A 71,525-nucleotide genomic window follows, 5' to 3' on the forward strand; every position below is an offset into this window, starting at 1 on the left:
GCCTTCTCCTCACAATTTCTAGATCAAATATGAAACCGTTTGAGCCCACCCGTTGAAATCGTGATCAGCACAAACCGAACCCGAACAACTTAGAACTACTAGTTGGACGATGACGGTTCTAGTTATGTGTTGTTTTTAACCCGATGAAACCAACTTCCCTCACACGAGTATGATCGAAACCGATCAGTGGACAACCCTAGTTGGTTTAACTATGTGGCTGTCTTTGGAGGCCATTTGGTTTGTTTTTTTAGGGAAAACTATAATTCTGATTAGTATTAGTATTATAATTAAATTAGAGTGAATGATCTTTCATAAAGGCAGCGGTTGATATTTAAGGAACCGCTACCAATGCTGCACAAATGACTCTATTGAACGTCAAACGTAGCAGTTGTAACCGCTGCCTTTTGATAGAAATAGTAGCGGTTGTAACCGCTGTCTTTGTTTAAATATTTAACAACAAAGGCAGCGGTTCCAAACCGCTGCGTTAATTTTTTTTTCTAAATGAACTGTATGCTTTTAGCATATTTTTGGTAGGGAACAACAAAATCTGAATTACTTGCTCTGTATTATAGCAAATTCAAACATATTACAGACTCATTGCTAAAGCGACATAGTAATCATGACTCATGAGTTAGCAGCCAAAGAGGGAAGAAGTTATATCAACACAAAATTAAAACTTTTGGCAAAAGATTTTTTATTTATGAGAAAACCAATCAGAGGAAGAATCATATTTAGTTTATTTTTTAAAGGCTCTAAGTAGAAGGAACCCATTTCCCACCACCACTTATCAGGAATCAGAAAAGGAGAAAATTGGTTGAATAAATAGGTTATGAACTTATGGTTATGGCCACGGCTAGTAAGTAAGCTGTAAAGATATTTTTATCTTAATTTCTAGGAAGGATAGGGCCATTCTGTCCAAATCAAAGTGTTCCCTATTTGTTACCATTCACAACATTGGAGTTTCACAAGTTCATTCTTATCAATTGTCATACACATAGTGCTATTACACACACACACTAACCTTGCATCATGCCAGAGCGTGCACAAAATTAATTGAAATAATAAAAAAAGTAAGAAACTAGTGTTTTATTTTACTTACATTGAGACAACTGACAACAAAATAAAAAATAATTACAGCATGAACTCCATACATCTTGCAAAGCAAGAATACGTGATCAGTTAGTATTAGTACCTTGGACTGTAGAAAACATGGAACATGCTTCTGGTGGATATAACATTTGCCACAACAGATAGGATATGGGGATAACTGTTCTGATTACCAACAGTTGATTCAGGAAGACCATTTCTAGGCCCAACAGATCTTCTGATTCCCAATCTCAGTTCTCCATTTTCGCCCCTACAAATTAAAGACAGGAAATAAGCATTGAGAGTTTGAAAGGTATAAGAATGATAGATGATAGTCTTCTCTTTCTTAGAGATTGTGTAGTTGGAATTTCAAGTTTGATTAATCAATGGACATTCAAAGATTATTGTTTCTCCTTTTTAGCGATTTCAAAGTTTGCAAGACATATATTCATGATTTTCATGTACAGGAAGCCATGGGTTTTGAGGTATGTTTTGTGTGTAGATATTTTCTTTTTCCTGGCTCTGTTTCACAGTTTGGTACTTAATGCTCACCAAGACAATTAGCTATTGAATATTAATAATACACCAAAAATTATTACTTTTTGGATAAAAAGACAAAATTAATAACATCTACTTTTGTTCGCCAATGGATGATTACTTTCTACTGGGACCTGATGCCTATTAAAATGTCCCAGTTCATCACACACATGCAACATGACTTTATCAGCTATAATGTTAAAAATATAGTTGAAGTGGTAAAGGCTGACATAGCTGAGGGGATAAAGATTCAATGGTCAGAAGAAAAAACAAATTTGCCACAGGAGTACCTAAGAATTTCTCCATGCACAAACTCACACTCACACATATAGATAGATACATACCTTAGAAAAGACACTGCATCACCAGAAACAAGATTATTTTGGCTTACAAAAATACTCCAGCCAGTAGTGAGTAGATGCCACCTTGGTTAACCTGACAAATCACCAGATTGATTATTTGTGCTAATTAGTCAACATATGAAGCTACACCTTGTATAGTTGTTAACTTTCCCTTAATCACATTACCTCTATAAATATGACAAAATTTCCACTCCACACCATGCAGGTCTTTCGCAACAAGCTCTTGAGAGGGTCTCTGCTGCTTATAATCCTGTAAATTTCAGGGAAACTACACAATCAAACTTTAGAATTGATATGTGCTTATTTGGAAATATTTCTACAGTTGGTTCTTAAGCCCGAATAAATTCTGGATCGAAGTTTTCATGAGTAGCTTCTGGATTTCAGAATTGATTGTGAGAGAAAAAAATTAATACAAACATGCTATATGTTCAGAAAGACCAGTGAAAGATGTCACACCAAAGGAGGAAGACAGTCCTCAGCAGCTCTACGAGGAACAGAAAATCCCCTGTGAGTGATGGTATCAGAGGCAGTAAGTGTTTTGCAGAACATGTGAGAAGTTGATTTTGAAGGCGACTCTTCTCATATGCGCCCAATTCCTCAAGCTCATTGCCCTCAAAATCCTTCCCTACAGACTGAAAACAAAGTCTATTCAGAGTTGCTTCATGGGATGTTTCAAAGAAACAATTGGTGCATTAAATTTAACATTTTAAAGGAAAAATGAACTTCCATTGCTGTCATTTCATCCATTTAGTCCTATTAGAGGAATTATCAATTAGCACATTGTATAACAAAATAACAGATACAGGGCATACATGAATATAAGTATTTTCTTCTTGGAAAGGCGCTTACAGTTTCTGCATAATGTGAACCTATGACAAAATATCACTATCATTATATAATCCTAAAAGAGCTCGTGCATTTTTTCATTAAATAGACAATTTGCATCTAATATCAGAACCGATCCCATCCACCCATTACAAAATCCATGAAAACCATTTGGAGAAGTCTAGATTCATACTAATAATCTATTTTCTTTCAGTAACGGGAAGATAAACACCTACGGCTGCCAAGCAGACATTGTCCGCACACTAGTATCATTATATCATACTAGTGTTTTATTAGTTTTTTTTTTTGGAAACAAAAGCTTAATTGCATAAGACATGAGCTGAAAAGCTCAAGAGCAGTACGGGCAAAGCCAAGGGGGACCAACACAAAGTGAAGACCGCCAAGGCCAGAGAAGAAAAGGAACAAAACAGAAAGATAAAGAAACATAGTGCACAAAACAGAAAATAGAAACAAGGAAAAAACACAAGCAAATCAATAACGTGTAGAGGCAGTGACACAGCAAGGAAAATGCAGGGTCGCAGAAACAAGGCAGCCAAGATAAGCAACCGGCAATCTCAGCAACTGCAGGCCATCTAAGAGGTGAGAATAGCCGAACAAAACACAATGCAGAGGAGCACTAAAATTGGCTGGGGTAACAACATCAAAGACAGAGAGAACCAACCTCAACACAAAATAGCTCCAGTTAATACGAGCCACACTCCTTTTTGTGGTATAGTGATAGACCCCACTGGTTGACAAGGGTAAGTAAGTAAAAGTGGTAAGAAAGAATGCAACCAAGAGGAAACAACTCAGCACATTCCTTTCTAGTAGTTTCCAGCAGCCAGAGAAGAAGCAGTAGAAGAAGAACAAGAGCATAACCAGTAACAATGGAGTGGAAGACGAAGAAGCAACCTCAACCTCGGTTGCAGCGCTTGAACGCCAAGAGGAACATCGATTACGAGCCCCCAACCCCAACCCCTCCTTCTTCAACTTCTTCCTCTCCTCCCTTCCACTCCCTCCTCGACCCAACCAACCTCCGTGTCATGGGCATCGACAGCGAATTTGACCGCATCTTTCACCGCTGATTGGGAAGGTCGAAAGTGTCGCTCTGCTGATTCCAATCCCAATCGCAATGTTCCTGTTACAATTCTTCCAGTTTCGCCTAAATTGGAAACCCCTGACCTAAAAAATGGGAATTTTGGAGATGGGGTTTGGGGAATCAAGGGTTTTATGCCTTACAACTGCTATTGGTGCTGGTGTTGTTCGTTCTCCGTCTTCTTCTGGTGAGCATGATGGCAGAGGAGTTGTGGGTCGGCTCAGAAATGGGGAAAGGAGACAGTTAGGGCGCGAGATGGCAAAAGGATCGATGCAATGACGGCACAGCAAGGTGTGGAGTAGGGCGGGAAGAATCTATGCGTGCACGATCTAATAGTGGAGAAAGTGAGAAACCCAGCTTTTTTTAATTTTTAATTTTAAAATGCTAAAGTAGCAAACTCTAAGGTAGCAGTTCTTTTTTACCCGGTGCCAAAGCCCTCCTTCCCTGTTTTGTTATTTAGCCCACTACCAATGCTTGCTTAAAGGTTGCAGTTGTTTTTTTAACCACTACCTTAGCCCCTTCACACCAATTTTCAAAAAAAAAAAGGTGAAAAGGTAGTGGTTCTTTTAAAACTGCTACTTTTGAACCGCTACTTAATCCTTTTTGTGGTATAGTGTAACTCAATTATAGAGCGAGATCAAGAACGTAGAATAAAAGATGTAAGACAAGGAAACTTATTTAATTTAATTATACGGATTGCTTAGCCATGATTTCCATAATAAATAAATTAAATTCACAAACATGAGAACTCCATGAACAAATACCAAAAGCTATAAGAAAGGGTTTTAATTTGCGCATTGCTTTCTCAAGGAATTGTAATAGTAATCTTTCCCATTCAACCACCTTACTTATTCCCAAACAGATTATCTTTATCTTTATGCACGATTGATGGCCCACAATCATCATATTCTGCCTTTGTAATCCACATCTGCACTCAAAATAACAGTTTTTTGTTTTATTAGCTATCACAAAAATAAATATAACGCAGAATGAAGTGAAGAAGAATGAAGGAACAAAGCAAACCTGTTGGCAGGAGGAGAGTGACGCCAATACAGAACCACCAATCCAGACCATGTATATCCTCTCAGGTGGTGCTATCACTTTGATCTTCATGCCCCTAGGGGCTAATGCAGAAATTTCTTTGGTCAATCTATCAGCAATTCCTGGGAACAAGGTTGATCCTCCTGATAGGACAATATTGCCATATAGATGTTTCCTAACCTCTTCATCATCACATTTCCTTATGGATTCATTTATCATTTCATGAATTCCAGTTTTTGCCAAAGGGTCACGCCTTATCATGGATGGTTGGAATAGGACTTCCGGACATCTGAAACGCTCGCTGCCAACGGTGATGATTTCCTGCCCATCAGGCAACTCGTAGTGCTTCTCCACAGAAGAAGGATTGTTCTTAGCTTTCTCCATTTCTTGCTCATAGTCAAGCGCAACGTAAGCCAGCTTTTCTTTCATCTCCCTTACAATTTCACGGTCAGCAGCTGAGGAGGTTAAATTATCATACCCTCGCTCTGTCAAAGCCTCCTTCAAGAAATCCGTGAGGTCACCACCCGCCACGTCGCCACGATGGATGGCTTCTTTGAAGACATAATTCTCGTAGATAGGGACAGCGCAGGTGACACCGTGACCCGAGTCCAACACAATTCCTACAAAGAGATGAAAGATAGAGCTTAATTTCTATTTCACAAGTCTTTTACAAATTAATTCTAACATATAAAGAACATATTATAAATAACATGTACTAAACGTTAGTCCTAAACATATGGTTTCATATTTTAACACGGTCCACTGTAGAATTGCTCGAAAACTAAAACAAGCCTAGAATTCAATGAAATCATGCACAATCAAAACATTTTTCTCTTAAACTCAAACATGGATACAAGCTTTCGAGATGCTCAAAAGGATATATGTTGCCATTCGTCAAATATCAATCTAAAAGCTAGCACCCATCCCAGGTAATTAATGTTACTTTTGCAAAGATAAATAAATCAAACCTAAGTTAACAATTCAAGAGTTGATTACCAGTCACACGACCACTTGCAAGTAGTGCAAGATAAGCTCCAATTGATACACACAAAGCTGGGGTATTAAAAGTTTCAAACATGACTTGGGCCATTTTCTCACGATTAGCCTTGGGTTTAAGAGGAGCATCACTTAGTAGAACTGGATGCTCTTCTGGGGCAACATGAAGCTCCTCATACAAGGTATGATGCAAAACCCTTTCCATGGCATCCCAATCGGTTACGATTCCCTTTTCCATGGGATACTTGATGTTCAGAGTTCCACACCTAGACTGTGCCTCATCACCGACATAATAATCTTTGTTGCCTTGGCCATGCATCACGCCACTGCGACGAGCGCCCAGAATGCTAGGAAACACAGCACGTGGAGCATCGTCTCCGGCAAATGCAGCCTGAAAAAAATACATGTATTACCAATCTCATGTATATTCATGGAAAATCTATGTCTTGTTGCATAGTATTCACCATGCAAGGTAAGAATGTTACACTTACAGGCACACTTACTAAAAGCTAGCATTTGTTGTTGAGAAACAAAAAGGTATTTTTTTTATAGGCCGAAAATTGCATTAAAAGGGAGTAGAAGGGATACTCCAACCCTTAATACAAATACAAGAAAACAGGGAAAGAAAAACAAACCACAAAAAAAAGATATACAACAAGTACCAGAGTAAGAAAGAACACACTAAACCCACTGTAAAAGCCTTTCACCTATTGAAAAAACCACCCCTCAAAGTTGGTAAATCTTGCACAAGTAAATGAATTCCACTTGCAATCCGTACTAAAATCGTGATATCATCACTCGTGCACCTCAAAACAAAAGTCCACCCTCATAAACACACACGGCATTTGAGCAGAAAGATACCAAACCAGAAGCACGGCCCCGAGAAAAAACCAAAAAGGTAAATAGTTTAAGATTTTAATGGGAGTGCACTGTGTAAACCATCCTTACACTGTCAACCAATCATGGCAAATAGGATATGATTAGTTGACGGTGTAAAAATGGTTTACACCTTCAGAGTGTCCGTGCATCCCCATTAAACTCATAGTTTAAAACAAAAGACTACAAACAAAAACAAAAACAAAATCCTTTAGGTACCCTAATATTCCGTGATCCAATGTCCAAAACAAGAGGTTGAATAGCCTCGCCGTCTAACATCCTGTTCTATATGAAAAATGAGAGCACTGATCGATTTTCAGTTAAAAAGGGAGAAGTGAACATAAAACAGAGTTCAAATTTGATCCCTGTGTATAATAGCCTATTTGCTTATTGGAAATTAATAGCCATAATAGTCATATCAACTCAATTGATTCTAATATCACCCAGCACAATCAACAGCCCATATTAAGCAATAATCTGATTGAAATGGCAATCCTATATATAAATAGTTTTAATTCCATATTTCCTATATTAAGTCGAATTTTTGGTTAGAAGAGGAAAGGTTATTAAGTCGAATTTAATTGCGTATTTATATCATTTGACCAGTTTTATAATTTGAAAAATCATAATTAAATAGCATATAATAATTTGAAAATTCATAATTAAATAGCAAATATACACTTCTATATAAATGTGAAATTAATTAACACTTAATATATATTGATTGCCAATTTGCCATTAACTCACCATTTGTAATGGTTTCGTCTTAGAAATGAAAACTGTTCCAAAAAAATTAGAGATGAAAAGCTACAGGACTTTAGCAGCACTAATTAAAAAATGAATCTGGTGAAAATTACCTTGGAATACTTGTATACCTTTTTTTTTTTCTCCAATTACAATATACCACCTAGGGTAGTGGTAGACCGTAGACGTCCTTAGATAAAGTCCACGTTTATTGCAAGGATAGTCTTTAGGCCATAAACTCGTAAAAAAATTAGATAAAAAATGTATTTTGAAAAGTATCACTGATAGAATTATTTAAATAATAATAAAATCAAATAAAAATATAAAAACACATGTTTTGAAATTTTTATTTGAAAAAATCTCAAAAAAAAAATGTAGTAATTGATAGAAAATTATTTTAATGATAAAAAGTATCTCATTATATGTGATATTAAGGGAACAAATTGGCGTATTTTCAAACACTACCAGAAATTCGTTGATTAGAGTGGGCCAAAAGCAAACGCTAAATCTGGTGTTTTCCTTATATATGTGTTCGGATCCACTTCATGCGTTTTGACAAAATGATGCCTCTCATGTTCTTAAACAGGGAAAAAAAGAGTGTATGACTCCATAAATAGAAATCAGAACATAATTGGCAACAAACAAGTCTCATTGTTGTTTGTTGCCAATTATGTTGAGTTCAAAAAAAAAAAAAGTCCCATTGTTCCTGGTATGATTTCAGCATGAAAGAGACAGCTATAAGAAAACAGTAATATGCCATCTAATCGCTTCTCCTTTCTATTTCTCGTGTAGCTGAAATAGCTATCCACAGTTTAAGGAAATGCAGGTGTTTTAAAACAAAAGACAACATATAATATGATTGGTAAAGGTGGTAGATAATCTAAGGATGTTCATTGGTTTGTTTAGGTTGATTTTCAAACTATCCACCAACCAAACTATGAAACTAATGTACTCAGTTGAGCTAATGAATAACAGAACTAAGCCATTCATAACATGAAACTGAAGCACAAGTTTTCTAGAACTCATATAATAGCATGTTCTCAAGATATTCATACAAGCTTATTCATGTAAAGATGTTTCAGGCGGCCTCATCTTTCCCAAACTATCAATTCAGACATAAAGAGATTGAAATTTAATTTCACGGCAAAGTACAAGATTGAAAGAGAATGCCATTACTATTTCCACTGCGTAGCACGCTAGCAGAAAATAACAAAGTAGGATCATAGGATAACCATCAAGATCACCAAGCAGTGCATTCAAGATAACATGTTATAAGAATCACTAGGATTTTTTCTTAAAAAACAAATCAGCATTAATGTCATACCAGTTTTTTTTCGCCACTGCACACCAATCACAGTCCATAGGAAACTCCATAAGCCACTTGAAACGTATCAATGGAAAGAGATATCTGCATTGGAGCTTAAGTGAATCATCCTACATTTCAATTGGCTAAAAGTTAAGAATATGGCAAACTGGCAAACGGATGCGTTCAAAGGTAAAAAATAATTGGATGGTAAAGCTTATGAGTTAGGACTTAGGACATCACTAACAGTGATCAGTGTACAATAAAAGTAGGATAAACAGAGGAATTTTCTTATACCCTTAATTGAATTACAACTTCAGTGGATGAAAAAGCAGTGTACAATAATTTTCAGTGATAAGTGTAAAATAATTTTACTGTCCCTGCCTACTTTTTTCTGTTGATAATTTGTTGAGTTATGAAAAAGCACCTCAATAAATCCTCTTCCATTTGTCACAGTTCCTTGGAGTATTGATCCATTGACTCATGAGCATCTTCATATACCAGATATTAGTTCCCTTCTAAAGCACACATTAACCTGAACACATGTGAAAGGGTCATGTAACACACTGGCACAACAAAAGTACATACATATAGCTAAAAAAATCAAAAAACTTGAATCAAAGTCACATTTCTAAGAACAGATGAGAGAAATTTCTCAACCTTCACAGTTCTTCACCCTGAAGAATCAGCCTCTGTAATCAATCATGATAGTCTCTATATTTTCTGGTGACCCACGGTGGCTTCCGTCACCGGAGGTACCAAACAACCATAAGACCCAAACCCCCAACTCAGCACAACCATCTCACACAGAACCATCAACCCAGCCACCACATCACCTGAAAATTGCGGCCACCGTCGTGGCTTCACCTTGAAACCCCCTGCTACCTTCCCCGGCCAAAATCGCAGTAACCACCGTGCCTTTCAATCCCTCCGTGTCATTCCCCTCGTTCTCGTTCTCTCCCTCTCGCGATTTCTCACCACTACGAGAATTTAATGCTGTGTTTGTTTTGAAAAGAAAATGAGAGGATAGAAAAGAGGAAGGAAAGAAGAAAAAAAAGAGAGGAAGGCTAGATAATTTTTTATGTTGTTTGGTACGAGAGAATGTAAAAGAAAAAGTAAGCGCGAAAAAAGATGTATATTTGTGGGTTGTCTAAATGACTCATGTGAGTTACTAACTCTCAACTCAATAGATTAATATGATTTTTTTAAATAAGTCAATAAATAAAATATAAACTATAACTCACTTATCTTCAATATGATTGAATGATGAGTGCAATTTATCTTCCAATGTACCAAAAAAAAATTAAGATATAAAATAAGGGTATTTTGGACACATCACTTAAAACACTCACTCTCTCATGTCTTTTGTCCAAAGTATGAGTGGTTATATTCTTGTTACATCGGAAAGATAAATTGCACACGTCAGGAATCGATCATTGGACCTCCCCTACCCAACTCATATGTCTCTCAGCTCCTACCACTAGAGCTATCCTACGGTTATTTTCTATGTGGGTTCTACTAATTCTTTTCCTTCATTTCAGTTGTTTCAATCAAACCATAAGGAGGAAAAGTTATTAAAATTGGATTAGGATCCCCTCATATGTCATCATGTGGAGCTATTGTGTTTATCTATCTCTTCGTATGTATTAAATATGTGATTTTTTTTGAACATTTATCAAGAGACCAAGACACAATGTTCCACTTGACATTGTCATGTCACATGAGATGACCCACATCCATTGAAACTTGTGTTTTCCTTTTACCTTCACTTTGTCTGTCTTATTTCTCTCATTCCAAAGAGGTCATAGAGCATATACGTTGAACATTTTTCAGTTTAGCGTCACTAAAATCATGGCCGACGTTAGTTAACGTTTAGGAAACTGACACTACCATCATGGTTGATGCTAATAGTTGATGAGCCGAGCTGATATTAATACTTAGTGGACTAAATTTAGATTTTAACTCTTTGAAACACAATGCAAGAACCCATGCCTTCCAATTGGGTTTGAAGTTGGCATTCTTCTTCTCCTAAACTTGAAGAAAGACAATGATATGATTCACCTTGTCCTTGGAAATAGAGAGATCCTCAACCAAAAGGTCCTTTCGCTTCTTTAGTTTGGTAACTTCCTGAGCCAATGAACCATTTTCTTTTTCTAGCTGAGGGAGGGAAGGAGTTCGAGATCGGAGGACTTCGACTTCCCGAGTGAGCTTCTGGTTTTCATCCTCCAAATGGTTCAGTCGGAGGTTCGGCTCTTTAGCCCGCTCAAAAAGTTGACGCTCGAAGGCTAGGAAGAACTCATTCTTGAAGAGGTATGGAAAATCCTTAAAGAATAAAGATCCTTGGATTATGGAATCCACGACAACAAAGGGTCCAGAACCCACATGAGTCTTAAGTTGTGGGTTGCAGAAGATCAAGCTCTCCATGACATTCAGGTGGGAGACGTTTTGATGGAGCCAAGAGTTCTACTTCTCTATCACCCTTGGGGTGATTTTATCCATCTTGCAAGCGAGCTTGGAAGGGATGGAAGAAGAGTCCAAACTTCTCTTTGAGCCAGCTAATGCAGAAGAAGAGGTTAACAACTCAACCCCAATGACGAAGAGCTCGACAAGGCCGGTTTGTTTTTCAACGACTTTGTCCTTAAGAGGAGCGGTCCTTGGAGGATTGGTTAAAACTGTGGGTGAATTGGCTTCGCCCTCATCTTGATGGTCATCCTTGTTTCCTCCCAAGGTTTGGGGAGGGTTAGAGTTATCCCTGTCACCTTCTCCAACTTGGGGGAAGAGCCAGCATTGACATTAGAATTAGTGGCGACATAGTTACCTTTCTCAACCCGTATGGCAGCATCATGATTTCCTCCTCTGCTTCCTATCAATACATTGGGAGTAGAGGTGAAATCGTTCCCTTTTTCGTCGTCTGAAAGGACTATGTTTTTGGCTAGTTCATTGGTAGACTTTAGGAGACCGAAGAACTTCACACCATTACCCATAATGTCAAGTTCACGAGGAATCTAGAAGATAATGGGTAAAAGGGGTTGAAATGTTCTATCATGCGAGACCTAGAAATACGAAGAAGAGACGTTTGGGGTAAAGGCGCAATATATTGACCCCGTTGTTTGAAAATTCTTTACTATAAACAACGACGTTTTGCCAAAAAAAATACACCAGTTGGGAAAGAAGGTGATGCTTCAATTCTATGTCCATTTCTTGATCGATACTTTTTATCACTCGGTCAACCAAGAAGTTGAACGACCTTTTACACGAACAAAAGCAGTATTGGCTGCACCTTGAGCATTTAATAGGAAATGCCCAAAAAAGAGACCTCGGGCATCCCATAAGGATCTTAGCAAAGGTCAAAAGTTTGACATGTCGACAACGACCCGCCAAGCTAGGAGGCTCTTGTTATGGTCAGCTCTAACAAGTAACAACCATACGACCTGTCGACAATGCAACTGACTCGCTTGGTTATGCTGTTAAGCATACACCATGCAGTAAGCCAAAATGACACGGTCCAAGAATAGACCACCCTTGCATGACTGGTAAAGTGTTTGATCGTCCTGGCAAAGGGCCGAGACAAACACTTAAGTACAACAACATTAAAGCAAACAATGCGCTCGGAAGCTCCACTTAAAGAACTTCTCACTTACTTGCAGACACACGAAACATACACATTAGACCTATCAATACAATTTCTACTGTTCACTTACGTAACATGCTATTCATTCTTAGCATTTTTTGAGTTCTTATTATACTCATGGATTCTCTATTTTCTCTCTTACTAACTTAGCGTCAGAGTGTCTTTTACAAGTACCCCCTCTTTTTGAAGCAAGCGCCACCACCATCTCAGGTCAAGCCACGACTGAGCTCCGTAATCAAGCACGACAAGTGTAGCAATCCGAATTCGGGGGATAACAACTGAAAACGAAACAAAGCCTCTAAATTCTTACGAACAACAGTGAACAAGACTAACACTTTGAGCAGTTTTTTTTTTTAAATTTAACCAGCAACTCCAACTTTTGCAATTATTTGGTTCTAGGGAAGTTGTGATCTTAAAAGTCTTCAAAGAAGCTTACATTGTGGCTTCAACCACACCAAGATGAGTCAAGCCACCAACACTAAAACCATGGCAAATAGGGCGCTTTCAAAATAAAACTTTAACCAACAACCATAGAAAACAGAGGGGAAGAGGAGGATGATGGTGACAGTGGAGGAGTTGGCCGCGTCGGAGGTGACAACAATGGGTGCGGCGGTAGACCAACGTTGTATGGAAAGCAACCAAGGATGAAGGCAGTGGCAATAGGGCGGAGCATAGACACACAAAAGGGTGAAAAAACTAAACTAAAAAATAAAAAATCCACTTATTAGGTTTTTTTGAGAGACAAATGTTAGTTGTTAGTAATGTTAGTAAATTAGTCATCCGTTCGAACCCTGAACCTTTCACCCTTATATCCCTAGCTCTTACCACTTGAGTTATCATTCGAGATAACAAATTCACCTATTATGGAGAGAAACTTAATGAAGAGTATGATACCCCGCTCCTCTTATACATAATAGTTCATGAATAATAGCGATGGGCCACACAGTCACACACTCTCTTGAAGCCAACCTTTTAATAGCCTAACGGGACACCCTGAAAATGATTGATTCCATTGTTTGTTCCTTCACGAATATAATTGGCTCACAAAACGTTCCAAAAGTGGAGCACTATTCTATTGCTCAAGATTCATGAGTTGTCCCATTCCCAAGCATGAAAAAATTGGTAAATATATACTGCAGGAAAAATAATATCTTAATTTTGCAGAAAAAAGATACTTTAATGAGAGTAACGTGGCATATCTTGAATGAATGATAGTGCTGCTGCCCCTAAGTCCTAAATCACCTTAGACCAAAATATATAAATCAATAAGAGAAGGTCGTACAACAAGGTAAGCAATCGAAATGTGCATATTAGTTAATTAATTAAATAATTTATCACAGATGATTTTCATTTAGCTATTGTGTTCTTTTAATTATATATTTCAGGAGAAAAGAACATTATCTTCTCTCAAATAATTCAGGGTGCATAATGAAAGTCAAACAATTAAGAGGAAGTAGATGATATTGTAACGTGTAACTAGCAAGTGCTCTTTCAAAATAAATAATAATAATGGGTTTTGCTAACTATCTTTAAACGTAGTCAGTTGTGGACTAGTTTTTATTTTGTTTTATTAATAATTTTTAAGTATTTAAATATTTTTCATGCGATATAAAATTATATTCTGAAATTTTTTAATAGAATTTAATAATAGCGCACCGAAAGAGCAAAAAAAATTTACAAAAACATTTAATTTTTGCTACATCATAAACAATTTTAAATTAAAAAAATAAGCATGTTAGTGTTACAATTGAATGTATATTACAATATGGGTGGACATAAATTTTTTTAATACTATACCTTTTATTTATAATAGGATAATATTTTTATTAAACATACTATTTAATAAATATTGTAACTATGACCCTGTTAAGTGCATACAACATAAGCGCTTATTCATAGATATTTTTAAATATTTATTGAAATAAATTGAAAATAAGTATAAACTCTTTTTCATAAGCTATCATGAGTACTTGAGTAGCTTATGAAAATAAGTTCAAAACAACTTATGGTAGGTCATAATCAATTTGAATAAGCTCTCACAAACACTTCACAAGCGCTTATACTATCAGATAAGCTCAAATAAGCTCTTCCAAAGGGGCATTGCACCTTTTTATAAGTACTATTTTTTCAATTTTTAACTTTTCTCTTGTATAAAATTAAAAAAGTGCTAGTAACACTCTTTGAAACTCTCATTCTTACAATCATTTTGATTGGTTAAAACTCATTTAGGATCCATTATATCATATGGGTCTCACTTACAATTTCTGTAAGAATTCTAAATAGAGGACGTTACTAATATTTTCCATGAAATTATTTCTATAAGAAAAATTATTAGTAGACATTCTCATAATACAAATATCTAAGACATCTAGAGTGAGAAAGAAATAAAAGAACAAAGAAGTAATGAGTGTGATGTGATGAAAAGAAATAAACAGAGATAAAAATGAAGTATCTATTGTGTGTCAATAATTATTTGTATTTCTAACTATCATTTGTTGTTGGAAAATGATTATTTCACGTGAATCCACCTTCACCTACGCCTAATAGAGATAGAAAGGAAAAAAAAAAGATATAATAGGTGATGCTATAGAATAAAATGAAAGGGGATAGAAAGAAAAAATAAATGAAAATGAAATGAAAGAAAATAAAGTGTAAATATATTCTTGTTAGTCTTTCTATAATTTTCTACTTATTTTTTCTTAATTTCAAGGACTAGTAATAATATTTGTCAAATGCTATAGGAAATGGTTGTCCCTTTCTCTCTCCTGACCGCCCCTGCCCAATTGCCTCCTTTCACATTTGAAGCCTGCCCCGCCGGCCCGGTTTGAAAAACTTTCTCTTTCACATGCAATCTTCCACTTCCTCTCTCATCTCCCTACATCCCCTATGGACTGAATTTCAGAACTTCTGTTGGCTTTAGTCATCTACCTTTGTACTTGTACTTGTGTTGATCCTTTTGTTATCATTTAATACTATGGCCTTGTTTATTAATTTCCATTCATTATGATGATGATGATGATGATGATGGTGTTTATGAGTTTCAAACTCAAAGTCTTCAGTTATTGGAATTAAGGTTTTGGAGTAGCAGTTTTTTTTTCTTTTCTCCCTCTGAAGTTTGAAACTTGTTGGGACTTTTTGAACATGGAAATTTCTTGGTAAGAATTTGAGGAAGATGGTGTTTAGGAATAATGCAATTCAAGCAGGGAGTTTGGATGTGGGAAAGTCAAAGGGAAGAATGAAGAATGATGATGCTGAGGAGGAGATTGAATGTTGTGTTCAATTTAGTTTCATTAGAAGTTGCATACCTTCAAGATCAAAGGTTAATAGCTCCATAGGTAGCACCAGTACTCACTATGGTAATTTTCTTTCCTCATATGCCTCACTTCTTTGGTTTCTGGAAATATTTTCTATTTGTAATTAGTGTTAGGTGGAATTTTTTTTGATCTTTGATCTTTGGTTCTATCCATCCCTTTTCATCTTTGAGCTTCTAATTGTAGTTTTAAGAAACCATAAGAATTATGAGTTAATTATAATGATATAAACTTTTATTGTGTGTTCTTTGACTCCTAGAGGAATTTGGAGGTCTTATAACCTAATCTTTTTGTAATCAATTTAGTTTCAAAGCAATAATCGATTGTGCATTACCACAGAAGAGCTGCATAATCTTTTTGTAAGTAGTAGCAGTAGCACTATCTCCTTTTGATCTTAATTATTTACCCAAAAGGCAGAGAAAGGCTTCTCTATCTGTCATGAAACTTCGTAGCAACTTGGGGTTCTTAAGTGGTAATGGTAGGCTAGGGTTCAGTAAAGCTCTTACATAACATATTCAATTCCTAAAGCCAAAAAAAATTGTTGATTCATCCTAGTAAGGAAGAACATCTTATGGTTCAAAACTTAGGATTTGACAATCAGTGTTCATCGTTGAATGATATAAAAATTTTAACCTTTTTTTCCTTGAGTTGTCATGAATAAATTCTTTATGCTATGTGAGTCCTATCACCATTTTATCTCCATTGTACTTCATTATGCAACGCCGCCTATGTTGTGTCATAGCCGGTCCTAAGCCCGGGTAAAGGAGGAAGGTTGTGTTAAGACTGCGGCAGCCAACGTAAAACTGACTGTATCTTTAATATGGATCAAGTGATCCATATAGCCGAACTCACTTAGTAGGACAAGGCTTTTGTTGTTATTGTTGTTGTTGTTGCTGTGCTTCACTATGCCTAGTTATTGTGAAATGTTGCTGATCCCGTAATAAAGTTGCAAAAAGTGTAGCTTGTAAGGATTATGTAATAATGGTTTTTTTAATTCTTATGTCCTGAAATTTGTTGATAATACCAAAAATTGATTATTGAATTTAAGTATGATTTTCTTTTTAATTAGTGGATAAGAAACCTGCAGCTGAGGAAAACAAAAAGGAAACAAGTGCTCCTCCAGGGTCCTCTACAACAAGTAATGCAGAAAGTATCCCTTCTACCCCAAAATTCAGCGAGGAGTTGAAGGTTTCGTCTCATTTGAGAAAATTCAAATTCAATGAGCTTAAGGTGGCAACTAGGAATTTCAGACCAGAGAGTCTTCTTGGTGAGGGAGGTTTTGGTTGTGTCTTCAAGGGTTGGATTGAGGAGAACGGAACTGCACCTGTGAAACCAGGTACTGGGCTAACTGTTGCGGTCAAGACCCTCAACCATGATGGACTTCAGGGTCACAAAGAGTGGCTTGTATGAACCTCATATATCCTTCTCAATTTTTGTTCTTCTATGAATGTTTCTTCTTCAATTCCTCTTTGGTAATGTTCTTGATTTCTTTATTTTGAACCCTTTCCCAGGCCGAGTTAAACATTCTTGGTGACCTTGTTCATCCGAATCTGGTTAAATTGATTGGTTTCTGTATTGAAGATGACCAAAGATTATTGGTTTACGAGTTTATGCCCCGTGGAAGTTTGGAGAACCACCTCTTCAGAAGTACAGTACAAACCTTTTTTTATTTTTGTTTCATGCCTTTGCTACTGCTTGTTTAGTTCTGGAGTCCATTGTCACAGCAACAAATTTGGATGTTCTTAACACACATTAAATAAAAGATTTATCACACCAGAGATGTAGTTTTGTTGAAAATGATCTTGATTATTACTGAAGCTACCACTTTTTTCAGTATAAACATTGATGTCACATTCCCTGTTCAATGATTCATAACTAGTTGTACTTGTATAGTCTTGTGTTTCTAGTTGATTCACAGGTTTTCACACTTAGAAAAAAACAAACCAGAACAAAATGATTATCTTCCTATATTGCATTGTTCTTTCTGCTTTGCACTATGCTCTTAGAAATTTCAATGCATAAGTGAGCTAATTTTTTTCTGGTAACAACCATGAACTGTGCAGAAGGGTCCTTGCCTCTTCCTTGGCTTATCAGAATGAAAATTGCACTTGGTGCGGCCAGAGGTCTTTATTTTCTCCATGAAGAAGCTCAGAGGCCTATAATCTATCGCGATTTCAAGACATCTAATATTCTGTTAGATGCGGTATGTGAGCTTCTGGTCAAAAAGTTCTTAAATTATTTTCTATGCTTCCCCCAACTTTAAAACACAAAGGGAAAATTGTTTTTAGGAATACAATGCAAAGCTCTCTGATTTTGGACTCGCCAAAGATGGTCCTGAAGGGGAAAAGACTCACATATCAACACGAGTTATGGGAACATATGGTTATGCAGCTCCTGAGTATGTGATGACTGGTGAGTTTCCTTTTTTTGTTGATTTGTATTTCATAAAATTTAGACTTCACCGCGTGATTCGGACTCTAGATTGCAAATGGTATCTGGGATTGCTTATAAATCTGGAAGCTTACCAAAAAAAAACATTTAACTGGAAACTTTTGTCGCATTAATATAATTTTCAAGCTAAATTCCTGTTAGTTACAAGTTTTTTGGTCTGTTGAGCCTTTTTCCCCTGTACAAACTTGAGTTTTTGTTTGCATTTAAAGTGTTGACATAATAAATGCTAAATGTTTGCATAGATTGTTATGATTTCATACCCAAGTCTCCATATTCGAGCATAAGCCACAAAAAATCTTCTTTGTAATGCATTGACACTTAGGTATGAAATCATTCATGTGCCTTCATCCTACACTTCAAACTTTTAAGATAGTTAGTTCATGGTATTTAATCAGAGCCTCTATAACTATGTGGTTTAGAGTTCTATTGTTGGGGGGCCTTTATTCTTCAAAAGAGAAGTTAATTTTGAACACTAGGTAGGTGGACTTTTGTCATAGAATTTAGGCTAGGCCTAACTCAGCCACAGGTTAGCTCGTAAGGTGAAGACTATCAACACCTTTATAAAGACTATTTTATTCATATCTGTAATCAATTTAGCATCTTAACACACCTCCCATGCTGAAGATTGGACATCTGAAGCATAGAGTTTGTGAATTGATGGCTGCAGTGAAGGCAGCCTAGGGTGGCCGCAATGAAGGCGGAAATTTGCTGGGTGGCTAAAATCAAGGAAGCTATGGGTTTCGCAATGAAGTGGATCAGGCTTGTTAATAGCGGCGCAATAGCGCTATAGCGTAGTGCCCTGGGGGTTCACCGCTACTCCACTATTCACCGCTATTTGCACTATTTTCCGCTATAGCGCTCGAAATTGCGTTTTTTGGGCTTGCCGCTACGCTACGCTATCCGCCATTAACAACCCTGAAGTGGATATGCTTTCATACTAGTTTAGACCTCGGGCCTAGGCCTTTCTCTACTCCTTAGACATTCACAGCATTTATAAGAACTATTTTTCCTATATTCTTGTCAATTTAGATTTTTAACACTTCTGATTGTCAATGCTTTAAATCCAAAGGACTCTTGTGTGAGGGGTAGTATTAGAGATAAAACCATTCACACATGCCATCAGCTAACAACTTAGACTTTTAGGATAATTTTTTTAGTGAGTTAAGACACTGCATTGAAAAGTTGGATACACATCAACTACATTAAATCATCAAGTACCAAAACCAAATGAAGGTTTCATCCTTAAAAGCAGGGTAAGAGGGCCTTCATTACTGAATAATAATATTATTTTTCTTCTTTATCTATTATAAATGTCCCTTTAAAATGTATGATTTTTATCTTCAAATCAAGAAGGTGTCATGGTGAAATAAAATTTGAGAAACTGTTGTCAGGTTTTTTCATAATCAATTGATGTCCCTTTTGCATAGTTGCACACTTGCAGTTTTAATTTTGACCTGAACTGTCAATTCTGATCAGGACATTTGACTACAAAAAGTGATGTATATAGTTTTGGAGTAGTGCTACTTGAAATGCTCACTGGCCGGCGATCTATCGATAAGAATAGACCAAACGGCGAGCACAATCTCGTGGAGTGGGCAAGACCTGTACTTGGAGACCGGAGAACCTTCTTCCAGATAATTGATCCTCGCCTCGAAGGTCACTTCTCAGTGAAAGGGGCGCAGAAAGCTGGCCATCTAGCGGCTCAATGTCTCAGCCGTGATCCAAAATCGAGACCTAAGATGAGTGAAGTTGTGCAAGCTCTAAAGCCATTGCAAAACCTCAAGGACATGGCTATCTCATCTTCTCAGTTCCAATTTGTGCGAGTAGATCGAACCACGTCCTTGCCAAGGTCTAAAAATGGCATGCAAACACAGTTAACATCTTTATCAAGGAAGGGTCAACCTGTGAGGATCTTGTCGAGTCCAAACCGTCCACACGGTTCTCCATTTCATCATTTTAGCAAGTCACCAAAGCCTAATGGGTAAGAATAAAGGTGCGCCCTTCAATTTGTTTCCTTATTCATTCAGTTCCCTCAACTTTGGCCATCAGCTGATCAGGTGAACGAAACTGTTGTGTTTTTGAGAGTTGCTCTCTCTAAAACTTGAGGAATCATCCCGGTTTTCTGTTATTTTATTCTCTCAAATAAGATTGAGGGAACCATGACACAGTTTACTACCAAGTTGACAGAAGGTGAAGATCAAACATCATGTACAGCTTTCACTTGGGGAATTTGTTATTGTGAAGTTGTTATACTTTTTCCACCTTTCCATAGGTTTCCTTCCATTTAGAATGTATTTTTTGTAAAGAAAAGTGGCGGTGTTAACGCATGTTATCCATAGACATTTGCACACCCCTTGATCAATATACTTTCCAGTAAGTGCTTATTAATGTAATTAAATGATATACTTGGAATTCAATGCTTGACTTAAAAGTTCTGGATTTCAATCCTAGACACCACATGGGCGTAGACACCCAGATCGCGAAAGAAAGAACAGTGAGTAATGAATCTGATATATGACGTGATGTGATAAAAAATTAGAGATAAAAGGAGAAATAAAGTGTCATTACTGTTTAGTGTCTATGTATCATAACTGCTTTGTGTGGGGCTATTTTTTGACTTTTGGTGTTTTCACTCCTCATGTTGAACTCAAACAAAGACACTATTATAGTTTGTTCCTGATTGTAGGTAAGTACTTATTCATAAACTAATATGAACCACCTATGAAAATTAATTCAAATCAGCTTATAAAAATGTCACAAGTTTATCCAAACACTTACATAGCTGCTTATGCACTTAGTGCCAACTTCAAATAGGTTGGCATCATGCCACCAAAAAACAAAAAGATTGACACGGCGCCTTCTATGTAGTTTTTATCTTCAAGGAATTAAATATTCTTTTGGGGCGTGTTTAGTGCTAGAGTACCAGATACATTTCTTGCAACGTGCTTGTTTCAGGGTTGGTGAAATTATTGATGGGAAAGTGAATTAATGTTTGGTATGAATTTTTAATAAATATTTCTGATGAGCATTATTGATTGGTATATTACTAACGGAATTTGCAATTTTTATATTCCATCCTTACATGACTTCACATGAATAAGAAACAATTGTTATTCCTTCTACAGAAGCTACACACTTTTATAAAGGCTACAACTTCAAATCTCAGTTTCATAGTAGCATTCAAGACATCTAATTCATTGACCAATAAAAAGACATCTAATTCAACCTAGGCAACAAATATTAAACCATATTTTTCAAACTTGAAGACCCTTGTAGTTTTCTTTTACGTAATAATGCGTCTTCTATATTTTACGACACGCCTTTAAATTCCAATATAAGGATAGTTAATATAAGGAAAGCTGAATAATCATTTCATATATTCTGAAAGAAATTTGAACAAAATTGGAAGGCTTGCATGACTATGGTTTCCTCAAAATATGATTTTGATTCATTCACACATCATTCTCTTCTATTGTATTATCACCCATTTTATCTTTCTATCTCTCACCTTTTTTTCTTATCACATCACTCATCATATATCTCATTTGTCTCACATTTAAGGGTGTGAGTGTACTTGCAATGTCAACCAGATTTTTTCCTTCAAAATATGCTAAGAAAGAAGTCATAAAAAAACATCATTAAAACATAAGATACCAAACAACCCTTGAACAAAGGATGTATTGATTCAAATAATATGCCGTGAAAGAAAACAAAGACCCTAATTAAGTGATGACCCTGCTTGGCAGAACACATAAGCTAAAAAGCTTCCCAATTAAACCCATGTTAAACATGTATGTCTTCAAAAGTCAAAACTCGAGGATTTAGTGGCTTAAGCTGTATACAAAATGATAAGCAACAAAAGTTACTTTCAAGTGGATTTAGTTGATTAAGGGGTATACAAATTAATGGTACCGAATCAAGTAACATTACATCACTTGCATGTTTTGATCAACCTTTTCCCTCAAAATTAATTCAGATATTCAGAAGCTAGTAACAAAATCTTCTCATAAGTTAATTCTGACTTTAGGATTAATTATAGAAAGTTTCCAAACATGCACCAAAGTACATGGGAAGGGATGCTTATAAAAAAAAACATGGGAACGGGATTCGTTGCACAAGATTTGATAAAAATGAACATACAAAACAAACATAAAGCCAATATCAACAAAGTTATCGAAGATGCAAATAGATAGGGCAGTAGGCCCACATCCTAGTGTAAAAAGAGGTCCAGAAGACGATACAGACCACGTTTTGATCGTTAACAAAAAAAAACCAAGTTTTGATGCAGAGGACTAGAGGAGTATGGAAAGTTTGTACTATGAGGATTAAGAATCCAGGGATAGTTAGCGATAAAAATCTGAAACAAAAATTATATCATTTATAGCTTCACACCACAAACTGGCCACTACAACAAAGATAAAGATTACTCTAATACCCTAATATTTAACGGCCACTGCTTCCAAGTCCTGAAGTGCAATGGGATGTATGTAGATTGGACTCCTAAAGAGTCACTTTGAAGAGTAAAGCAGATCATTGCACCCGTTGATTGAGAAAATAATGATTGAGATTTAACTATCATCATAGCTATACATGAGCAAATATATGATTACAATCTCAACTGTTTAATTCTCAAGTAACAGTTATAATAGCTTATTTTACCCTCTAAGTAACTCCCTTACTTTAGAGAAGCCAAATCAAATATAAGGGTATATCAAAAGCCATCATATCAGAAGAAACCATGCAAAGGAATATTGCAAAAAATAACCATCAAATCAGAAGGCATAAAATCCGCATGTCAAAACCTCAAAAAAGGTACCAGCCCTCAGCTCAATGAAAGAGGCTTGCTGAACTTGTGGGCATTTAGAAGTAACATTTGGGTACTTATTATGGCTACAAAGTTGAATCGCTCAACCAAGAAAACACCATGAACACTTCTTAGCCAAGAAGAGAACCAACTTGAAGAAAATAATAGTCTGACAAACTATGCTTCCTAAAAGCCTAACCCAATGTCTTGCCAAGGATCAAAATTATCAGGGTTTGAGAGCCAAAGCCAATCCAACCTTAGCACTCTTTTCAATGGCCTTGGTGTCTACCTCCCCAGAGATGGTAAAGAATGACTTAGGGCGCCACTCGTGCTGGATGAGAGCACTTGCCTTGCCGAAGTTGTTGACACGAGCTTTCAATGTGGTCAATGGGTCCAATGCATGCTGGGTGCCAAGGGTGAGGGTGTTCTCATTAGTTGAGAACCTGTGGGTCACCTCAGCCCCAACAGCAGTGTTGGTCAAGGGGCTAACAACATGGTAATATGAAGCATTCAGCGCATCACCTTTGTCATTCCTGCACACAAGAACTCAACCACATCACAAAACATATAAAACTCGTACTAGCAAATAACAATCAGTACATGCATAAACCTCAAGGGATAGCAATGGAATAATATGAAAAAGGAAAAAATAGCAAAAACAATAGAAGAAAAACACTTGCACCTTGAACCATAAAAAGCACACATTACTTTTCTAGATTTGCAAGCAAAACAAGCTCAATATTCATCATTCATTTTAAACAGACTAACTTAGAAAATCCATAGCTCCCCACATGTAATGGCTAATATTCATGTTGTAGAGAAGTAAACGCAGATTTAACTAGAAATACGCCCAGATGAACAATTACTCACAGAGTCAATGCTGCAATCAAGTCATCTTTGGTGAAGCTGAGTCCAGCATTAGATTTTGTTAATTCCCCAATCTTGGTATCAAAAGTGAGATCAGCACCAAGAGCAAGAACGTTAGTTCCTATAACCCCAGAGAAGTTAACAATTGGGTTTGCTGTCAGCCCAATGCTGCTGCTTATACCAGCATAGTCATGCAAGTATTGAAGCTCCACCTGTTCCACAAAACAGGTAACACAAATTACTGCCATGAAGGACTAAGATGCAATATCTTCAGTCTCAACGTTTTAGACAATTTTAACTAGGTGGCCTTCTCAAAGACCTTATATACCAACTGCATTTTCTTTAGATTTTGAAAGCTTGTCATGTGAAATGATTGAGTATCTTACCTTTCCAGACCTTTGATCAGGAACTTTGAAGCTAAAAATAGCCTTCAGACCAGGAGCAGGGTCATTGACAGCGATAGTTGTGAAGAGCTGAATTGCACAAGCATTAATCAACTTTAGTGAAACCATCATAGGAAATAGGAATATAAAAGTCATAAACAGGACAGAGAAAGTTAAGATAAAATCAAATTGAACATTAACTAGCATTAACTGCGACAAGTATAAGATTTTGGTTTACATTTCCCAATGATATTGTGCTGGGGTGGTTTTAAATGTATAGAAAAACTGATTAAGATGCAAGACATGAACATATCAAATTCCTCAACTATCAACAAACACATTCAACTCTCTATTGCTTATGTATGATATGTATAAGCATGGGTGTATAGGATATATTTAAGTAAATCCAGAATGCCAATAGTCAATAAGCACACATGCACCAGACCATGGTAGTCCCTTACCCACCTATGCTCACAGAATCTATAATGAACATACAAACAAGCTCCTATATACCAAATGAATAAAGGTTGTTTGCATACAGAAAGAAAGACATAATAAAAGATGAAGCATGTAGAAACACCCTTCAACCTCAACATACATGTAACCATAAGACACCTCATACTCAATCTTAGCCAGACAACTAAGAAATCATTAATCATAGTTATAAACAATTTACCCTTCATTAATTTATCAATTTGCTTTGAGATTTTTTACCTAAAATAATTAGGGTGGACAATCTGTAACTTGATGTTTGAAAATTTTGATAGTACATTTATTCAACCTGGTGTACAGGTAGGATGACATTTTGCCTTAAATAAATACATAAATGCACATAAATTAATGTGGACATCTTGGCTATGCTAGACTTGAAAACTGAGAGTGTAAACAGTTGGACACTGAAAGGGATTTCTCTAAAAATCCACTCATTGTTGGAGAGAACAATTTCATATGCCATCTATAAAATATGATTAACCAACAAATTGAATCTTTTGGAAACACATCATCCAAGGGTAGTAAAACAAAACTCAATAACAAAAATTGGTTTAATATTTCTTCACAGTGGACATAAAACAGAAACAAGTAGTATAAATCAAAGTGAAGCTAAGATCAGAGAATAACAAATTTCCAAACAAGATGTTACTTACATTGGAATCTGTATCAACTTTGATATCAGTTGTGATGTTTTTGTTCTTCAACTGGGTGTTAACATCAGCCACAAACAGTTCACCTTTCTTGGTTCCTGATGAAGTTATAGCCTGCAGCAGAAGACACAAACATAAGAGTATAATACATTAATAGCGTAAAAGAAGTTAAAATGGTACTTGAACCATGGATGTCAATTTTATCATAGGGATCCTACATGATTAGGTTAAATGCATTTGCAACTGATGCTGTAATTTGCATCAACCTCCATCCACTTGAACTAGGCTTCCATTAGCATAGCATACAATGAAGGTTGGTTACATGTTAAAATCCATTTTACTATGCATTTGCTACAATGTTCTAAGTTCAGACTGAATGTTAACACTTAATACAATAAATAGCATCCAAAGTAGCTTGCGCCAAGACACGGGGCCTAAGATCACACATAAAAATGCTATGGCGATGACATAGCGGATCCCAAGTATCCAAGAGAACAATGATAGCGACAACAATGGAAAAACTATAAACATTTGATAAATACACACACTTTATAATACTGATAGTTTAAAAACTTTATACCATCACAATAAAGGATTTTAAACTCAATTAAAGAAGCCTTTATCAGTTAAATGTGTCGAAGTGTCACATAAAAGTTACATTACAAATTTACAATAATAGATGACTATCAAGCATAAAGAAACAAAAAAAATATGTAATAGAAAAGCCAGTGATTTGAAGAGATGAACAATAACATTAATTACAATAAACAAACACACAGGCAGGAAAATACCAAAGAGAAAAGGGAATGGTGATGTTTTTTTTCCTTTTGCAAAGCTGTCAATGGAAACTTGGATGGACAACAAGACAACAGCAATAAAATAGAATAATAGATGCTTGGTGAAGCTATAGAGGCTGTCACAAAAATAACTGCTGGCAAAGCAGATGGAAGCCACAGTACAAGTGTAGAACAGAGATGCATAGTGTAAAAAAGATAGATGAGTCATGGGGAAGGATAGTTGGGTGCAAGACGGAGGGGTCAAGCAGATGAAATCAAAACCCTTAGAAGAAAGCTGGTTGGCTGCACTACATTGAAAACTTCATAAAAATAATAAACAAGACCTATAAGACCTAATTTTATGCTGCAAAGAGGAATTTAATTGGGTTAAATTTACAAATTCCACCCCTATATAGCATAGGGGTAATAAATAGGCTATAACAGCCATTTGGAGAATCGGAGCACCCCAGCACCAAGAGCGCCTGAGAGCAATTAAGCTCTTCTCTACTTTGATGCAATGTGGGTGCTCTATCGAGCATTGACAAGAATACACAACAGCAAGTATATACAAGCGGTTTCCAAATCTAAGGAAAAAAGGTTAAATTAAAGTACATTAGGATAACTGAATTAAAAAATGGCGAAAATATAAATCAAAATTTAATAGTATCTTGTATACATATAAAAATTCAATTGCCGCATAATGGTAATTCTCATCATGCAGCTTAAAGAGGGACACTGAATCCAAACCGTAAATGACAAGATTGAAGACAGACAGAAAATAAAGGCAGCAGTAAAACATAAACCCACAATAAAACAATAAGCGAAGAAGCATCGGAAACAACATAAGCCACGTTTTCAATTTAAAATTCAGGATATACTTATATGGATGATCATTAAAAGACGCATCTAATCAAAATACCACTGTAAAAGCTTCGAGCTAAAAGCCGGTGTCTCATAAACAAGCAAATGCAACATTTTGCAGTTGAATGGAGAAGACCCATAAGGCCAAAACATAGTTTGTTGTCATAATACGCACCCACAAAATCAGACAGATACATATGGAGAGCACAGAAACCTTCCAGCATTATGATCCACACAAAAAAACACAGAGCATCGAACAACAAAACACAACGGTAAAACAAATACCCATTTCATGCATTGTGCTGCAAAATTTCAAACAAAAAATAACTCACAACTCCAGTGGGTGAGAAGGTGGTGATGGTGAACTTCTGGTCACTGTGGTAATCCTTGAACAGCAGATCTACAACAAACAAAGCAAAACCCGATTACAAATTTCATCAGAATCAATTGAACACAGAGAATAACGAATCAACAAAGAAATGAAAATTGAATCCAAAATTCGAAAACAAGAAAAGCATAGAGAGAGAGAGAGAGGGTACCCCTGGCTTTCTTGCCGATGTCAGTGTAGAGACCAGGACCCTTAGCCATGGCGGTGAAGGAGAGGAAATGGGAATCGAGAGAGTGAGAAGAGAGAAGAGGGTGAAGAAGCTCGCTGTGTGATGTGAAATGAAATCTCAGAGACTCGTCTTTCACCAATTTAAACAAATTCTGAGAACCCTAAATTTAGTTTTCTTCTGCAAAAATGATTTTTTATTATTTTTTATTATTATTACCTATACTTGTTTCCCACGAAATTTGAAAAAAAAAATAAAAAAAATATTTCCACCGTTTTGATCTTTTGATAATGCTAGAATTTTCTTTTGGATTTTTTTTACTACCCAACAAATTTTCATATTGTATAAATATAATAATAATAGTAATAATAATAATATAACTATAGTTTTTTATAGGTAAATGTTAATTATTAGTAATGTTAGTAAATTAGTCTTCCTTAAGGTTCGAAATATAAACGCTTCACTCTTCAATCTTCATCCCACCCAACCCTTAGTATTATAAAGAACTAGTTTTTAACCCGTGCCTTGCACGGGAAATTTAATTTTAGGTTTATTTTTTTTATTTTTGTTAATCAATTAATATCTTTTTTATTTATTCTATATAGGTATTTAGTTTATTTTTCGTTTTTTGCACATTTGTGATGTAGGTTTTTTTTTTTGCAAAGTAATGTGTTTAAGGGTCGAAAGCACATTTAAATTGACGTATGCACGAAGATTTGCAAACATAAAACGATTTATTGAATATTTTAGTAACATAGTCAATATACGAAAAACAAATGTTAAAATGTTTGAAAGTTACCACCGAGGTCAATTTACCAAAAAAAACACATTGTCAACGTGGGTAAAGACATAAAAGTGAAAGTTTAGCACATAGGCTCTTTATTTGTAAACAATCTTGAGGAAATGCTACTAATTCTTTGAAAACTTTATCTTTTTGAACATTTCTGCATCGTTACTTCCAACAACTTCTGTTATGGATCCTTCGTCTGAACGACGTTTAATAGGTGTGTTGGAGTCTTCAAGTATAGGTGGAGGTGTGTTTCGTTTAACACTTTTAGTGATTGTCTGCAAAATAAACATATTTAAAATAGTGATGACCAATGTCTAAAACAAACCTATTTGACAATAATGATGACCAATACCTCAATCAGAGATTTTACATTTGAACCGGAAATATCAAAATTCATTATGTAGATATAAATAACCATTATTTAGCAATAAGAGTTTAAAATTTTACCTTTGTTTTGAATTTTGAAATTATTTGTTGGTCCTTGCAAATTTTCAAGACGTTAAATGCTGGATTAAACCACCTTCCGCATATATCCTTCCCTTCAACCTTGAAAAGAAATTCCTTGTGCACTAAATCTACAATTTCTTGTGGGGGTGTTCCATGCTCCCGATCTACATAAATTAAAATGAAAAAATTAATATATTATGAATTAAGTTAGCAATAAAAATGTACCTTTTTTTTACATGACTATGTTTACCTTTTCCATTTTTTCCAATATCTCGTTGCCTTTTTTGTTCATCAGATAACAACATTCGCGATAAAAAACGGTAAACGTTGCAGATGCAGTATCATCAGCAACATTAAGCAACAATTTGTACCTGATGTAAACATTAATAATTAAATAAATTGAATATTTTACAAATTAATTTATTTATTGATTTTGTAGATTACCTTATGGTAGGAGTGACATGCTTGTTACATTTTTCACAATAATATTGTGCTCCGTCAGAGTATGCTGCTGAGTTACATTCACAGTCATGGTAATACCAATCATTTGTGCTCTCAATTTTCTTAATCGTGGCATATATAATGAATATTGTACGCTGTAGAAATGAATTAAATGCAACAAAAAAAAATTGTAGTTACAACTGATTGTTAGATTAACAGTGATAATAACACATGTAAATGTAATACTTTTAAATGTAAATACTCAGTAACATGTTTTTTAAATGGGAAATGATTGTACTTGATTTTGTTGTTATTTTTTTAGATAGTAATTTATTTATAGAAAAAGTAATTAAATTTGTATAGTGTAAACTTTATTTTTCTAAAAGGAGGGATTATAGTGTCTATTGTTTTTATAACTGAATATAAAACACACTATTTAAGATCCATTAAATACGTTTATATAAGAGTTTTTATATTTATTAAATGATAATTAATATACTCGTTAAAAGACCTTTAAGTAGCTGAGTTTTTTTTTATTTTCTTTTTTAAATACGGTATTTACTTTTAAAGAATTTTTTTTAAATTGATTAAAATTTAAGTTTTTTTTAAAAAAATTAAATAAGTGTTCCAGCATTTTTTTTTAGGATAGAATATAGTAGCTGTTGTTTTAACTGTTGACTATGAATTAATCTTTTTTAAAAATGTTCAAACCGTGTATCAAAATCTTTTTTTTCCTATTATAACGTTATGAATTTAAAGCAATTAAATTCAATGAAAGAGTATAATAGTTTATGGTCTAATTAATTGATATTTTATCCCATTATTCATGTGTTGTTAATTTCCCATTATAGGTGATTATTAAATTAGTTTAATAAGTATTTAAGTTTGTAGTTAGTGTTTAAAAATCTCTAACCCCATGGATTTTGTATTTAAAACGCATTTTTGTTTATTGTAATCCTTAACATTATATGTTTATTTACTAATTTAATAATATATTCATTGATACTAAGTTAATAATATAATAGGTAATTGTTTTATTTAATTAAAAAGTTGAATGAAAATCAATGTCTGTTTTTTTTTTGAATAAAAAAATGTCTAATAAATTAAATTAAAAGTGATGAGAACATACCGATCTGCAAGTAACAAAATTTTTAATATTTGTGCTTGGGAAAAGCGTCAGTAACATTTAATCTTTCAATCACAATGTTCATTACTTGAGTCTGAACTGCGTCACACTCAAATAATCTTCAAAAAAACAAAAATTATGTTGTTATTTGTCATCTAAATTTGTTCAAAGTAATATGAAATCCACAGTACATACATGCCTTTCTCTGTAGGACACTGCTTGTGGAATGTCAGGATTGAACATTACTTTAGTGCAGTTTAACCCAGCAGTCAGTTTATATTCCCTGGAAAAAAATTAGCGATCGATTGTAAGTTTAAGTTTGAACATGTTGATTTATTATATAGAAGTTTATGTTTGTTTGTTGCTCAAAATTATTAAATGTACGTTGATGAATTGTTACAACTCCAACAATATGATAATAACAACATGTTTGTTGTCTTTTGAATTTAGAAGTGCATCCAATTCGTCGACAAATTAGCCGTATAAAAAACATTTAATTTTTTTGCTGGAAAAAAATTAAATAAAAGTTGTTAACTTTCTGCCGTAGGAATTTAGAGAAATTAATAATACTAATTTGTTATTGATAAAAGCAAATTTATCCTTGAGATTCAATTTCAATGTCTCTGCTCTGCGTATGGACTCCGTTCCGCTCAAATCCGTTGTAATTTCCGACGTGCGTTACTTCGCCCATAGCTTTTGTTTGAATGGTAATGTCAATACATGGAAGTGTTGATGTATTTGAAGTTATTTAAATGAAGGTATTTATATACCAACTAAGAACCGCTCGTCAAAGTTAGAATTTAGAATTTCATGCACGTTGTCAAATAACAGATCACGCACACGAAACATATCTTTATTATATGGAATCATCCTTGTTCTACTTTGCAAGTGTATCTTATAGATATGCCTAGATGCACTAAGACCTCGGAAAATATGTCATACCTTAGAAATATTCAAAACGGTATACCAAACCTTCCGTGATTCTGTTGGCAAAATGTTCATGAAGGTTATGCCTACCCTCTGCATGGATTGTTTGACCCTAGAAATGAAGAAGTTTCATATGAATTTATGTCTGTGAATTAAATTAAAATACAATTACATATTTAATAATAGCGAAATTGTTTCTGGTTTACATACCTTTCGATCCATCAACAACAGATTATAGAACGAACTGTTCTGTCCTTCCTCATCTTCTTCCTCCTCTTCTTCAGCAAACCACGCCCTTATTACTCGAACGAAAATAGTTCAATCATGTGTTAAAGGAGTTAGTTGGTCAAGTAGGCTATAGTTCGGATTCATGATGCAAGGAAGTTTTGGAGATGAAAACTAACGTCTGTTGATTTTGGCCTGAACTTATGTATCAAAAGAGATGTATACTAAAGTATATATAGGCTCATTGCTCTTCTGTGATTCCTAATTGATTTTGTTTTGATTTATTATTATTTATTTTTTTGTTGAGGCTCGAATTTTTATTAGTATAAGTTGAAATTTTTTAACAAATGAATGTGTTATTCAATTTTTTACTTGATTCCGAATTTTTCATTTATGTATGTAGATTTTATTTACTTTATTAATGCACTTAATTACAATTACTTGATTATATTCATTAATTATACAAAATTATGTGCATTAATAAAGTAAATAAAATCTACATACATAAATGAAAAATTCGGAATCAAGTAAAAAATTGAATAACGCATTAATTTGTTAAAAAATTTCAACTTATACTAATAAAAATTCGAGCCTCAACAAAAAAATAAATAATAATAAATCAAAACAAAATCAATTAGGAATCACAGAAGAGCAATGAGCCTATATATACTTTAGTATACATCTCTTTTGATACATAAGTTCAGGCCAAAATCAACAGACGTTAGTTTTCATCTCCAAAACTTCCTTGCATCATGAATCCGAACTATAGCCTACTTGACCAACTAACTCCTTTAACACATGATTGGACTATTTTCGTTCGAGTAATAAGGGCGTGGTTTGCTGAAGAAGAGGAGGAAGGACAGAACGCTTCGTTCTATAATCTGTTGTTGATGGATCGAAAGGTATGTAAACCAGAAACAATTTCGCTATTATTAAATATGTAATTGTATTTTAATTTAATTCACAGACATAAATTCATATGAAACTCCTTCATTTCTAGGGTCAAACAATCCATGCAGAGGGTAGGCATAACCTTCATGAACATTTTGCCAACAGAATCACGGAAGGTTTGGTATACCGTTTTGAATATTTCTAAGGTATGACATATTTTCCGAGGTCTTAGTGCATCTAGGCATATCTATAAGATACACTTGCAAAGTAGAACAAGGATGATTCCATATAATAAAGATATGTTTCCTGTGCGTGATCTGTTATTTGACAACGTGCATGAAATTCTAAATTCTAACTTTGACGAGCGGTTCTTAGTTGGTATATAAATACCTTCATTTAAATAACTTCAAATACATCAACACTTCCATGTATTGACATTACCATTCAAACAAAAGCTATGGGCGAAGTAACGCACGTCGGAAATTACAACGGATTTGAGCGGAACGGAGTCCATACGCAGAGCAGAGACATTGAAATTGAATCTCAAGGATAAATTTGCTTTTATCAATAACAAATTAGTATTATTAATTTCTCTAAATTCCTACGGCAGAAAGTTAACAACTTTTATTTAATTTTTTTCCAGCAAAAAAATTAAATGTTTTTTATACGGCTAATTTGTCGACGAATTGGATGCACTTCTAAATTCAAAAGACAACAAACATGTTGTTATTATCATATTGTTGGAGTTGTAACAATTCATCAAGGTACATTTAATAATTTTGAGCAACAAACAAACATAAAATTCTATATAATAAATCAACATGTTCAAACTTAAACTTACAATCGATCGCTAATTTTTTTTCCAGGGAATATAAACTGACTGCTGGGTTAAACTGCACTAAAGTAATGTTCAATCCTGACATTCCACAAGCAGTGTCCTACAGAGAAAGGTATGTATGTACTGTGGATTTCATATTACTTTGAACAAATTTAGATGACAAATAACAACATAATTTTTGTTTTTTAGAAGATTATTTGAGTGTGACGCAGTTCAGACTCAAGTAATGAACATTGTGATTGAAAGATTAAATGTTACTGACGCTTTTCCCAAGCACAAATATTAAAAATTTGGTTACTTGCAGATCGGTATGTTCTCATCACTTTTAATTTAATTTATTAGACATTTTTTTATTCAAAAAAAAACAGACATTGATTTTCATTCAACGTTTTAATTAAATAAAACAATTACCTATTATATTATTAACTTAGTATCAATGAATATATTATTAAATTAGTAAATAAACATATAATGTTAAGGATTACAATAAACAAAAATGCGTTTTAAATACAAAATCCATGGGGTTAGAGATTTTTAAACACTAACTACAAACTTAAATACTTATTAAACTAATTTAATAATCACCTATAATGGGAAATTAACAACACATGAATAATGGGATAAAATATCAATTAATTAGACCATAAACTATTATACTCTTTCATTGAATTTAATTGCTTTAAATTCATAACGTTATAATAGGAAAAAAAAGATTTTGATACACGGTTTGAACATTTTTAAAAAAGATTAATTCATAGTCAACAGTTAAAACAACAGCTACTATATTCTATCCTAAAAAAAAATGCTGGAACACTTATTTAATTTTAAAAAAAAAACTTAAATTTTAATCAATTTAAAAAAAATTCTTTAAAAGTAAATACCGTATTTAAAAAAGAAAATAAAAAAAAAACTCAGCTACTTAAAGGTCTTTTAACGAGTATATTAATTATCATTTAATAAATATAAAAACTCTTATATAAACGTATTTAATGGATCTTAAATAGTGTGTTTTATATTCAGTTATAAAAACAATAGACACTATAATGTAAGATCAAGATTTGGTCATGTGGTACAACTCTATGTTTTGATGATAACAAGTATTTATTTGTGGATGAACAACTATGATACTCTAATGTTTGTCTTGAGTGTTTTGACAAACAGGTTCTGATTCTGACACCAGAAGATATATTCGTCAGAAGTTCTGAAGATCAGAGGATCTGAGGATCAGAGGATCAGAGGATCAGAAGATCAGAGGATCAGAAGATCTGAAGATCAAAGGATCTGAAGATCAGAGGATCTGAAAATCAGAGGATCTGAGGATCAGAGGATCAGAGGATCAGAAGATCTGAGGATCAGAAGATCTGAAGACCAGAAGCTCTGAGGGACCAGAGGCTCTGAAGGTTCAGAAGCTCTGAAGGTCCAGAAGCAGAAGTTACGAAGGTCAGAGGATCCAAGCATCCCTCTGACTCTGATCACCAAGCTTCACAAGTTCCAACACGAAGCATAACTCTGATCAGAAGTCAATGGTTAAAGGCAAATGTCTCTATCGAGAAGTACAAGAGCAGTGTACTATTATGAAAAGCCTACCTACCAAGGTTCAGCCACAGCAGGTTCTGGAAGTTCTAGAAATGCCCTCCAACGGTCATATTCTCTCAACAGAAATATCCTTTGCACCTTGGACTATAAAAGGCTGAAGAAAAGAAGAAAGACCAAGAGTGAGAGAAAACAAAGAGCTGCAATACAAGAAAAGATTCAAGCCTCTACTTTCTTCATCTGTTCTTATTTAGTTTACACTCAGCTTATTTAGAAGCAAACCTTTGTAAACACCAACCTCAAACAGTTGTTTGATTTTCCTTAAGGGACCGGGTAGGTCAGTATCCTTAAGAAGACTAAGAGAGTGAATCTTAGTGGTGATTCCTTTAGGAGATCAAGGTTGATCGGATCCTAGAGAAGACTAAGAGAGTGAATCTTAGTGACAGCTAAGTCAGTGTATTGTTAGTCACTTGTAGGTTTCAAGTGCAGTTGTAACAATTATCTGATTAGTGGATTGCCTTCATTCTAAGAAGGAAGAAATCACCTTAACGGGTGGACTGGATTAGCTTGAGGGATTTATCAAGTGAACCAGGATAAAATACTTGTGTGCTTTTCTCTTCTCTCTATCTTTATCCGCTGCACCATCTATCTCAGAGAAACCGAAAAGATTTACTTTAAATCTTAAGGGGAAAGTTTTTATATTCAAAACTCTATTCAACCCCCCCCCCTTCTAGTCGTTTTTCACACCTTCAATTGGTATCAGAGCGCAAGTTCTGATTACCACACTTAACAATGTTCAGTAGATCCGGGCCAGTGTGAAAAACTCATGGATTCCACCACTACTACAAGCAAATATCAATACAGTGCAAGACCACCTATCTTTGATGGTCAGAGATTTGATTTCTGGAAAGATAGAATCAAAAGCTTCTTTCTTGGCTTTGATCCTGATCTCTGGGATTTTGTTGTTGATGGTTACACCCCTCCTGTTGATAAACATGGTGTAAAAATCCCAAGGGAGAAGATGAGTGAAGATCAAAAGAAGGAGTTCAGAGATCATCACCGATCAAGAGCTATTCTGCAAAGTGCCATTTCATATGAAGAATATGTGAAAATTACTGATCGTGATTCCGCTAAGTGTATCCTTGATTCCTTAAAGATGACACATGAAGGAAACAAAAAGGTGAAAGAGACAAAGGCGTTGTCTCTGATCAAGCAGTATGAATCCTTCCAAATGGAACCTGACGAATCCATTGAGGATATGTTTTCCAGATTTCAGTTGCTCGTAGCTGGAATAAGACCTCTCAACAAAAGCTACACTACAAAAGATCATGTCATAAGGGTCATCCGAAGTCTTCCTGAAAGCTGGATGCCTTTAGTGACTTCAATAGAGCTTACAAGAGATGTTGAGCATATGAGTTTAGAAGAACTCATCAGCATACTGAAATGCCATGAGCTGAAGCGCTCTGAGAAGGCTAAATCTGAGAAGTCAAAAGCTCTCCAAGCTGAAGCAGAAGAATCTGAAGAAGCATCAGAAGATTCTGATGAAGATGAGCTGACTCTGATATCCAGAAAGCTCAACTGCATCTGGAAGCACAGGCAGAGCAAATACAAAGGTTCATCAAAGGACGAAAAGTCAAAGAAGCATTTCAAACCAAAGAAAAGTCTGATGGTGACTTTTGATGAATCAGAATCAGAGGATGTTGACTCTGATGGTGAAGTTCAAGGACTCATGGCTATTGTCAAAGACAAAGGAGCAGAGTCAAAGGATGCTGTTGACTCTGACTCAGCATCAGAAGGAGATCCTACCTCAGACGATGAAAATGAGGTATTCGCTTCTTTCTCAACCTCTGAACTGAAACATGCTTTGTCTGATATCATGGATAAGTATAACTCTTTGTTGTCTAAGCATAAGAAGCTGAAAAAGAACTTATCTGCTGTTTCTAAAACTCCTTCTGAACATGAGAAAATCATATCTGATTTGAAAAATGATAACCATGCTTTAGTTAATTCTAACTCTGTGCTTAAGAATCAAATTGCTAAGTTAGAAGAAGTTATTGCCTGCGATGCCTCTGATAGTAAGCATGAATCTAAGTATGAAAAATCTTTTCAAAGATTCCTGGCTAAAAGCGTAGATAGAAGCTTGATGGCTTCATTGATCTATGGCGTGAGCAGAAATGGAATGCGTGGCATTGGGTATTCTAAACCAATTAGAAATGAGCCCTCTGTGCCTAAAGCTAAATCTTTGTATGAATGCTTTGTTCCCTCTGGTACCATATTGCCTGACCCTGTACCTGCTGAAGCTGCTAAACCTCCTCTTATAAAGGATCTTTCTCCATGTCTAAATATCATGCAAAAATTCCTGTATATTATCCTGTTGAAAGACCCAAAGTTGTCAGAACTTCTGGGCTAACTAACAAGAAAGGACCCAGAAAGTGGGTACCTAGGGATAAGATTATATATGTTGCAGATATCTTCAGTAGGTCCATCGAAACTCCAACCATGGAACCTGGACAGTGGATGCAGGCAACACATGACGGGAGAAAGGCATATGTCCCAAGATCCAAAACTTGAACCTGAAGGTGAAGTTGATCTTGGAGGCATCAGTAGAGTAAGATTTGGTCAAGTCAAAGCTAGCTGAAAAAGCTTGTAGAGATGAGCATGACTGTTTCAGATAGAAACAAAGACTCAGAACTTGTCAAACCAGAAGCAACAACATCAGAAGATGCTACTACAACTTCTGACTTGCGTCATCAGAAGAAGAGTAGGTTCATAGCTTCTCATTCTGAAGCATCTGAAGATGGAATTTTTTCAGAATGGAGATGTCACCAGAACCTCTGGACTTTGACACTACTGCTCTCATAAGAAGATATACTAATCAGCAGCCAAGTATCCCTTGGTATTCCTTCTGAGGGGGAGTATTTCGTCTTATGCTCTTACTATTTTTTTTCCACCTTCATTCTTTTTGCTTATGACAAAAAGGGGGAGTCGTTGATATTAAGTATTAGATTCAGGGGGAGCTTAGCTCAGAATCAAGCACGAGTCTTGGATTCAGAAGGAGCAAGATAAACTATACACATCAGGATAAGTTTTAACTCTGATACCTTATACTCTGAGTGTATTCAATTTATTTGTTTAGAGTTGTTCATCAAAATACATGGTTTTGTCATCATCAAAAAGGGGGAGATTGTAAGATCAAGATTTGGTCATGTGGTACAACTCTATGTTTTGATGATAACAAGTATTTATTTGTGGATGAACAACTATGATACTCTAATGTTTGTCTTGAGTGTTTTGACAAACAGGTTCTGATTCTGACACCAGAAGATATATTCGTCAGAAGTTCTGAAGATCAGAGGATCTGAGGATCAGAGGATCAGAAGATCAGAGGATCAGAAGATCTGAAGATCAGAGGATCTGAAGATCAGAGGATCTGAGGATCAGAGGATCAGAGGATCAGAAGATCTGAGGATCAGAAGATCTGAAGACCAGAAGCTCTGAGGGACCAGAGGCTCTGAAGGTTCAGAAGCTCTGAAGGTCCAGAAGCAGAAGTTACGAAGGTCAGAGGATCCAAGCATCCCTCTGACTCTGATCACCAAGCTTCACAAGTTCCAACACGAAGCATAACTCTGATCAGAAGTCAATGGTTAAAGGCAAATGTCTCTATCGAGAAGTACAAGAGCAGTGTACTATTCTGAAAAGCCTACCTACCAAGGTTCAGCCACAGCAGGTTCTGGAAGTTCTAGAAATGCCCTCCAACGGTCATATTCTCTCAACAGAAATATCCTTTGCACCTTGGACTATAAAAGGCTGAAGAAAAGAAGAAAGACCAAGAGTGAGAGAAAACAAAGAGCTGCAATACAAGAAAAGATTCAAGCCTCTACTTTCTTCATCTGTTCTTATTTAGTTTACACTCAGCTTATTTAGAAGCAAACCTTTGTAAACACCAACCTCAAACAGTTGTTTGATTTTCCTTAAGGGACCGGGTAGGTCAGTATCCTTAAGAAGACTAAGAGAGTGAATCTTAGTGGTGATTCCTTTAGGAGATCAAGGTTGATCGGATCCTAGAGAAGACTAAGAGAGTGAATCTTAGTGACAGCTAAGTCAGTGTATTGTTAGTCACTTGTAGGTTTCAAGTGCAGTTGTAACAATTATCTGATTAGTGGATTGCCTTCATTCTAAGAAGGAAGAAATCACCTTAACGGGTGGACTGGATTAGCTTGAGGGATTTATCAAGTGAACCAGGATAAAATACTTGTGTGCTTTTCTCTTCTCTCTATCTTTATCCGCTGCACCATCTATCTCAGAGAAACCGAAAAGATTTACTTTAAATCTTAAGGGGAAAGTTTTTATATTCAAAACTCTATTCAACCCCCCCCCCCTTCTAGTCGTTTTTCACACCTTCATATAATCCCTCCTTTTAGAAAAATAAAGTTTACACTATACAAATTTAATTACTTTTTCTATAAATAAATTACTATCTAAAAAAATAACAACAAAATCAAGTACAATCATTTCCCATTTAAAAAAACATGTTACTGAGTATTTACATTTAAAAGTATTACATTTACATGTGTTATTATCACTGTTAATCTAACAATCAGTTGTAACTACAATTTTTTTTGTTGCATTTAATTCATTTCTACAGCGTACAATATTCATTATATATGCCACGATTAAGAAAATTGAGAGCACAAATGATTGGTATTACCATGACTGTGAATGTAACTCAGCAGCATACTCTGACGGAGCACAATATTATTGTGAAAAATGTAACAAGCATGTCACTCCTACCATAAGGTAATCTACAAAATCAATAAATAAATTAATTTGTAAAATATTCAATTTATTTAATTATTAATGTTTACATCAGGTACAAATTGTTGCTTAATGTTGCTGATGATACTGCATCTGCAACGTTTACCGTTTTTTATCGCGAAGGTTGTTATCTGATGAACAAAAAAGGCAACGAGATATTGGAAAAAATGGAAAAGGTAAACATAGTCATGTAAAAAAAAGGTACATTTTTATTGCTCACTTAATTCATAATATATTATTTTTTTCATTTTAATTTATGTAGATCGGGAGCATGGAACACCCCCCACAAGAAATTGTAGATTTAGTGCACAAGGAATTTCTTTTCAAGGTTGAAGGGAAGAATATATGCGGAAGGTGGTTTAATCCAGCATTTAACGTCTTGAAAATTTGCAAGGACCAACAAATAATTTCAAAATTCAAAACAAAGGTAAAATTTTAAACTCTTATTGCTAAATAATGGTTATTTATATCTACATAATGAATTTTGATATTTCCGGTTCAAATGTAAAATCTCTGATTGAGGTATTGGTCATCATTATTGTCAAATAGGTTTGTTTTAGACATTGGTCATCACTATTTTAAATATGTTTATTTTGCAGACAATCACTAAAAGTGTTAAACGAAACACACCTCCACCTATACTTGAAGACTCCAACACACCTATTAAACGTCGTTCAGACGAAGGATCCATAACAGAAGTTGTTGGAAGTAACGATGCAGAAATGTTCAAAAAGATCAAGTTTTCAAAGAATTAGTAGCATTTCCTCAAGATTGTTTACAAATAAAGAGCCTATGTGCTAAACTTTCACTTTTATGTCTTTACCCACGTTGACAATGTGTTTTTTTTGGTAAATTGACCTCGGTGGTAACTTTCAAACATTTTAACATTTGTTTTTCGTATATTGACCATGTTACTAAAATATTCAATAAATCGTTTTATGTTTGCAAATTTCCGTGCATACGTCAATTTAAATGTGCTTTCGACCCTTAAACACATTACTTTGCAAAAAAAAAAACCTACATCACAAATGTGCAAAAAACGAAAAATAAACTAAATACCTATATAGAATAAATAAAAAAGATATTAATTGATTAACAAAAATAAAAAAAATAAACCTAAAATTAAATTTCCCGTGCAAGGCACGGGTTAAAAACTAGTTGAATGCATTTTGCAATTCAATTTCTCCTGAAAATAATGTTTACCACAAATGTGTCAGATATCATGTACGGAAAACAAAATATGAAATAAACAAAAAACATGAAGCGGTAATCAAATTAACCTTGAATGTCCTGAGTTTGGCAAGTAAGAGCACAACAACGACATTGGAAATATTTCCAGCTTGCAGGAAAGCATTCAATTCTTCAACATATTCACCAAACAAAACACATTTTGAGTGAGGGCTGAAATTGTAAATGAAAAATAAATTGAGAAAATAAAATATGTGTATCCATAATACATTTAAAAAAAGCATTGAAAACAAACCCTCCATATGTAATTTCAATTTGTATCCTTTTTGCAGGCACTCCATTTCGTGAGAACTCAACTTCTGTACCTATGGCTGTAAGCGAGCCAATGACATCTAAAAAAAATTATATTTGTTAGAATAATAAAAACCATAATTTGTCGTATACTGATGAAAGAATCACATAAAATACATACCAACCAAAATTTATTGATCAAATGAAGGGCTTAATATCTCTTCAAAACCAGCAAATTTGAAGAGGTTTAGGGGACCTTTTCAACGCTTACTGGAATGACTTCGGTCTCAAATTTGAAGGTTATTTTATCCTGATTCTTACATGGCCTGAAGTCACCAGTGTTGTTTCCTACCATAAAATCATGGATTGAGTACACCCTCCCCCCCCCCCTTCGTTCATGATCTTGTCAAAACGATAGACATGTTGCTTTCTGACGCTTTCTGACGAAAGCATGAATCTTGTACCCTATGTAAATTGCAGGACGAACGTTAAATTGTAGTATATAAATTAGAGAATGAAATTTTTTTAAATTCAATTAAATATTTGATAAGTTTTCTACCTTGCCATCAATTAGCAACATGTTGTAGGATAGAGGTAACCCAGACTTGTCTGCGAGTGGACCATGCCAACTTCAAATGACTCGAACAATTAAGGTCCACTTTTCCTTAGAATGATTGATTTGAGAGAAAAAAAAGTTCATAGTATCAGGTATAGAAAAAACGCAAACTAAGTTAGGATTTCAACTTATGATTTGGATGGATGAATGATATAGTTTGTTAGGTTAGTCTCTATTTATCATGTAGAGGTATAATAGGCAATGATCATTTCCTTAATGAATATTGGTGGGAAATGGGTCTTGGAAATGGGTATTGGAAACCGGTCTTGGAAATTAATTTCCTTACATAGAACTTGGCTACCGAATTTTAAAAGTTTTTAAATATTTTTAACTTTTTTTTATAATTTTAAAATTTAAAATTATTTTACAACCAAGGAAAAGGGGATTCATGTCATTAATATTTTTATATAATGAAATTCATTATTTAATACGTAATTAAATAATTAAACGTTTTTTTAATTAAGTGTTTTATATAAATAGTCAATGCATTAAAATTCATTTAATTATTTTAAATTTCCTTATTTAAAAAAACGAAAATAGCATTTATTCCATAAAACATTTAATGTCTTTTATGATTTTAAATAAGGAAATTAATATAATTAAGTGTTTTATATAAGGAAATAGAAGGAAATAAATAATTAATTTCGAAAAAATTTTCCTTAAATAAATCGTCGATGCATTAAAATTTATTTAATTATTTTAAAATTACTTATTTAAAAAAAAGAAAATAGAATTTATTCCATAAATCATTTAATGTTTTTTATGATTTTAAATAAGGAAATTAATATAATTAAGTGGTTTATATAAGGAAATAGAAGGAAAGAAATAATTAATTTCGAAAACATTTCCTTAAATAAATAGTTAATGCATTAAAATTTGTTGAATTATTTTAAATTTTCTTATTTAAAAAAAACGAAAATAGCATTTATTCCATAAAGCATTTAATGTCTTTTATGATTTTAAATAAGGAAATTAATATAATTAAGTGGTTTATATAAGGAAATTGAAGAAAATAAATAAATAATTTCGAAAATAATTTCTTTAAATAAATATTCAATGCATTAAAATTTATTTAATTATTTTAAATTTCCTTATTTAAAAAAAAATGAAAATAGCATTTATTCCATAAAGCGTTTAATGTCTTTTATGATTTTAAATAAGGAAATTAATATAATTAAATGTTTTATATAACGAAATAGAAATAAATAAATAAATAATTTCAAAAATATTTTCCTTAAACAAATCGTCAATGCGTTAAAATTTATTTAATTATTTTAAATTTCCTTATTTAAAAAAACGAAAATAGCATTTATTCCATAAATCATTCAATGTCTTTTATGATTTCAAATAAGGAAATTAATATAATGAAGTGTTTTATATAAGGAAATAGAAGGAAATAAATAAAAAATTTCGAAAATATTTTCCTTAAATAAATCTTCAATGCATTACAGTTTATTTAATTATTTTAAATTTCCTTATTTTAAAAAAAATAAAATAGCATTTATTCCATAAATCATTTAATGTTTTTTTATGATTTTAAATAAGGAAATTAATATAATTAAGTGGTTTATATAAGGAAATAGACAATTAATTTCGAAAAAATTTCCTTGGCTAAATAGTTAATGCATTAAAATTTGTTGAATTATTTTAAATTTCCTTATTAAAAAAACGAAAATAGCATTTATTCCATAAATCATTTAATGTCTTTTATGATTTTAAATGAGGAAATTCATATAATTAAGTGGTTTATATAAGAAAATTGAGGGAAATATTTAATTAATTTCAAAAATATTTTCCTTAAAAAAATATTCAATGCATTTAAATTTATTTAATTATTTTAAATTTCCTTATTTAAAAAAAACAAAAATAGCATTTATACCATAAAACATTTAATGTCTTTTATGATTTTAAATAAGGAAATTAATATAATTAAGTGATTTATATAAGGAAATTGAAGAAAATAAATAATTAATTTCAAAAATATTTTCCTTAAATAAATAGTCAATGCATTAAAATTTATTTATTTATTTTAAATTTCCTTATTTAAAAAAAACGAAAATAGCATTTATTCCACAAAGCATTTAATGTCTTTTATGATTTTAAATAAGGAAATTAATATAATTAAGTGTTTTATATAAGGAAATAGAAGGAAATAATTAAATAATTTCGAAAATATTTTCCTTAAATAAATCGTCAATGCTTTAAAATTTATTTAATTATTTTAAATTTCCTTATTTTTAAAAAACGAAAATATAATTTATTCCATAAATCATTTAATGATTTTTATGATTTTAAATAAGGAAATTAATATAATTAAGTGTTTTATATAAAGAAATAGAAGGAAATAAATAATTAATTTTGAAAAAATTTCCTTAAATAAATAGTTAAAGCATTAAAATTTGTTGAATTATTTTAAATTTACTTATTTAAAAAAACGAAAATAGCATTCATTCCATAAAGCATTTAATATCTTTTATGATTTGAAATAAGGAAATTAATAGAATTAAGTGTTTTATATAAGGAAAATAAATAAAAAATTTCGAAAATATTTTCCTTAAATAAATCGTCAATGCATTAAAATTTATTTAATTATTTTAAATTTCCTTATTAAAAAAAAACCAAAATAGCATTTATTCCATAAATCATTTAATGTTTTTTATGATTTTAAATAAGGAAATTAATATAATTAAGTGGTTTATATAAGGAAATAGAAGGAAATAAATAATTAATTTCGAAAAAATTTCCTATATTATACCGAGTTTTAATTTGTACGTGTAAAACAAAGGAAAAACAAAGTAAATCATGAGAACAATTCCAGAGTGAAAAAAATAACAATTAATCTTGGATTTTATTTGATAAATAAAGTAAATCATGAGAACAATCCTCTCATGTAGATTGAGAAAAATAAAACAACGAAAAGATACCCAAGACAAAACAACAACTTATTAAATTTTGGAATGAATAACAACTGACTAAATATTTCTATGCAACACCTTAACTTCAATAATTCTATTTGCTATTCTTTCAAACCTAAAACAAACTATGTCACCGCCTCTAATTTCCATTAATTTGTAGAATTTTCTCCAACCAGATCATATACGCGCATCAGTAGATTTTGACGAAAGCACGTTGCAGGGGATGTCGTCTATCACACCAGTATGAAGTTGTATCGGAGGTGTTCCAAAACTTAAAAAGAATGGAACGATCTGAGAAGGTAACAGCTGAAGAAAAAAAAAGCGAAAACAATTATGAAATTGTAAAAACCATAATAAAACACATTGAAGTTAAAAAAAATAAAGGAATACGAAAATTAAACTAACCAATTCGTATTGTGCACATTGACATGCAGTGAGGGTCAGTACCAACTGTGGATGTTTCCGTTTGTAAAAAACAAACACTTGAGATCTAGATCTATTTTTCCAAAAATTTAATCCCGTAAAAAAAATTGTTGAAAGGGAATGAGGAGAATAGCATATTAGGGTTAATAAAACATGAATTTTGAAGGAATGAGATTAGATTACAATAACATACACCAAAGACATGAAAAATTGATTTCAGATGAGAAAAAGTACATACCTTTGTATAATCATGAAGAACACGAAAAAGGAGATCTTGAAGCCATGTAGAAAGGCTCAAAAAATACAAAACGCAGGAGATGGTTGAAGAAGCAGTGTAGGTTTAGGAGAAATCCAAATAATGGAGAGATGAATGAAGAATAAGAGTCTTATATAGGCTTTTAAATAGAGAGGAGTGTAGGTTAAGGAGAAGGGTGTACATTAAGAGGAAAGGAGGAATGATTGCCATGTAGGATTTTTAATGAAATTAGCCAATCATGAGATGCCACGTAGGCGATGATTGGACCTAGAAAAACCCCTGAATGTATATATTATGGATTCTTTTGGGTTAATCATGGTCTCTAACTTATACACTTGAATCTAAAATGGTCTCTCAAAAAATTGACCTTGAATTTTTTTTATTTAAAAGGGTTTCTCTCGCCTCATAAAATTTATGTTACAATTTTTTTACCAAATAAGGAACCCATGCGGCAATCCAAATCTGATGCGGGTTGTCTACATGTAATTTTCACATCAGATGTAGTGCTTCAAAATTCTCTTTAATCATTTTTTGTCATGCTCTTTCTCATTCTTCCTCTTCATCTTCTCCTTTCCTGCCCAAACTCCATTACATGGTGGGAATAAGTGGGGAGGGGGAGACTAGGGGAAAGATGTGGTGGTGGTGGTTGAGTGGTGGCTGAGAAGGAGAGGAGGAAGAGGAAGAAGGATAAAAAATGATTAAAGACAATTTTGAATGACTAAATATGATGTCAAAATTACACGTGAGCAACCTATATCTTTTTTTTTATAAGCTATGAATTATATTGTCACATGGTGGCGAATATGATTACAACACAAATACAAATCCTAATCTGACTAGGATTGTCACATGGTGGCGACCGTGTAAAAAATTTGCCACATATTCAAAGGGACCATTTTACAAACAAAAAATTTCAAGGGCGAAAAAGAGAAATCTTTTAATGATTATTTTAGATTCAGCTGTATAAGTCAGGGACAAAAAACATATCTAACCCAATTATTTTTAATTAATAAGAATATTATTATGATAACCAAGTTGGTTGAGGTAGTGGATCAACACATCGTCTCTTAAGCAAATAATTTGGGGCTTGATTTCTAACTCTTGTGAAAGGAAAAATACTTCTTGTCAACAATTACCGTTTAGTGCACTAACCGTGGGCGATGGATTAATCTAACGACAACTGGATATGGAGATAAATTTATTATTATGAAAGAACAACGAATTATATTTAAATGTTTTTATTATTATTTTGAGTAATATTCATTGACTAGATTTTTTATTATTTTATCATCCCCAACGAGAAAATCATGGATATGCCCTGGCAAACAACGCCTCATGCTGCCAATCAGAATGTTCATATTGGATAATTATGTCCTCATTAAGTACTTTCAAATGGGCAAGAAACTACTCCGACTGACACATGCTAGCTACGTAGTATATACTAAATAGGAGATAACAAGACAATATCGACTCTCCCAATTTTGGGATTATTCGCTGGTTAGGGATCAAAAGGTCACTCACAAGTTGATTCATACATCAGGGTTGGATGTTCTGCTAGAGCCGATTAGATTCACAAAGCTAGTGCAGGATCAGGCAGTAAGGTCTCTTGAAGGACCCTGACTGAACACCTTAGTCCTATGCAGGATGGTCCAAACTTCATAAAATAAAATTCATGCTCAGGTTGAAGATGTGACATTCCCAAAGGAGCCATCACTGGTGACTGGCACCACCTAAAGCAGTTAACTCAGCACTATTCCACGGTGGAACTTCACATGCTTACAGTTTTTTTTTTGTTATTTCCTTTCTAGTTATCTATTCAATGATTACTCGCAATTTTGAAGTTGCTTTTGAATTATGAACACCCTTGTTCGATGTGCATGCATGTTAATGCTTCTGTACAAGGCGAAGGCTCCGATGCTCGCGACACCTCTAAGTCACTCCTCATCCGAGGCAGAACCTTCGATGGATGACGCACCTTTGTACGACACACAAGAACGTTAAGGTCCCATTCGAAGTTCATGTCTTTGATGCACACATCACCTCTATGTCTCCCTCACCCGAAGCAAAACCTTCTATGGGTGCGACACTTTTGTTCGATGCGCGAAGACCCCCGTTTGAGGTGAAAGCCTCTTATGCACGCAACACCTCTAAGTCCCCCATAATCCAAGGCAAAACCTCTTATGGGTGTGACACATTTGTTCGACGTGCACGTACCTTAAGACCCTCGCTTGAGGCAGAGCCTTTGATGCGAGACACACCTTTGTTTGACACGAAGGTACATTAATACGCCCACCGGAGGCAATATCCTATGTTGCGCGTGACACCTCATCCACCTCCATCCAAGGAAATAACTCAGATGGGCTTGACACATTTTTTCAACGTGCAGGAATATTAAGATCCTTCATCCCCCTCCAAGGAGAAAGCCCTGATGCGCGCAACACTTCTAAGTCCCCCATCCAAGGCAGAGCCTCTAATGCGAGCAACATCACCATGTCTAAGACACCTACTCAGGTTATTCTAACCTTGGAGGTAAAAGATATGACAATCACCGCATTCAAATATCAACCGAAAGGCGTAGCTAACTAGCTTAGAGAACTTTTTTCCTAAAGCACATACGGGGGTACTAACGCATAATACTAGCTGAAGTATGAACCAAATACTCAAATACAAGCGTAAGCAAGGTCAAGCAAGAATCTGACTGGAAACCAAGATACAACTCGAATCAAGTTATGAGCTCGAGAAAACACAAGGGAGACTTAAAGAGGAATTGCTGAATTTCGGGAAACTCATGACACATTACCATAACTTTCTATACTTAGGGCTCTGATAGAAAAATATTGAAATAAAATTGGCCTACATCTGAAGCTACAAGAGCAAAACATAAAAAGGAAAGGTACATGTAAAACCGAAATCTTATTCCACTATGTTTCTAAATGTTACATCAAACTTTAGGTCATGCTTCATGTATGAAGAACATACAGTTGGATGAGCGGAAAAAAAAAGGAGAAAGAAATGGAAGAACAAGATGCACTCCCTTCCAAGATGCACTCACTTCCAGAAGGAACAAAGGTCATCATGAGAGATGTTCCCCACACATCAGGGTAGGAAAAATTTCAAACGACTTTTAATAGCCCCGAGGATGCAAATGAGGCCTTGGTTCGACAAGGTGGCAAGGAACAATGAGTCTCCACAAGGGCCTGAGATTTCAAATCTAACACAAAGGAGAAAATACTCTCCATAAAGCCTAAGAATCACAAGGATTCTTCTCAAGAGAAGGTCCAACATACAAGACCTACGAGTTGTCCCTCTATTATTGGAAATGTACCCAAGGAAGAGGGTAGAGCAGGGACTCCTGAGAAGTAGACCAAGACCTCGTACGTTTCTCAGAAAAGATGATGACTTATATCAAAGACTAAAAGAGTGACTTATATATTTTTCTACTATTCTTGGACAAAGAGTCTCAAGTTAACTATGAAGCTTTGGCAAAAATATAAATGCATGTACATCACATGGCTGCCATTTTTTCTTTGCAAAGATCAAGTAGAAGTTATTTTGAGGATATCATGGTACAACAAACAATCATATGAATTTAGTGCTTAAAAGGAGATCATTTGAAGAAGAAGAAGCATGAAAATGAAGATATGGAGAACTCTAACCTTAGTCTCCAACGTATACACATCCAACATATATACACATTTCATGGGACTATACAAGTAATAAAATGAAGAAGATTGAACACTAGTGATATCATGCGCACAACCAATTGAAGTCTTTCATTCTTTTCTGAAATATTTATAATGGTCTTTGTGTAGTTCTTGAGCTCAACCACTTAGTCCAATACAAAAGATTTCCCTAATGAGTGGGCCTTCAAGCCCAATAACCTTTTGGGTGAGGCGACATGTTTGAAAAACTATTCATGAGTCTTCACCCAAGAGCTTAATCTTTTGGAATAGTTGACTCCTGACAAAATACACGTATGTAATATTATTAGTCGGGTGATTGTATGTTTTCTTTACCATGGACCAATTACATAAATCTAAAACTAATACCATGATTGGATCCGTAAAGAAAAGAGGAAGAAGAGATAAGGGAAGAGAAAACAAAATGCATTAGGGTTTACATTATGAATGATTGGTTAAATTAAAAGATAAAATACTTACCCATATTTATAGTGATAGGTAGACTCCTAATCCTAATTAAATAAGAAAATAAGCAAACAAATCAATTTTGGAAATAAGAGGAGAAAAGAAGAGAGACAATTATCATTGCCGAAAAGAAGAAGAGAAAAGAAGAGAGAGAGATATAGGTGAGCTCATCCTCATTGAAAACCCTTTGGGGTACGATCCCCGTGCGATGGTTCGCAAGAGAAAATATGCGGCCTCATGATGTTGTGAGTAGTGGAAGGGAGAAGGAGAAGGCGTGTGTGATTCACACGCAAAGAGGAGGATGATTGCTAGCAACCCGACTTGCTTGGTCTAGGCTTTTAGTCAAGTATAACGTCATAAGTTGTTAGATTTTTGCTCCTTTTGTCAGAGTCTTTTATTAGGAATTGTACTCGAGCAGACTGTCATTAGTTGTTAGACTTATGCTCCTTTTTCTAAGTCTCACAGACATGTATGACTTGCTTTGTCGGAATGTCACATGCGGAGGAGGACGATCTGTGGGACAACGTGTGGAGGCGATGACAAACGCACTGTCGCGGGTGCGTGTCAAAGTATTATGCTTTGAATGCAGTACAAGGTGTTGAACACTAGGATCGATCTCACGAGGACTTGATGAATTATTAATTGATATTAGAGTAAAACTAAAGCAAATAAAAGGGGGGGGGGGGTTGGTTGATTATCAAATAGAAAAATAAACGATTGAATTATCAGATAAAAGAAAACATTAGCCCTCGGATTATAACATTCATGTGCAACAAACTGTCATTGATCATAAAAGATTATTTCAACCTCTCAACAAGCCTCTAAGTTGAATCCAACCTTACAATCGTGAGATGGAACCCTGATTCTCCACTGAACAATCGTTCAGAATATGATTCGTTCAAGTTAAGAAGCTTGGCGATTGCCGCTTCAAAGTACAAGAACTATCTATGCCCACAGAATCCTCAAAGCTAAAAACCGATCGGCGTTAGAGATCTACGTTCTTAGAGAACGAATTCACGATCGCTTCATCGTCTCATCATCAGTTAAAGAATCCTCTAACTGACTCAACTTGCTTGGATAATAACAATTAAAACACAATATTACTTGAATCCAAAATAATATTGAAAGCAAGAATTAAAGAACATAAATCAGCTTGAATAAAAAGATGAAATATATTAAGAACGAAACCTCAGGTTTGCAAACACAAGAATATTAAAAATCCTAAGACTAACTAAGGAGTTTAGCAACTCATACTTGAAAAGAGGGAGAGATGAGGTTAAGGTAACAAGAGCCTCAACTAGCCTATTTATACTAACAGATAAACTTGTCCATCAAGTAGCAATATTTGTTATCTAAATCTTTCCTAAATCTTCTCTAAATCTTCACAAAATCGGGCCCAAGAGAGGAGTGAGCTGCTGAAGACTCAGGTGTTCGTGGGACCCACAAGAAGGCCGAATCTTCAATTGAGGTAAACATAATAGTTGTAACCCTTCAAGTCAGCTTCGCGGGCCTTCAAGAGGATCCTAATTCGAAGTTTTGTAGCCCAAGATATGATCATTTAAGTGCAGACTGTTCCAGACTCGCAAGATTAGCGACACCAACTTTGCAAGGGAATTATAACAGAGTTAAAGGCTGATTCTTGAATTTCGATGAACATGAAAGTTGTAGGTCTTCAATTTATCTTTCCAGCAACATATTACACGCTCCATTAGGATCACTTTAACTCCAGATTCAACCTGTTCTAGAAAAAAAAATCACAGAAACTAAAAGTGTAGAATTAAGCACATTTCTATGAATAATCCAAATAAGCACTAATGGTCAGAACATGACTAAGTCATAATAATTAAGCACAAGGATGTATATAATGAAGCTTAGAAAGACACACATAAAGTGCATCAATTATATGCTTATCAGGCGAGTTGTGGCGCGTGGTTTGGAATTTCGATGAACTCAACAATGGGATAGTGATGACACAGGTCAAGGATTGAAAGCTTTTGATACCATGTGGAATGCACGGTGGAAATAGGTTGAGTTGGGCTAGGTTTTGCAAGGCGTAGGTCTGACCTACATATGGAACTCGCGACCCAAGCCTTGGCATGTGGCCTTTCATAGGCCAAATTTTAAGGCTCAGCCTGGCCTGGCCTACGAGCCTGTTCAAAAGCCTACTTACCTGAAAATAACATCTTAAAAAGGCTAATAGACCTTGAGTCTAATAGGTCGCGAGGTAATATGTCAGCAGACTTATAAGCCATCACTACTGTCATTGAATTTCTATTTTGAATATTGGAAAATCCAGTTAAAAAACTCATCCTCAACAATACTTCAAAGATTTTTTCTTAGGAGAGAATGTTTTAAATTTGGGTTTTCATTTTAGTATTTCTTCTCTTTTAGTTTTTTTTTGTATTTTTGTACTTTTTAGACATGATATTAAATTTATTAATATTTTTTTGTTACAATTAATTTTTTTTCTAAAATGAAATTAATACATTATTAATAACAATTAAATTTATTAATATATCAGTATAATATATTTAATAAATTATTAAAAAAATAGGTAAATAGGTCGGCCTATCAGGCATAATAAACTTTTTTTGTAAGCATAGGTCTGGCCTTTTTAGCTAATCAAGCTTTTTAAAAAGCATGAGCCTGACTTGTTTACCAAATAAGCCTGGCCTAGGCCCGACCTTTGGTAGGCTAGGCCGTAGGTCCCTGACGAGCCGCCTGATCTATTTCCACCCCTATGCACTACATTGCAAATGATTGGTTTAATTGAAGATTAAATATTTACTCATATTTATAGTAATGGGTAGACTCTTAATACTAATTAAATAAGTAAACAAATCAATTAAGGAAATAATCTAAATTACCTAAAATAAGATAAAATATTGTAAGATATGATGAGATACTATAAGATATCCTTTTCATATTCTATCAGGATTAATATATTTTTCCTTAGAATCAATTTTTGCACAAGAAGCTACACACAGAAGCTCCTCAACTGATTTTGGCTTTATATAGAATCAATATTAGAAGGATTTTTAACATATTAGAAGTGTATGAAGTATGAACTATTTTCCAGTAATCTAACTGCCCATATATTTAACACAACCCTTTATAGTGCTAAGAGGAAGTAAAAGGCCAATTCCACCGGCAAGGCAATGAGCATCCCTAACAAGATCCTGTAATGCAAAACAAGAACAGCATCAAACCTCAAGCAAGACATGTCTGCAAAGGTTACTAAAGAGATGCTCTGGCTTTACTTACGCAGTGCTTAAAATCACTGGATGGACATTATACTCTTTGGCAAAAACAAAAGGAACAATTCCTTGTGGTAGTGCTGCCTGCCACATGCAAATTAATCACACTATTTATGACCTTTAAAATGATCTGAAAAGTGGTAATGAAAAGAAAGAAAAAACAAGATATAGAACCTGAACAATTGCCACTTTAAACAATGTGTTTCTTAGTCCAGTGACAAGGGATGCCACAGCCATTAAGCCAGGTCCTACCACAATTTTGAGTCCTATTGCCACCATTGCTAACCATGGCCCACATGCTATAATGCTTGACTGTGATGCCATGAACAAACCTGATCATAAATGTACACCAGGAAATACAGAACACTTGTTAAATGAAATTCTAGAATTTGGATATTGTTATTTTATGAAGTTCATAATAGGAAACCATGTATATACATAGATCAATTAATTTAACATACCTAAGCTGAACATTGCCATACCAAGACCTCCATTGGACAATAATTCTATTGACTGATTAACCATTTCAGGCATATGTATTCCCCACCTGCAACATGCTATTAATTAGAAAACAAGTATCTCTTGGAATGATAAGGATGGGCTGAACATTTTAAGGGATTGAAATCTTCTGTTCCCAAATGGTGTCTCAATTTCTTGTCCGACCAATAAATTTTTTACATTTCAATTAAAATCTACCATGTAAGTTTGTAACTTCCAATTTTTGGTGCGACAGGAAATTAAGACAAGATTTCTAGAAAGAAGATTTTGATCTAATTTTAAGACTTAAAAGTGTCATGCAGAGTAACTCTAATGTAGTGTGCTTATTACCTGAATTGTATGCATGACCAAATAAAACCTATTAAAGTTGCAAAGGTATTAGGATTTCTGATTAGTTTCTTCCCCACTGTGACAAGAATTGGCAAGATCTTCACTCTCCTTTTTGTTCCTGGTTCTTCATCTTCTTCTCTTTTTGATTGTACTTCACGAGCTGTCTCCGTTTCTCCTTCAAACAGAGATCAAGAACTGGATGTAAGGAAATGCAAATGACACTTTCATTTATGGGACTGTTCTTTGGGGACATAGAAATGATATGACCCGTGTTACGTTAGTTTAATTTATATAGTTGCTAAAGAACTAATTAAGGACATATCTTATCAACAAAATTGTGTTCCAGAGGAATAAATTAAAATTAAAAGAGCATATAAATGAAGTGAGAAAGAAAATCCCACTTTGATTGTCTTAGATTACTCTTTGTGGCGTGGCTGAACAAGATTAACTGATCAAAAGTTATTTTTGCTTACATGATTTAAGGCTTAAATAAGTTTTTCGTCCCTAACCTTTCCATAATACCTGGTTTTCGTCCCTCGCCGGAGCAAAGGTGGGGTTTAGTCCCTAACCTTTGCCAAAACGTTTGGTTTTCGTCCCTCCGGAGCTCTGGGTCAACGCCGGAGCTCCGGTGGCCCATGTGGCAATGCCACATAGGATTAGTGAGGCCACGTGTTTTTATTATTATTATTGTTAAATTTTGGATCTCATCCTCATGTATAAAATTGAATTTGGTTTTAGTCCCTGGAATAGTAATCATGATTTGGCATGCATCCTTACATAGAATATTGATCTGTGTTTTGGTCCCTTATTGGACATTAAAAGGCTACTTAGGAAGAAAAAACGTGTTAAAGTATGACAATTGCTAAGGCCACAACATAATTTCATGCATAAGTCAAAATATTCTTACAAAATGATAGTGGTCCATCCACAAAGACATAAATTGCACAAGTGGCTTAACTTGGCTACATCAATAAAAATAGTGGTCCATCCACATTAGCACGCACAGGAGCAAGCTGGAATGTGACAAATCCTCAAGAACCAGCACAGGAGCAAGCTGGAAACCAGGCACCAACAACAGCTCCAACCCCTCCAGTAAGTTTTCACCATTGACTTATGCATGAAATTATGTTGTGGCATTTGCAATTGTCATACTTTAACACGTTTTTTCTTCCTAAGTAGCCTTTCAATAGGGGACCAAAACACAGATCAATATTCTATGTAAGGATGCATGCCAAATCATGATTACTATTCCAGGGACTAAAACCAAATTCAATTTTATACATGAGGATGAGATCCAAAATTTAGCAATAATAATAATAACACGTGGCCTCACTAATCCTATGTGGCATTGCCACATGGGCCACCGGAGCTCCGGCGTTGACCCAGAGCTCCGGAGGGACGAAAACCAAACGTTTTGGCAAAGGTTAGGGACTAAACCCCACCTTTGCTCCGGCGAGGGACGAAAACCAGGTATTATGGAAAGGTTAGGGACGAAAAACTTATTTAAGCCATGATTTAATAATATATATAGGGTTGTATTCGGTATCAAAATTGTCAATTCCCAAATGGTGTCTTACTACCTATCCCACTAATGAGCTATGTTATGTCAATAAAATACCATCCATGTGAGGTTATGAATGTCATATCAATCGATTTTGTAATGATAATTTCATTGACAAAAACAAGAAATGAGACAAAATTTGAGGACATTGAATCTCAATCCATGTATCTGATCTCAAATGCATAGATATCAATTTTGGCTTTAGAATGTACTTGTTATGGGACAATTAATGATAAGGAGAAAAAAATGATGAAATGAAAATTAGGAATCATCTAAGTTTGTATTTGGTCAAGTACTCTTTATTTCTTTACCTGTGCCTTGTGAAGGTGGTGTAGCAGGTCTAGTACTCTTGGCAGCATCAAACTCATAAAGAAACAAGAGCAAATTGTACCATACCATGCTCTGCAAGAAAATAATCTGTGCTATGAAAACAACAGCTTCATCCTTATACATAGCCTTCATGAGTGGGATTCCCAGAATCAAAGTGTTAGGGAGTGTTGACAATGAAAAACCAGTTATGATCGACTTCAAACCTCCTTTTCCTCTGATCTTAGTGATTGCTGTTAACACCAGAAAAGCAAGCAGTTTCTGAACAAAATCAGCATACATGAGTTTCATGCTCATTTTGTAGAGGTTGTTGGAGGAAATGACTTGAAATGACAAGAGTGGGACTGAGAATTTGGCCACAAATTTGTTTATGCCTGAACATTGATCTGGTGTGAAAATCTTCCACCATTTCACTGAGATGTAGGCGAGTATCATGGTCACGTATAAAGGGACAGTGGTTATCACCACATGATAAGCATCTGCTAAGGAAATCATTGTGGCTAGCCTAGCTGTGTTGCAAGGTTTGGGATGATGGCCTGCACAGCTTATTATGCTGTCTTACATGCTTTTTAGGCTACTTTGTCCTTGAATACTGAATGGGTAAGAGCCAACGTGTATTAGTTTATTGGAGCTTTTCCACTAAGATAAAGATTTGGCCCTAGTTTATTAAAAAAAGTTTGCTAAAGATTGAATCTTTGTCGGCTATGGATTAAGAAAAATCTGGTTCACGAGTTGAAAGAGTTTGTTAGTAGATTAATTTTTAACATATTGTAATAAACATGTACTAAAAGTTAGTAGTAAAAGTCCGATTCATGAGTGGATGAATTTTTAACCTGGTTGCCCATTATAGAATATAAGGAGTTTTGGAATTGAGGTATATGCTATTGGATAGCTATCGGCAGAAGTGTAAATGAATATTAACACTCAACTCGAGATAAAAAGTGAATAAAACTTTTTTTAATATTTATTTGGATACAGGTTGGTACCAGTGCAAACGAAAGTTAGCACTCACTTTGAGACAAATTGACTTTAAATATAATTATATGGTCATGATAAAGCTTCTTCAAAGGTTTTTCCTTCTACTCAATGGTGAACTAAAGTCCTAGAAAAGGAAATTTTGTACGTGTATGTACATGATTTGCTAATTGCTAATTTTTTTCTATTTCGGTCGGGCTAAATGATCATAAGGCAAACTATCATCCCAGTCGACCCCAAAGATTCATAGTCAAGTTAACATCGTGTCGGTCGGTCAAAACGGCCAAAGCTAAACTCTATCTTGTCCAATAGCTAGCCAAGGAAAGACAAAACTAGCAAGATTAATGATTCCAGGACCTTTTCCGCCGTAGGGTAATATATACATTAAAAATATTAGATGTCAATAATAATAATTAGATAATTTTTCCACATTTTGCAGGTTCAACAAAAAAGAAATTGACCGTAAAAAAAAAGAAACTAGAAATTGTATCAATAAAAAAAGAGAAAAAAAAACAAAGAAACCAAGAGTGCAAATATAAATATTTTTTATGGCACTTTTAATTTTATGAAAAGTATATTATATTTTGATATATATATATATATTAATTATATTTACAGATTTATTAGTAAATTTATTTTTTATAATTTTTTGCATATTAATACATATATAGAAAAAATTACAGATTTATATATATGAGTGAAAGTATGTAATATTAAAATATCATGCAAATAAAAAATAGTTATATGAATTGAATAAAAAATATTAAGTTATAAATATAAATTAAAGCACTTCTTATATAACACACCAAAAAGAATGAGTATGTAAATTATGGACAGAAAAAATTTAGAAAAAATACACAGCTTATTCAATCTTTTTTAAGCACCGAATTAAAGGAATGGAAAAAAAAATATAATGCCCCACCAAAAGATAATAGAACAATTAAAAAAGGGAATAATATCGAACTTTTATTTTTTTGGTTACGAATAATATCGAACTTGAACACAAAATGCAAAAGTGGATAATAAATCATAAGATTCAGAAATTATGAAAGTGTGGGACAATTACTGTTTTGTGTGGAAAAATATATAATATGGTTAATAGTCAAATTAGTACTAAATTTGTAAACGAGTTTAGTTTTAATCCTCTAATTAATTGAAAAATTAATGGGGCCAATTGCCTCCTTTTGTTTCAACTTCCATCTGCCCTTATAAGTATAAAGAACATCTCATAAGTAATTTACAATAGTTTTACTATAGTTAAATGCTTACATTACAGTTCATATCAAACTCTATAAACACAAGTTTGATTAATCAAAATATTATTTATTTTGTTCATTATATGCTCTCTCTGACCATGAGCTGACTACTTGAGTGTTTGGAGTGTTTTGTGCATATATATATATATATATATTGATATATAGGGATCGGATGTATCTTATGAGAAAGATAATCTTATGTGAGAAAATAAGAATAAATCACGACCGTTATATCTAATCATGAATGGTCAAGATTAAAATGTGAAGTCATGTGACATTTTAAAAAAGTCACATGACATTTTTAAGTGGTCATGTGACCATTAATTAGTTTTAATCTTGATCATCCATGATTAGATTTAACAGTCGTGATTTATTCTAATTTTCTCACATAAGATTATCTTTCTCATATGATACATCCCCTTGATATATATATATATATATATATATATATATATATATATATATATATATATATCTTTCGTTGTGCTCCGTAGTGGACATACATTGCTCTACCGTGCTCTCAACCTTACACGATCATATTTGGATTAGAGGTACTCCGCTCAATTTCCGGAAGAATATTTTCTCTATAAAATAAAAAAAAACAAAATTTTATTTCATAGATCGATAAAATCTTGATTTTACAATGCTCTTAACTGGGTAAATTGAGGAGACATAGAGCACAAAATTGGATTGCTAATTTCAACTTTCCGTTTTTCTTTTAAGCTGAATTATCATTTATTTGGAGTTAACCGCATGTTTGCGACACATATGATAAATGAATCTGATGATATCTTTGTGGATATATCATGATTTGATGATTATATGTATGATAGAAAGGACCTTAATAATCAATGAAATAAAGTGAGGTAAGACGAGATAAAGCGATACATTCCAATTTTCTTCTTGGCATGTCTTTCGGTACATAGGTTCTTTAGCAAAGCATACCTAGACAAGACCTGCATGCTGACTCACAAACATTCAAAACCCCATTACAATACTAGAAGATATTCATGATATAGTTCGAATTTCATGTAAAAGAAGTTAAAATAGATTTAAGTGTTACGTTCAAAAAAAGATTTAAGTGTTTAATTTTGTATATTTTGTAAATACGGTAGGGCTAGCTCTCTTAGACTTAGTGAAGTGTTTCAAGTCATAAGATCACATGAGCTAACCATTCACAGGTGGTCTTTTGTCTCTATTACTAGTCATTATGGTAAAACAAATTATAACTTATTATTTAATTTCCTTATTGAATATTTGAGTTAGTTTTCTTTTCCTTTTTTAATTTCCGCTAAAAGAGTTGAAGACATTTGAACTTGGGAAGGAAGAATAAAGAAGTTAATTGCGAGTTAAGCAATGGAGGACTGAGTTATGAACAGTGTGAAGAAGAATACTTTCTAATTTCGGTCAAAAGGGTGAGAATAAGTGTTGCAGCAGGGAATTTGCTTTCTAAAATGTGATTTTTTCCCATAAAAGACCCATCATCTCTTTCTTCAGGTTGTCTCTTTGTGAAAAACAGAGATATTATATTCTAATGATTTTCAAAAGCTTAAAATGTTGGCCGCATGGTTGGACAAAGTATTTGTGGCGAAACCTTTCCAAAGCATACAATTATGATTTTTTTTTCCTCGTCAACAAAGCATGTTTCCGCTAGTCACCATGGGGATTCTATTTTATTTGAACTTAACTTGAGTTAGGTCTGTGACCGACCTCAATATTTAAGGTTGTTCTATCATTTATAAATACTTATTTTATTAAAATAATCATTCTTTTGTAAAAAATTACTACATGTGATTCAACTCATGACCCAAAAGGGATCATTCTCTCGTACAAAAAAACTCGTTTTTAGTTGAGTCTTGTTACATTAGAACAAATTGGAGCAAGGCCAAAGATTTAGGCTAGATCACAATACAATACAACGTGAGAGTTGGAAAGGACAGAAAAAACAAAAAAGACGGGGATGAAGCACAAACTTTGTACACAAACCCTAAGTTCAGCCTTGCGTGGCGGTCGTGGAAGATAGCTGTAACATTCGGATCTGAACTTCCCAAAAGTCATTCATCCCAATATAGCTCCAAGGAAAGTACATTTAACCTTGGAATTTCTATGATTTGAGCTGCCGAAAAGAAGATACATCTTGTTGTCATGAGTAGTAGAAATCAAATCTTTTATGCCCTCATCAATTGTCTAGTTCACATCTATACAGTCTCAGAATACCTCTTGTTCGGGTATGAGATCGGTTCATTCATGTGTCCTCCCGCCTAGAATCCTGTCAGGAGTCGCTCCTTGTCCGTGTCTCATTTCACTGGCAATCACCCTCCGCCATCATCGGCCCCGGGTGTCACAATATCAGCTATCTAGCTTCTGGGGGTGCCTTCGTTACAAGTGAAAATTATGGTTCACGCTCAGCTGATGTTCTACGCGATGCTGGAACAGTAGCTTCGACAATTGCACAACAGTAAACAACAATAACATAAAAGAAACAAAACACAACACAAAAATTGTTAGCCCAGTTCGGTGAAACTTCACCTACGTCTGGAGGGTTTTCACCCAAAGAAAGGAAATCCACTATCTCAAAATATAGGAACTACAGACACTCATGAACACCACAACTCATAGTTCTCTTCCTAATCTACCCAATGTATTTCTACTTAGTATATCGACCTAAGTATGAGAGCCCCTTTCACTTTCTCTCAACCACTAGAACAGTGATTGGTAAGAACAACAACAATAAGAGTTTTAACACACAAGAACACCGAACACAACCTTGCCTTATAGAATCAATGAGCAAGGTTTGTTCACAACGAACACAAGGGCAAACACAAATAATAACCCTAAAACACTTGATCTTTTCTCTCTGTTCTTCAGTCTCTCTTCACGTTTTAGATCTTCATATTTATATGCTTCAGCAGCCACACTAGGGTTTCCAGAGGCTGAAGTAAGCAGTCCAACAGCAGCAAATCAAAACGCAAGCTTTCAAGATTGCGTTACAAATCAAATCACCATTAAAACAATAGAAACAAATCTTCAATCAGAGATTGTTTCAACAAATAAACCAGCCCACATTAAATAACCAAGATACAACTTACTTAAACCGTAAGTAACCACAAAAAAAAATCTTCACGAGATTCACTAGAGCACACAAAAGCACTCCAAGTAAGGGACTAATGTCTTGTGCTACACGCGGGCAGATTGCACAACATCTGCTTCGACATCAGGTTGTTTTTGACAAAATGCAAGACAACCAAAAGTTACAACAACAAGAAAGAGTCGTTTGAGCGTAAAAAATTAACATCAGCTCTGGAAACGCTAATTTTGGCTCTTTAGCACTGGCTTGCAACATAGTAGCGTTGGTTACAGCAACACCAAACTCATCGCCTAACGTATCGTCTGCCCACCATCAATTAGCGGTGGTTGACGACCGACGCTACGTTAGCTGATCAACTTAGCGTCCGTCACTAACGCTAATCAACATTGATTTCTTTGCCCCAACTTTGTTATAGGCCTCTCTCTTCCTTATTCTCCCCAAACCCTTTCGCCTTCCACTCACCCTATCTCTCTACAACCCTTTTCCATAATCCTTCGCACACTTACCTTCATCCTTGCTCTCCCTCTCCTCCTTTGATATGCCTCACCTCTCACCCTCTATTGTTGCCCAACCCCTTCAACTTCCTCCTATGCTTCTCGCCCCTCACCCACCAACCTCCTCTGACAGCCCTCGCCCATCACCATCCTTCGCCACCCCCCACTTCCTCTACAACTGTCACCCTCAGCCTTAGCTCCTCCCTCACCTTTCTCTAGCTAGTGACCCTCACCCTCTCTTCGACGAAGCTAATTGTTTCTCCTCGTCGCTACTCTTTCGCCACCCTCACCCTCTCCTGTCGCCCCACTGTCGCACTGCCTCCCCATTGTCGTGCACTGCCCCCATTTCTCTTAACATTTTTTTTTTACTGATTTGTATGGGTTTTATTTTCCTAGGTTGTGTATGTTCTTCATAAACATATATGTTATATATGTTATGAACTAGTTTGCTAAAGTGGGGCGAAGGATATCCGATAAAGGAAACTTAGCACAAGTAAAACTAGTATATTGATATGATTTGTGAGTGTTATTTCCCTTAACAAATTTTGAATGATGATTTGTATGAGTTTTATTTTGCAAGGTTGTGTCTCCATGTTATGAATTGGCTTGCCAAAGTGGAACGGAGGAGACAACCGTGTCCTTGGACAACAACACAACATGTTTCGAAAGAGAAATGTACTCGCAATATATGAAAAGGGACGACACCAAAATATATGTTTAGGGATAGATCTCAAAGCATACATGTAAACTAATGGAACTGGTTAGTGGTATGTTTCATGCAAAACGAGAAGAACTACATAGGAATTATAGGAATATTCGAATATTTTGATGTTGTTCTGGGAACGAACATTCAAGAGAGGTATAGTACCCAGAGGTAGAGGGATTGTGCTAAGAGAGAATCAGAATGAGAGAGAGTGTGCTGAATTTCGAGTGTTATTTCATCCAATGAGCCAAAAGTCCCCTACACTTGATAACTACCTCCTATTTATAGAGCTTGGGTACTACCTATTGGGCCAATTGGGCCTCCGAGGTCAAGGCCCATCTGAAGGCCAGGGCCCCGCCTCAGGGCGGGATACATGCTGGGCGTTGCCCCTCTAGGGGCTCGCCCAGTCCACTAGTCCACAAGACACCGAGCTCGAGGTACGAGAGCTAAGGGTGTCTTTTAAATGCTTTTACATATGTCTTACAGTACACCAGAATCTGCACTGCCAACATGGCTTGAGAAAAGAGAAGTAAACTATATCGCCAACATGGCGTGAGCAAAAGGAAACTTGCATTTTCAGTTACCCAGTCCACTGACTTGACGAGCAACCCGAGCTGGCAAGTCCACTAGTCCACAAGCGGCGAGAACGATTACTTCGTATTGGCGATAAGTTGGAGCAGGTGTATGATCGTTCGCCGGCGGAAAAGGTGGCAGGCATGGGTCATGTGCTGATCATTCAATCACCGACTGGCGGTAACCCCGGCGAGCGACTGAACTTTGTTGTTGGTGTCACCTGCCAGGCGATGGTGTTTGATCTTTATAATGGCGAGGCTTTTCGCGCTTTCCCACAAACAATAACAATTGGGTTTGACAGCCAAAAGATGAAGGGCGAGCGCCCTTGGTCCGCAAGTCCACAAGCTCGAAGCAGGAGAGCGAAGTGTGTCTCCAAACTGTGACCGTCAATCTCTGTCCCCTTGTGATTCCCCTAGCAAGTCGCCCGTTGCCACTTTCCACTTGGTACGGCGTTCCTCGGCTGGCGGTTTCGACCAACGCGCAGGAACTATTCCCAAGTTTCTAGTTGCAATAGCTTCCCCGCCTAGAAGATCACCTAGCCACGCTACCTGGCGGGATCAACAAAGGATGTATAAAGCGTGTAGGTCGCCGACATGGCGCAAATGAAACACAAACCGCCAATAGCGCAAGGAAATACGCAAATACATGAATCTCCGATTGACGCGGGACCTAGAAAGATGGTGTACAAATGCCTACAAGATTAAGGAGTCGTGGTGGCCCGCCTTATATGACGTGACTCGCTGAATAGAAGCTGGCTCGCCTGATGACATGGTCTCCCGCCAATCTCCCCCGCATCCGCCCCTCGTAGCATCTTCATGGATCAAGTTGCTTCCTGGGCGAGCCCCCTAATATGGCGAAGGGACTCAACCAGTCCACAAGACACCGAGCTCGAAGCATGAGAGCACAATGTGTCTTCAAGCTGAAGTCGCCGCCGCATCGTCCCTAGGAGAAGATCCGCCCAGCACGCATGCTCCTTCACTCGCCATAGTCTACAAGTCCACCAGACTCTGTGTCCAAGTCATGAGGAGTAGGAGTGTCCTCACTTGCCGCATCGCCATCACCATCTTGCTTTAGCCTTATAAGAAATTAGTTTGACTTGCTCGCCACTCTCAGCGTAAGGCCGCCACCATTTTGCGGTAGGTCGCTACCCTCATTTTTGGCGGTAGGTCGCAACCCTCTTGCGGTAGGTCGCGACCCTCTTGCGGTAGGTCGCCACCATTTTGCGGTAGGTCGCTACCCTCATTTTTGGCGGTAGGTCGCGACCCTTTAGCGGTAGGTCGCCATCCTCTTGCGGTAGGTCGCGACCCTCTTGCGGTAGGTCGCCACCCTTAGCGTGAGGTCGCCACCCTTTTGGCGACTTTTGTGTGTCTAAAAACTGAGTCTTACAGGTCGCCACCCATAGCGTTTGGTCGCCACCCTTTGGCATGAGGTCACCACCCTAGCGGTAGGTCGCCACCCTTGGTGTGATCGTCCCATTTCGGGACTCAAAGTGCTTTGGGTTCCAATGGCCAGTTGGATTACCAAAGCGGTGCTCAATAGAATGGGCAATTTGTACCCCACACATCGCCAATGAATCCGGTGGTTACGTGGGCTTTTCCGGGGCTAATTTAGTTCATCGTGAAACTTGTTTCACTTTGTAACTAAATCGCGCCATCAGGAGCTTGTCCCACCCAATAACAAACCGCTTATGGAAGAGTCTTCCAAGTTTCATAAAACTTTAATGGTGTGCCTCAATTCACCCACTCCTTCTCTTTGATCCGATTTGCTCCTCTCTGTCTGAATCAAAACCAGTGAAGACAATATAACTTCTAATATCAACTTCAAAATAAGAAAATTAGGAAATACAACAACTGAGAAGGGAATCAAATGAAAGATGGAGGAAAAGTTTGAAGGAATTGGAAAATTTGTTGCCAGCGATCTTAACCATAGCAACGCTTTACTCGCCAAACTTCCACGGCCAAAACAAAACGTGCCCGCCAGAATTCCGCCGCCGGAGTAAAACGTGCTTGCCAGATTCCAACGCCAGCGACGTTCTCCCGCCGCCGAACTCCATCGCCAACAACACTTGCTCGCCGCCTAACCTCAAAACGTGCTCGCCAAAGCCAACGCGTGCTCGCCAAAGCAAACGTGCTCGCCAAAGCAAACGTGATCGCCAGAATTCCAACGCCTCATAAAAAAAAACGTCTCGGGATTGGCTCTGCTCTTCATGTATTGTGCTCTGGACAGATTCCTCGCCGTCGTTCTTTTCTTCGTCATTACCAATCTGCTCTCCCTCGCCTACATGCTTCCTCGATCTGAAGCTTCACCTCTGTTGACGCTCTTCATTGTCGGTCTGAACCGTGTTGCTCCGATCTGCCATCGCTGGATGCGCCTTGAAGAATCTCGATCTGTCATTCTCTCGTGAACGCACCTTGTTCTTTCCCCTCCGCCTTAACACCGATCTGAAACTCCTCCTTTTATCGCTGCTTGGGCGACGTGTCGCCCTTTTCCAACTTCGCGCGCTTTCTTTTGAAAGCGTCGTCCTCCTCATCAAGAATATAAGTGCTGGCGCGAGCACGCATCTCCTCCATCGAACGCGCCGGCTTACGTGTCAATTTGCTGTTCAACCCTCCCGGTAGCAAACCGTTTTTAAATGCTAAAGCAGAAGCTCGAGGCTCCTCGTCCTCAACCTTGACCGACGCTGCGCTGTACCTTGCCATGTACCCTTTCAGTGATTCTCCTTCTTGCTGGCGAATATTATATAGGTCGTTGATCGTCACCGGCTGATTCTTATTCGCCGAGAATTGCACTAGAAACTTGGATGAGAAGTCTCTGAAATTTGAAATCGATCCGCGTGGCAAAGTTGTGAACCACGCCATCGCCGTCGATTTGAACGTCGATGGAAACATCCTGCACTTCACCGCATCTGACGCCGCAATTATCACCATCTTCGTATTAAAATACAGAAGATGATCCTTCGGATCGGAATCTCCGCTGTAAGAATCCAGAACTAACGTTTTCATGTTATCCAGAATCGCCACACTCTCGACATCTTCCGAGAACGGACGGAACTCAGCCACGGAATCTGCTTCTCTGCTTCCATCACCTCGCTGCTCGCGGCGGTAGAAATCTAACTGAGCCTGTAGATGCTCATTCCGCTGCTGGATGTTGCCAATGCTGCGCATCAAATGACGCCATTGCTCCTGCGTCACCGCCGGTTGTTGTTCCGGAGCAGGTGAATTCTCTGGTGAGCGCTCCAGAGATCCCACCTGTGAAGGCGATGGAGGAGGTGGTGGTACAGGAGGTGATGGAGGAGGAGAAGGCGATTGTACTCCTGTCGTTCGTACCGGAGAATCCAGGACCACACGATGAGGCCGCCGAGGCGGCGAAATCCGCTGTCGCATTGGTGAATGATGTTGCCTCCTGCGTCGAGTCTCCATCCAAACCAGAAACGATGCAAACTCGATCGGAAAACCAATCACTAATCACAGAATCAAAATCAGAAAACCAGAGAATTGCCTAATCACAATCAGAGGTAACTTCATGCACAATCAATCCACGTGAATGGGAGTAGAGAGTTTACAGTCCCCACAGACGGCGCCAAATGTTCTGGGAACGGACATTCAAGAGAGGTATAGTACCCAGAGGTAGAGGGATTGTGCTAAGAGAGAATCAGAATGAGAGAGAGTGTGCTGAATTTCGAGTGTGGGAACGGACAGATGTATTGTATGAAAAGTGGGAAACACTATATAGAAATTATAGAAATATTTTCATGTTTTGATATCAAATACCTATTGTAAGCATGTGAATGAACTAATATGATAAAAAAAATCAAATAACCGTACCATATAATGTGACACTGATAAATTGAAAAACCTACTGAAATGGTCTAGATGTATGACAATAGGGAAAAGACTCTCAAAATGATCTCAAATGCATTTACAGTGGTTGCAAATGCATTCGAGACTATTTTGAGAGTCTTTTCCCTACTGCTATGCATCTAGACCATTCGATAGGTGTTTCAATTTATGAGTTTTACATTATGTGGTACGATAACTCCATTTTTTTACAAATATTTATACTTAGCATCAGTTTAGGATGACACTACACCGTGAAAGTTAGAGTTGGCCTATACGATCGACGCTAACTGAAGGACGGTGCCATCAGCCATCGTGGCACGTGTGTAGCGTCGGCTTAGAGTTGGCTAGACCGAGGTAATTGTGTTGCGTCGACCTTGTGGCCGAAGAAGCATGTTAGCTTCGAGCCTTTTAACGTCAGTCACGACATCGGCGCAAGTCGAACGTTCGATTTGTTGTAGTGTCGGTTGTAACTCATTAGCATCGTCGACACTAGTTAGATGGGAAATGAGATATTTATTTATAGGATTTTGATACATACATACCTAACTTTTTCTTCTATCACATTTCACCTACTTTTTCTTCATATATCTATCTTCTTTTCCTAACACATCTCACTTATCATAACACTCATTTCTCTCTTTTATTCTTTCTTTTTATAAACCAAATATGTAGAAAGGGAACCGCACAACCCCAAAGGTTATAAGAGCGACATGGGTAAACCTCCTCCCCAAGAGAATGTTTTTCGTAAGGAATTGAGTAAGTGACCTCCTTCTGGAGCACCGCATGTACACAGTATCAAGCCAGGCTTACGAACATAGCACATTTCTACTAGGCTCTCTCTTCTATTCCTACATCTGTCTAAGTATAGGTGAAATTTAGGTGTGAACATCATTTTTTCCTAATTAGTATAAGTGAATTCAGTTGGTATCGACACAACAATGATATATCTACACCTCATATTTTATACACTTTATTTTCATCTATTTTCATTTCTATCTCTTTCCTCTTATCATCTATCATTTCTTATACTTTCTCTCTCTTACTTTTTTCTTTTCTTCCTATCTCTCTCCTCCTCCACCTTTTTTCACCTAAAAATTGAGGTGTGAACAAACAATTATTCGTATCGACATAGAGGAGTTTCTCTTTCTCTTGACTGCACTAGAGGCTTTTGACCAACACTAGCTACCACTTGTACTGTTAATGTTAAAATTAATCTTTCTATATTCCCCGAAAGGATAAATATACCTTTTTCAAAAAAAAAAATTGTGGGGTTTTTTTTATTTATTAATTAAGGTATTCTCATTGCTGATAGTCGTGAAACTAATCATTCGTTCTGACGCACACTAAGGGTGGGTGGCCGACCATTAAGTTTTTTTCCTCATTCACAAGAGTACTAGGAATCGAACGAAGTGCTAAAACACTACGCCAACTTACTAATTAAATTAAACTGGAGTAATAAACTTATACAACAATTAGAACAACTTGATATGTAATATATATACATCAATGCATATATCAATATATTTACCACATGACAACTACAAGGCTTTTCCCCCCGCATATAACGTTATGAAGGTTAAGGCTAAACCATACATATCCAGCCAAATTTAGCAAACAATTAGACAAATGGCTGTTTACTTGGACAATATAGAACCAATAAAATTAGTCATGATGAGACACATTTACATGGCTAAGTGAACGGATTAGAAGTCATTTCCTTTCTAAGCCAATTTTCTAGTTGTTATGAGACACATTTCACAACCAAGTCTCACAAAAAAGGAACTGTAAGCCAAAGAAAACAGAACGGTTCCCCACTTTCTTCGCTTCCTAAATTTAGAACCACACACCTTTCGATCTTGAAGGTTTGCAACCATTATATAAGAACACACATTTGGTTCCTTCAATGATTCACCCCGAAGCAATATTATGCTACGGGCCTCATAATTTTTACTTGGTTTTATTTGGTATTGGCTTGCTAAGGTCTTTTCTCTCTGAGCTGAATTAATTTCAAGACCTTGGCTAACCTTGCCTTTTAAACCAAGAAAAACCAAAAAAAGAATTTAGATCCCAAGCAAAAACTTCGAAAAAAAAAAATACACACAACAAGGCATTGGAAATTATTATTTAACAATATGGCAAGCAAGGTTACCTTTGTTCTATTGGCTGTTTTTGCCATTATTGTTCCATGCCTTGAGGCTGGTATTGCAGAGTTTGATGATTATCTCAAAGCCCAAGAGGAAATTGCCCGTGAAATTGCTTTTAAGTCCTATGTGCCAAACCCTGAAAATATTACAACCGAGCTCAACATGCACGTTCACATGTAAGTTTTAATACGTTCACACACTCGCTTTCTCTCGCATCCCTTTTTACCCGCTTTCTTTTTCTAGCTCTCTTTTCTCACACCATTACACCACACATCGTATTTATCTGGATGTGGGTGTAATTGACGTGTGAGCAAATTATTTTCTTTAACTTATTAATACATTACATGATTCAAATGCAGTTTTCCTTAATTCTATAACTATTTGACTCTTTATGCAATTATACAATAAATACAAAATGTTTATCATATGAAAAACTTGTTAGATAGAGGAAATTTAGAACACCGAACTCATACAAAATGATGTCCCAAAACAGATTTAGATCTTTTCTTATATATTTAATAATTTAATAACATGTTTAAGAGAAAAGAAACAAATTTTTTTTAAATGATGAAAATCATGATTCTCACAATTATTCCATGATGCAGTGCCATGGAAGAGTACACAAACAGCACAAGGAGGGAACTAAGGCAGAGAGGTGGACGTAGAGGAAGAAAATGCATGGCGACCAACCCAATTGATCGTTGCTGGAGGTGTAGGAAAAATTGGGCCCAAGACCGCCAATTGCTAGCTAAATGTGGCAAGGGTTTCGGAAGAAGGGCAGTCGGAGGACTCGGCGGCCCTATCTATGTAGTCACCGATGATTCTGATAACGACATGGTTAGCCCTAAACCCGGAACCTTGAGATATGCTGTGGTCCAAAAGGGACCACTTTGGATCATTTTTGCACGTAGCATGGTCATTACATTGCAACAAGAGTTGTTGATTTCATCCGACAAGACCATTGATGGTCGTGGCGCCAATGTGCAAATTAGGGGTGGTGCTGGACTCACCATGCAATTCGTCAACAATGTCATCGTCCATGGCATTCGCGTCAAAAATATCAAGGCTAGGAATGGTGGTATGATTAGGGATTCATATAACCACGTTGGAATGAGGACCAGGAGTGATGGTGATGCCATCTCCATTTTCGGCTCATCCAACATTTGGATTGATCATCTTTCCTTGTCCGAATGTGAGGATGGTCTTGTCGACGTTATTCAGGGATCTACCGCAATCACCATCTCAAATTGCCACATGACCAAACACAACGATGTAACTAATTTACATTATTCCTCTTACTCTTACTCTTCCTTTCTTACTATTTTTTCTTCCTTATTAGTTAGTAGTATAAAGAAAACTATAGTTCCATTATTCAACACACCCAAACACTACATATACCTTATAGATACCTCTTTTTTTCCCCTCTATATCACTTTTCTTATCACATATATCATTTATCACATCAATTACTTCATTTCTCTTCTCTTCTCTGCATGCTTGATGATGTGAAAAATTAATTACAATAGGATCTAAGTTAAATATATGAAAATGATACTCACTATGTTAGCCTCTTTGGAGAAGTGAAATTGTGTAGAAACATTATATGAGCTATTTTATAATGTGATCCTTCTTTAGTGTTAAAATCGATTTACAGAGAAACATTTTAATTTGTGAAATGGAATTTTTCTGTGCTAGGTGATGTTGTTTGGAGCTAGTGACAGCTACTCTGGTGACAAGATCATGCAGATCACAGTGGCGTTCAACCACTTTGGACAGGGTCTGATCCAGAGGATGCCAAGGTGCAGATGGGGTTTCGTCCATGTGTTGAACAATGACTACACCCATTGGCTGATGTACGCGATTGGTGGGAGTTCGGGGCCAACCATTCTGAGCCAGGGCAACAGGTTCATTGCACCTAACAACGATGCTGCCAAGGAGATCACACACAGGGATTACGCAACCCCTGCTGTATGGTCTAAGTGGCAATGGACTTCACAGAATGATCTTTTCATGAATGGTGCCAAGTTTGTTTCTTCTGGATCACCTATTGGAAAGTTGCCATTCAAGAAGGGTTTCATAATGAAACCAAGGCCTGGAATTTTTGCTAATAGGCTTACACGCTTTTCTGGGGCTCTCAATTGCAGGATTGGTAGACCTTGTTAGTGAATTCTATTCATTCATCATTATGTACTTGTAAAGAAAAAAATCAAGGGAAAAAAAAGAATGAATTAGAACACCTCTAATTCCTATTTTTAGTATGGACTGAAATGTTTTAGAGGGAAATGTATAGGGAATGTTCGATATTGTGGCTTTTGGGAGAGAATGAAAAAGGAAAGTTGTTGCTTGGGGTTAAGATGAAAAGAAATAAGATGGGATAGATCCAAATCGTTTTATGAATACATTTTTTGTTTGTGTTTCTCAAAATGTGTTTCTTTTGCGGGGCTGTCTAAATAACCCATGATGAAATTTGGGTTAAATAACCCATAGTCTAGGTGGACCAATCACATTTAAGATAAGTTAGTTAATTTATTTTATATTTTATTTCTTAATTTATTTACGTTAAATATGTTTTTGTCCCTGATTTATACACATAAATATAAAATGGTACCTGAATAAAAAACACATTTATCTTCATCCCGAAAAAATTTCATCCATTAAATTTAGTCCTTCTTCCTTCATAATCATTTTAAAACCCAAAAATTCATATCTTCATCCTGAAAACTCAAAAATTCATTCCAATAATGGGAAAGAATAAGAAATCCTATTTGTATCATATATCTGAATTCAATTAGAGGAATTGAACAAGCAATTGTTAAAAACTATTCGCTTGATTTTCAATTCAATGCCCAGAAATAGCAACCCTGTTGTGCCTTCCTTGTTTCGTTTGGGAATTTCTTGTGAAATTAATTCCTGGATAGAGAAGACAAGGGAGACTCAATGAGAAGACCGGCTTTCATGTTTAACAGT

At 35.6% G+C, this 71,525-nt stretch overlaps 5 protein-coding genes and 1 long non-coding RNA gene across 10 annotated transcripts; 2 read left to right on the plus strand and 4 right to left on the minus strand.

The window, feature by feature from the left end:
• Window positions 1-705: 705 nt before the first annotated feature.
• LOC130728472 (uncharacterized) lies at window positions 706-4,317 on the minus strand. The gene is made up of 5 exons (XR_009015683.1): window positions 3,493-4,317; window positions 2,442-2,617; window positions 2,151-2,235; window positions 1,968-2,058; window positions 706-1,357 (listed from the first exon to the last, which is right to left on the minus strand). It is a non-coding gene; the product is annotated as an uncharacterized LOC130728472 (long non-coding RNA).
• A 253-nt stretch (window positions 4,318-4,570) lies between these two features.
• LOC130728471 (actin-97-like) lies at window positions 4,571-9,890 on the minus strand. Of its 3 annotated transcripts, none has more exons than XM_057579963.1 (6): window positions 9,527-9,890; window positions 9,294-9,401; window positions 8,888-8,971; window positions 5,944-6,334; window positions 4,930-5,567; window positions 4,571-4,834 (listed from the first exon to the last, which is right to left on the minus strand). In XM_057579963.1, exons 4-6 carry the CDS (start codon window positions 6,260-6,262, stop codon window positions 4,751-4,753), a joined length of 1,041 nt encoding a protein of 346 aa, XP_057435946.1. In that variant the 5' UTR covers window positions 6,263-6,334; window positions 8,888-8,971; window positions 9,294-9,401; window positions 9,527-9,890; the 3' UTR covers window positions 4,571-4,750. The 3 variants fall into 3 exon arrangements, with proteins under 3 accessions (XP_057435946.1, XP_057435945.1, XP_057435947.1); XM_057579962.1 differs by having other exon boundaries at window positions 8,888-8,997; XM_057579964.1 differs by lacking the exons at window positions 8,888-8,971; window positions 9,294-9,401; window positions 9,527-9,890 and adding an exon at window positions 7,039-7,474.
• A 5,389-nt stretch (window positions 9,891-15,279) lies between these two features.
• LOC130728473 (serine/threonine-protein kinase PBL34-like) lies at window positions 15,280-20,676 on the plus strand. 3 transcript variants are annotated; one of them, XM_057579967.1, is made up of 6 exons: window positions 15,280-15,853; window positions 16,896-17,212; window positions 17,320-17,455; window positions 17,872-18,011; window positions 18,097-18,220; window positions 19,736-20,676. In XM_057579967.1, the coding sequence occupies exons 1-6, from the start codon at window positions 15,670-15,672 to the stop codon at window positions 20,242-20,244; spliced, it is 1,410 nt and encodes a 469-aa protein (XP_057435950.1). In that variant the 5' UTR covers window positions 15,280-15,669; the 3' UTR covers window positions 20,245-20,676. The 3 variants fall into 3 exon arrangements, with proteins under 3 accessions (XP_057435950.1, XP_057435948.1, XP_057435949.1); XM_057579965.1 differs by having other exon boundaries at window positions 15,285-15,853; window positions 16,878-17,212; XM_057579966.1 differs by having other exon boundaries at window positions 15,289-15,853; window positions 16,878-17,212; window positions 17,875-18,011.
• A 2,309-nt stretch (window positions 20,677-22,985) lies between these two features.
• Window positions 22,986-27,790, minus strand: LOC130728474 (outer plastidial membrane protein porin). The gene is made up of 6 exons (XM_057579968.1): window positions 27,632-27,790; window positions 27,425-27,492; window positions 25,459-25,569; window positions 24,317-24,403; window positions 23,934-24,142; window positions 22,986-23,596 (listed from the first exon to the last, which is right to left on the minus strand). Exons 1-6 carry the CDS (start codon window positions 27,678-27,680, stop codon window positions 23,290-23,292), a joined length of 831 nt encoding a protein of 276 aa, XP_057435951.1. The 5' UTR covers window positions 27,681-27,790; the 3' UTR covers window positions 22,986-23,289.
• A 24,614-nt stretch (window positions 27,791-52,404) lies between these two features.
• Window positions 52,405-56,064, minus strand: LOC130732342 (auxin efflux carrier component 8-like). The gene is made up of 6 exons (XM_057584409.1): window positions 55,471-56,064; window positions 53,599-53,773; window positions 53,232-53,317; window positions 52,945-53,102; window positions 52,778-52,854; window positions 52,405-52,692 (listed from the first exon to the last, which is right to left on the minus strand). Exons 1-6 carry the CDS (start codon window positions 55,979-55,981, stop codon window positions 52,626-52,628), a joined length of 1,074 nt encoding a protein of 357 aa, XP_057440392.1. The 5' UTR covers window positions 55,982-56,064; the 3' UTR covers window positions 52,405-52,625.
• A 12,247-nt stretch (window positions 56,065-68,311) lies between these two features.
• On the plus strand, window positions 68,312-70,982 carry LOC130728475 (pectate lyase-like). The gene is made up of 3 exons (XM_057579969.1): window positions 68,312-68,734; window positions 69,164-69,830; window positions 70,254-70,982. The coding sequence occupies exons 1-3, from the start codon at window positions 68,547-68,549 to the stop codon at window positions 70,719-70,721; spliced, it is 1,323 nt and encodes a 440-aa protein (XP_057435952.1). The 5' UTR covers window positions 68,312-68,546; the 3' UTR covers window positions 70,722-70,982.
• The last annotated feature ends 543 nt before the right edge of the window (window positions 70,983-71,525 follow it).

Source organism: Lotus japonicus, chromosome 1 (genome assembly GCF_012489685.1).
Source record: "Lotus japonicus ecotype B-129 chromosome 1, LjGifu_v1.2".
Taxonomy (NCBI): Eukaryota; Viridiplantae; Streptophyta; class Magnoliopsida; order Fabales; family Fabaceae; genus Lotus; species Lotus japonicus.

Bases quoted from the DNA above. Each gene is read 5' to 3' on its own strand.
- LOC130728471 (XM_057579964.1), bottom strand. From the start codon at position 7,098: ATGTTAGACGGCGAGGCTATTCAACCTCTTGTTTTGGACATTGGATCA. The intron at 6,335-7,038 runs GTACCTAAAGGA...TATTTTTTTCAG, and splicing joins TTGGATCACGGAATATTAGG to GCTGCATTTGCCGGAGACGA. The intron at 5,568-5,943 runs GTAATCAACTCT...ATCTCTTTGTAG, and splicing joins TGCAAGTGGTCGTGTGACTG to GAATTGTGTTGGACTCGGGT.
- LOC130728473 (XM_057579965.1), top strand. From the start codon at position 15,670: ATGGTGTTTAGGAATAATGCAATTCAAGCAGGGAGTTTGGATGTGGGA. The intron at 15,854-16,877 runs GTAATTTTCTTT...CTTTTTAATTAG, and splicing joins TAGCACCAGTACTCACTATG to TGGATAAGAAACCTGCAGCT. The intron at 17,456-17,871 runs GTACAGTACAAA...TGAACTGTGCAG, and splicing joins GGAGAACCACCTCTTCAGAA to AAGGGTCCTTGCCTCTTCCT.
- LOC130728474 (XM_057579968.1), bottom strand. From the start codon at position 27,680: ATGGCTAAGGGTCCTGGTCTCTACACTGACATCGGCAAGAAAGCCAGG. The intron at 24,143-24,316 runs GTAAGATACTCA...TTTGTGGAACAG, and splicing joins CTGATCAAAGGTCTGGAAAG to GTGGAGCTTCAATACTTGCA. The intron at 23,597-23,933 runs GTGAGTAATTGT...TCTTGTGTGCAG, and splicing joins TTGATTGCAGCATTGACTCT to GAATGACAAAGGTGATGCGC.
- LOC130732342 (XM_057584409.1), bottom strand. From the start codon at position 55,981: ATGATTTCCTTAGCAGATGCTTATCATGTGGTGATAACCACTGTCCCT. The intron at 53,774-55,470 runs GTAAAGAAATAA...CTCTGTTTGAAG, and splicing joins ACCACCTTCACAAGGCACAG to GAGAAACGGAGACAGCTCGT. The intron at 52,855-52,944 runs GTTCTATATCTT...TGCATGTGGCAG, and splicing joins TTAAAGTGGCAATTGTTCAG to GCAGCACTACCACAAGGAAT.
- LOC130728475 (XM_057579969.1), top strand. From the start codon at position 68,547: ATGGCAAGCAAGGTTACCTTTGTTCTATTGGCTGTTTTTGCCATTATT. The intron at 68,735-69,163 runs GTAAGTTTTAAT...TCCATGATGCAG, and splicing joins CTCAACATGCACGTTCACAT to TGCCATGGAAGAGTACACAA. The intron at 69,831-70,253 runs GTAACTAATTTA...TTTCTGTGCTAG, and splicing joins ACATGACCAAACACAACGAT to GTGATGTTGTTTGGAGCTAG.